The following is a 72,089-nucleotide window of genomic DNA, read 5'->3' as shown; positions in this document are numbered from 1 at the left end:
GCGTTTGTGTGTGATATAAAAATTAAGACTTTGCAATAGTTCAAATAGAGAAAAATATAGGAAAATTATTTCATCACAGTGGTAAAAGAACATACCAGATTCCACGGAGTGTGTGCCAAGGCTGCCAGCATCTTCTTCCTGTTTTAACCAGGTGTCAGTAAGACAACATCATCCACTGATGTAAGTTAAGGGTGTTGATTTGAATTTCATTAGCCTTATCATTTTTACTATTTAATTTATACATTTTTTTGCTAAGTTCAAATGTATTTTTTTCAAATGTATTTTTTGATAATACAAAATAGTAATCCTTGAAAATCAGAATATGTAACAGAAAAGAGCACAGTAACAAGTATTAAACATCTGTATAAAATAACTGTTGCAGTTTGACAAAAATGCACGTTTAGAACAAGCAGTTATTTAAAATAATACATAAAAACAGAAAAAAACACTATGCAAATCTGTAGAACCAATGTTATGTCACCACCAGAAGAGCACCAAGCAAAACACCACTGGAAAGACAACATACTTGAAAAGTCTATAAATAAAGTAAATGCTAATCTGGTTGAAAAATTGGTGTCTTTGGTAAAAATTCTATGAGGATGACATATCCCATCATGTTATTCATTTCACATTCCCTTTTGCTCAGTGTCCAGTGCAAGCACAGCTTGTGGTATAAACTATTGTTTTCGCATTCTAATAATTTCTCAGTAGATCATGTTCTTTTTCTGAGACACATAACTGACCACATACTGCGACCTAATGTGCAGCACCAACAAAAGCAGCTACAAAGTAGCCAATGTACATTAACAGGAAGATTTTTCTTAAGACAACTGTTGAGTCTGTTGATGCTGGCTTTAAATTCTTCAGGAGCTACTCTTCCAGTTAATGAAGAAAGCAATTCTGAGTCAAATGTGTTGCTCTGTCTGAATCTGAGACGAAGACAAAGAGAGTGATGTTCCACAGCCATTGATGAAAACTGGTGCTGAAGGATGAGGAATTACTTGTGGCAATGGTAGGAAAATTATGCCTCAGAAGAGAGTACATGAAGACATGGTAATTTAGTGAAATTAGAAAAGAATAATATTAGAAACAAAACATATGACTGCTTCATGAATTTGTGTGTCATCCTTGCACAGGGGCCATGCTAATCTCTGTATCGTTCCAATTTTAGTATCTGTGCTGCCGAAGCGAGCACTTTAATTTAGACATTTGTTTTAGTTTTATTGTTGTAGAAGTAAAGAGTGCAGATATTTAGTTTTGGGTGTGCCCAAATTTATATAATGTTAAAATAAAGCTAAAGTCACAAAGTAACCAAAAGCTGAAGCAACCCGTGTCCATCATAGGATGAATGATAAACAAAATGTGGTCTATGCACACAATGGAATATTATTCAGCCTTTAAAAGGAAATTCCGACACATGTGACGACATGGATGAAACTTTAAGACACGCTCAATGAAATAAGCAGGTCATAGTAAGACAAACACTGCATGATTCCACTTCCATGAGGTGCCAAGAATAGTCAAATTCCTAGAGACAGCAAACAGAATGGTGGTGTCCGGGGCTGGGGGCCGGGCCATGGGGAGTCAGAGTTTAATGGGCAAGGAAGTTCAGTTTTGCAAGATGAGAAAGACGGACGGTGGTGATGGCGGCACAACAACGTGCATGTATGCAATGCCACTGAACTGAACACCTAAAAATTGTCAAGATGGCAAATTCCATGTTATAAGTATTTCACCATGTCAAAATAAATAAATAAAATTAAGCTAAAGTCAACACTGGAAATGGGTGAGATTTTTTTTCATTAAAAGATGACCACACATGAGATTCTTTGGTTTATGTCAGGGTAAGATAGCCTGGGCCCTAGGGCTCATCGTTCTGGGTAGGATTTGTGGGACTAGAAATAGATTGCTCTCCCACCAGCATCATTATCTCAGCCAGACTGTGGACAAAAAGCAAGTCTCCATCACTAAGCCAGGAAAGCTGACGAGACAGTGAGGCATCTACGAGTGACTTACAAACCCGCCCGTGCGTGGCCATCACCTGCACAACTGTCAGATGAAGACTCCGGGTCCCTGCCCCATGCCCGCTGAATCAGGATCACCAAGGGTAAGGCCTGGAATCTGTGTTTTTTCACAAACTTCCCAAGTCCTTCTGAATGCACAACTTACTGAGGTATCAAAACTGGGTGGCTTAGAGACTTGGAAGGGCCCAGGTTTGCAATCACCAAGTCTGTGTGATTTCGAGCAGATCATCCAACATCTCTGGGTCTCAGTTTCCCATCTCTGACCCTGGCACAGAAATGCTTATGTTATGTAGGACTTATTCTAAAGACTAGCTATAACATACATCAGGTATCAGGCATGGGGCCTGTCACATAGATGTTCAAAATGTAGCTGTGCTTAGGATTCAAGAGCCGGGAGAGGCTGGCGCCATTGGCACTAGCAGAGAAGTGACAACTGAGACCAAGCCGAGCAGTGTGGCCTTTCCTCTGGAGCAGCTCCTGAGCTCTGTCCAAATGTACATGTTTCCTGAAGGGGGAGCACTTTAACCAAGGATGTGGACATCGCTTGTCATTTTAGCTCAGAAAAATAGGACAGAAGTTATCAAAGGGAAATCCCTTCTAACCAGGAATCAGAATGGTGCTGTGGGAAACTCCAGCCCTCTTTCCCCACACCATCCCCATCCTCATCCCCAGAACTGCAGCTTCTCCCAGAAAGAGAAACATGGCTCACCTGGGATTCAAATCCTGCTGTGTGTTTTGAGAAAACTGCTTACCCTCTCTGAGCCTGAGAGGGAGGAAGGTGACAACCATTCATTCATTCAGGAGATTTTTATTGAGCTTAAGCCCTCAAATGGGGCAGGTAGACCGCAGTGAACATGATAGATACAGCCCTCATCCTCACTGGCTAGCAATCCAGTGGGAGAATCAGGCTTTAGTCAAACCATCTGCAAATATCTAATTGCAAAAATAAAATATTTACCTTAGAAAGTTGTGGTCAGGAAGTGGTTCTTCCAATGACTTTTTAGCAGCAAAGGCTTCATTCAAGTAGTCTTACACAGAAAGTGGGCATGGAAAATAGCTTGAAAGGAAACTGCTCAGAGGTCTCCAGTAATATCTCCAGGACCCTTCAAGGGCTTCAAGGTGCCCAGCTGGAAACCAGTACTTGGAGGAAGAGGTGAGGAAATGTCCTCAAATGGGCAAGCAGAGTCCTGGCCCATTGTGAGCACTCAAGACACAGAAGTTCCATTCCCAATGTTGTTTCTCTCTCTCTCTCTCTCTCTGTCTCAGAGAAAGAGGTCCATTTTAAATAGTGGGCAGTAGGGACAAGGGTCACACTCAACCTGGACCTCTATGTCTCTCAACTGGCAGAGCTCCAGCTGCCCAGAGCCCCAGTTCATCCTGGCTGAGGGTGCCTCAGTGGTTGTAAATCTGGGGGTCACTGGGAGGTAGGGACACTTTGACTCTGGGCACACTCATTTTGGAAGCCAGCTCGCTGCAGCAGCCAATTATCTGATGGAACGCTTCCTTCATCAGTGCTAATATCCATGTAGCGAAACAATGAAAGGGTTTCCTATCAGTTCCAAATAGGACGTGAAAAACTCTCAGCGCTAAGAGTAGAGGATGCTGGAATAGGGCAATGGGAAACGCCTGAGTCACCAGAGGGCCTCTTTGATTCCAACGGCCCAATCGTTGAAAAGGAAAAAGAGAGAGAGAGAGAGAGAGAGAGAGAGAGAGAGAGAGAGAGAGAGAGAAGTAGTTCATTAATGTCAAAGGGAGGGGACAGGAAGGACTGGCCCTTCATGTGAAGCCTCCCCAGAGGACCGAGAGGGGGAGAAGCCTGGCTGTCAGGACAACACCTGGAGAAAGAAACAGAGCCCACTGCTTCATCCGACCCCACCTAGCTTTAGTACCTCCAAGAGCCACGCTCCATGGGCAGTCCTGGTTTCCACAAATAAAAGCTTCTTTTGAGGAAGAATTTTCAGAATTTGTCTCAGAGCACCTGTTCACCCAGGAGCTGGACAGGTACAGGGCTGACCCAGGACAAGGAAGCAGCTCACCAACCACTTTATCCTGGGGCTCCAGGCAGGTCCCTTGCCCTTACCAGCAGCTCAGATTTTCTGCAGGAAAAATGGGAGAGTCACACATACAGAGAGTTCCTCAGGCCTGATTCTTGCCCAAAGCCTTTCAGAATGCACCTCCCTAGCTGCCTTCTGATTGGACATGAGCCCTCTCTTATTTCCTTCTCTAAGAATGAACTAGTCCATCATTTCTAAAAAGACAAAATGTGAACACTCCCCAGGCAAGGCAGAACAGCTATTAACGCCATGGCCAATGCATGCACTCATGCCGATAATTGTCTGTTGTAGTCAAACCACATGGCCCTGGTTATCAGCCTCAGGAGTTAAAAAGGAGGCTCAGGTCCCTCCAGCCTGTGGGACTCTCACAGCCTTTGACTTCACTCAAGGAACCAGCCTCCACTGGAGTGCATTGGCCCAAGAAAACAATTCAAGCCAGCCTTACTTACATAATGGGTATCTTTGGGGTCAGAAATTATTTCAATTAATGACTTTCCTAATTGTCCTTACTTGCTCGTGATATCAGACGGTACCCATGTTTAAGCTCCCCCCGTAAGACTATTTTAACCTGTCTGCGTGCATATCACTTGGGTGCCTCACAGAATGCACACGTGGTGCTCTGTTCACTGTTAAACAATAGCTTTTAGGAAAAGCTTTTTGGTGATGTGCTGTGAAATGTAAAGGTCCTATACATAGTAGGGGCTTTATGAGTGTGCATCAAATGAAACTGAACCGAAGGAAGCTTATTCAATACATGTCATGTAGGGTCTGCTTCCCCAGGAAATGTGTGTCTCAGGGGAAGAGTAAAGGCTCCTTGGGCTCAACTCCAGAACAAGCTGGAGGCTTCTGAGAGAAAGGGGTCCAGCTCAGCTCCAAGCTTAGAACAATGCTAAGGGCTCAACACACCGCAGGTGTGTGTATGCTGGGAAATTCTTCCTGAAGTCTCTGAGGTCAGGGGTCGGGGCCCAGAGGGCTGGCTGCATTTATTGTCCATTGTCCTGAGCCAGGACAGGAAGCACTTTCTGTTCCCAATTGCTCAGTGGATTAATTTACAGGGGGCAGCTCAGAGTTGGTGCCCAGCACCTGTTTTCCCCTCTAAATAGCCAACTTCCGGGCACAGGGGGATTTAGGGAAGGTACCCCTCTTTCATAGACACAGCCTCCTACAGAGCCCTCTGGCTGCCCCTCTGCCATGTTCCCCTATGGGCTGCAACGAAGGCTCTGGGAATCCAAGGGCCTGCCTGACTCAGTGTTGTCCCGTCCTCTGAGCCACCCATGGGGGTTGGGAGAGCCCACTGGTCCCACACTGGTCCCATAACAAAGAATGACAACCAAACCTCAGTAATAGCATTTTCCTTTTCAATGAGGATCCACTCTGTGCCCAGTTCAGAGTTAGGGGATATACACACGCTCCTCTTGTTTTCATTTGAGTTCCATTTTACAAATGAAGAAACAGGTTCAGAGAGGCTACATAGGTCACAGATAGCAGTGGTGGGTCTGTTCTAGGTCCAGCGCTCCCTGCAATGACAGTGGTGGGGGCTGAGGAGAGATGGGGGCACCTGTGCCACCTCCAGGGGACAGGCGCCACTCAACTCCAGCCTGCTGTTACCTTGAAGTAAGGTGGGCCCTGTGTGGCCAGATTTCCACGTGGAATCTCCACATTTTTCCATGTTAGTAACTTTAACAATAAATTCCTAAACACTGGGTAGGTCAGAGAAAGCCTGTCTGCAGGCCCTGCTTTCCACTTCTGCTCTGTGCCACTGTCCAATAATAACAGTGAGCACTTCTGTATGCAGGTGCTGCTGCACTGTGTTCCCCTTTGGACAGACAAAGGAAACTGAGGAGAAAAAGCCACACTGGCTGGCCCAGTACCCAGCCAGGCCCAGTCAGCTCACTGCTTTCCTGCCTCCCTCCGTCATATTTTTATCACGGCCCATCCAGAAGGCAGGGGAAGAGTTGGGGAGCCGGGTGGAGGATGAAGCTACTGACCTTATCTCTAAAGGTCATTTTCTTTTCCTATGATGGCCTTGAGACCATAACCCAGATCCCACACACATACTAGTTAATACGACCAGGATTTCACTTGGTGTGTGGTGCCATCACATAACCCCAACATAAGCTTGGCTCCATGACTCTGGTGGCCCAAGATGGTGCCACATTCCCTTTTTCTGCCCAAGTCCCCTGCCCATCTGCCCCCTCTCCCAGCAGCCTGTCATTTAGAGGGCTGTAGCCACTCTACTAGCCCTTTTTCCTCCTATTCAAAGCAGGGTGCCTGCCATCCCCCTGAGTGACAGGGCTGCCCTTTGTGGAGGGGGAGATTAGAGGCAGAATGGGGGCGGCACAGACCTTCCCCGGATGACAGGGACATCAGCCCGCACACAGCACAGTCCAGAGCGAGGAAAACCTTGACAGTCCTGGAGGGGATCCAAGAGGGAGCAGAAGGAGGGGACACAATCTGCACATACAAAGGCCAGGCCTGTCTTCACACCTGCAGGATGAATGAGCAGGGGCTGAGGGAGAAGTGGGGGCTGGGGGGGCATGAATAATTCACTCTGAAAGAAACATGTCACCAAGGAGATAGCTCAGCCAGACACTTCAAATAAAGGCAAGCAGCCACATTGACAGGGGACATTCTTTGCCACCAATGTGCTGCTGGGACCTAAGTGCTGAGACGTCATTAAAGAAAGGCATCTTGAACCCTTCACAGTTATTTATTTATTTATTTTTTTAAAGTTGAGAGTGAGAGAGAAAGAAAAAAAAAATACCACCACAGAAGCAGGTATGCGTCTGTAAGCCCTGAGAAGGGCCAGATAATGAGTTCTGGCACCTCAATTTCACTTTTTTGGGGAGGCACAATGTTTCCTGGACACCCTGGGGAGTGCCTGGAGAACCAGGCCTGCTCATTCTCCCTGCCTCTGTACCTTTGGCCACCCACTACCCAGGTAGGCACCCTCTCTGCCACCGACCCAACCTTTCAGAATCAGCTCCAATGACTTCTCCTTGGTGTGAGGACCACAGCCAACCACCCCGTGTTCTCACTCCCTCCTCCCAAACTTCCTCATTTGGTACTCAAGTGTGACCTTATATTTTGACACATTGACCCAGCCAACCCCTCAGAACAAGGATCCTGTCTGGTTCTGTTCCATGTGCCCCACAGAACACAGTGTCCTGTACACAGTGGCCACCCACTAAATGTCAATCGATGAGAACAATCACAATTACTTCTTTTTTCTTGGGAAAATAAGGCAATGAGGCTAAAAATAATGTTAGTTTACCCCCTCAATGTCCATTCCTGGAGGAATAACTAAATAAATTATGATAGAGCCCACCATGGGACTACTCTGGAGCCACTTGAAAGGATGAAGCTAACCTATGTGTGTTCATGTGGATAGAGGTCATGGAATTCAACAGGAAAAGTTTCAGCGAGGTAAACAGAGCCCAGGACGATGCTGGGGGACTTCGCCCTCAAACTGTTAGCTGGGGCTACCTCTGGAAAGTCGGGATAGGAGCAAGACGGATCCCTGAAGGACTTTCATTTTTTATTATATATACTTGGGTATTATTTTAATTTTTACCTTGAGTATGTATTACTTTTATAATTTAAAAATATATTCTTAATCCCTGTGGTTTAAAGAGAGCTAAACCCTTTCCCAAACTGGTGCTCCAAAGCATGTCTTCGCTCAAGGAATAAAAAAGAAAGGTCAGAAGATGGCTGCCACAGCTCCAGGGCTCAAGTGAGGAAGGCAGGGGAAGAGTCAGCACTGGCCTTGGTGGCCATTGCGCTTTCCAAGGACGGTAAAAGCTTTGCCTGAAATCCTCCAAGCAGAGAGCTGCTTACGTCTCATTGGCCAGAGCAAGTCACACGGTCACCCTAGCCACAAGGGAGGCTGGGAAGATGAGCACAAGACCATGCAAGGCTTAGACCAAGAACACATTTCATTTCAGGGAAGCCCTCCTCTAGCCCAAATGGCCTCTGTCCACTTACTTTTCCTCTTGCCTCAACTCTACTGCAATTTTTCCTCTTCACTTGGAATAAAGGGTCTATTTCTAAAGGCAAAGCCTCACTCTAACCCCTGTCCTTGTTTATAGAAACTCTCTCCAGCTACACCCTGCCAACAGGTTTCTGTTGGCATTATTCAGCAATATTTATTTGTTTGTTTGTTTGTTTACTTATTTTAATTTCCCACAAACACTTCAAAATTCTACATTTCAGTCTTGCTGCCACCAGGGGGGCACCTGCCTGAGAATACAACCAACAGCGTAGAAACCAGAAGCCAAGAAGAGCTGGGGAAACTTGCAGTCCTGTTGTTACAGAATCACCTCCTAAAATTCAGGTCCATGTGCTGATGCACTAGTGAGACACTGATGCTTGGATAGAGAAATATTTTTTTGATTTGGCCAAAGTGAGAGGACATGAGAGCAAGATCTCTCAAATCTGTTTTTCCAAAAAGCAAAAGAAGGGAGTTCTAATATAGCTAGGGAGTAAGGGGCGGGGGTGGGGGTTAGTTTCAGGGAACCAAGGGGGAAGTCTGTGTGTCTTCAGTCACAGATAACATTTTGTACAACCAGACTTCTGGGCGGCAGCAGCTAGTTGCAACTTTCTTAAAGCCATTTATTTCTTCTGCAAAACAAACTTATGAATTCTCCTTGTGGCCCTGGAGTTATCTCCCACTGCCTGACAAAGAAACAGTACATCAGCAACACAAAATTATATTGTGAGAACAAGGGGTGCTGGGTTGAAGAACCTAGATTCTGCAAAATATCTCATAATTGTGCATCAGTGACATTATCTTTAAAGCAAAAAGCAGAAACCAGACATCTTGTGGCTAGGCATTATTTAAGGTATCATTGCTTTGTTCTTAACTAGCTATATTTTTCTATTATCTCAAGCAAAGTGTACTTTTAAACATTTCTCCTGGGACTTGCTTCAGAACATGACTAACATACTTTCTCTTTTTTTTTATTTTATTGGGGAAGGGGAATGAGACTTTATTGGGGAAAAGTGTGTACTTCCAGGACTTTTTTCCAAGTCAAGTTGTTGTCCTTTTAGTCTTAGTTGTGGAGGGCGCAGCTCAGCTCCAGGTCCAGTTGCCGTTGCTAGTTGCAGGGGGCGCAGCCCACCATCACTTGCGGGAGTCGAACCAGCAAACTTGTGGTTGAGAGGATGCGTTCCCAAGCAACTGAGCCATGTGGGAGCTCAGCAGCAGCTCAGCCCAAGGTGCCCTGTTCAATCTTAGTTGCAGCGGGCGCAGCCCACCATCCCTTGTGGGACTCGAGGAGTTGAACCAGCAACCTTGTGGTTGAGAACCCACTGGCCCATGTGGAAATTGAACTGGCAGCCTTCGGAGTTAGGAGCACGGAGCTCCAACCGCCTGAGCCATCGGGCCGGCCAGACTAACATACTTTCTTAATCATTGACTATAAGCTATGTGACAACCAAAGCAACTAAAATACTAAGTTAAAGTCCATACTTATATCTAGATTCAATGATCCACTACCTAAACACACTGTTAGCTGTCGGTTTCACTGTTGATCTGTGGGCCCCTATGTCAGCCATGACTGAAACTACTCCTGGCTTTTTAAATGAATGAACCAATGATTTACATTTTCCCCTTCTATATCAGTTTGGGTTGAGTTTCTGTCTTATAAAACCACTAAAAAGACCCTACTACTAAAGAAATGATCCGAGAACCCAGTTTAGTCATGTGCCCTAAAATGTGGTTACCTCACCCTGGTGGGTGTGTGGTTGTAGTGGGTCCTACATATGTCTCCATTGCCCCAGGAGCTCAGGAGAATTGTGTCATATCACCAATCCTTCATCCTGTGGCCTGTCCAAGATTTCTACAGTTTCCCCAGGGTTCCTATTCGCCTGACCATTTGTGACTCCAGGTTGACTCTGTTCTCACTCATCTCTCCATGTCCTGTGTCTTCCCTCGTCTCCGCACTTTTTTGGAGATGAAACTTTGCCCTTTCACTTAATCCACCCCCCTGTACACTCGAAACCACTCACATACAACACTGAAAACATGGATTTCCCCGAAGCTCTAGGGCAGTTTAAATGACAGTAATGTAAACCTTAATTGAATAGGAACACACCAATTGAGAGTAATTAATAAGCATAATTAAAAGAGTACTGCGACAACACCATCACCAAGAATTTCTTGCTGGCTTCCTTTTCCAATCTTCCCTCCTTCTGATCCCCTTTCTTTTCAGTTCTCCCAAATTTCAGCTCATTTCTTAGCACAACAGTGTAACTGTTTATTTTCCTGTCTCCTTCCAAATCACGACTCTTGTCCTCCCAGCACACTTCAGAAAGGTATTTTCCTGCATACAGAGGGTCCCTCCCTAAAAAGAACTCTGGCGCTGGCTGCCTCCTCACGCTTGTTTTCCTCATGTAAGCACATTCCACCCACACTCCCCACAGCATCCCATCTAGCCCCTGATCCAGGACATGTTCTTGTCATTTCTCAACAAGCCAGGAGCCTCCTAACTTGGTTTTCCTGACTCCAGCCTCTGACCTGCCCTCCCCTCTCCACATGGCTTGGTTTTTCTAAAGCACAAATCTGATCCTATTTAGAATTAACAAATGAGGCAAAGTCCCAAGACTCAAGTCCTTCTTGACCCACTCCTGCCAACTGTTCCAGTCTCTTCTGTCTCAAAATGCCTACCTTGAAGTTTGCAGTGGCCTCTGCATCCCTGCAGTTCTTGCCACCTGCTCAAGTCCTGGCACCAAAGTCACTGCAAAAGCAAAGCATTCTTCAAGAGGCTATTGTGGGGTCTTCATTCAAATTCTCCATCCTTGTTTCATCCTCCCCTGATCTTGGGCCCTTTTGTCCAACTCTAGCCCTATCATTTGACACAATCCAAAGGAAACCACTTGTGTCGTTTGTTCCACGATGTTTCCTCACGTCTCATGTCATGTTCTTTCAGACACCTTTCTGACTTCCGACCCTGACTACACATTGCAATCACCCGTGAGGCATTTAGTAATTCTGCTGAAGTCATTGAATTTGTCTGTGGACAGGTATTTCTAGAAACTCTCCAGGGTTATTCCAATGGGCAGACAGAGCAGAAGCCCGGGGGTGAACTCACAGTATCACTGCCTCATGGAGTCCTCTGGCTGCAGCGTGCCGTTAGCAGGAAGAGCTCACAGAATGAAGACCAGCCGGGACTGTTTGTATTTTATAGAAGACAAGACGGGTTTTTCAATAGGTCCTACGTAAATGTCCGTGGGTGTATTCAAGTCACTGGATCGGGTCAATGACAGCAATGTAACCTCAGTCGGATAGGAGCACACTAATAGAGAGCAACTAGTGAGAATAATTAAAAGAGTTGTCACGTGGGGTGGCATGCGGGGTCTCTAGTCCCGCTCCCCACATAAGAACGCAGGATATGGTGAGGCCAAAAAGGCACAACGGAGCCATAGATAGGGGAGTCATACCACTATATTCTCGCTGGCGGCTGGGTTGGAGACACAGGAAGCAGGAGCCACATGATCCGCAACCCGCCGTCCACTTGTCTCCGCCAACCAACCTCACTTGCTAGCTACAATCCGCCTCTCTGCAATCCACAGTCCACACTCCGCCACGCCACGCCACACCACGCCAGGACGTCACACCACCACGCCGCACCACTACACCACCTTGCTAGCTCAGCCGTGGCAGTTAGATCAGTGGCTAATGGCTAACCAGTAACAGCCAATGGCCAACTAGTCACAGCCGATGGCCATCTACTACCCGAGCCAGCACCTTTCTATGTGAGGCCGAGAGCCTGGAAACTGCTCTCTGGGGCGCTGTCCCCACAGAGTCCTGCGATAACACCATCACCAGGAATTTCTTGCTGGCCTCCTTTTCCATGGGCACTAGTCTTCCCCTCTTCCAATCCCCTCCCCTTTCTTCTCGCTGATTAAATGTGGTCCATGGACAAGCAGCTTCAGCACCACTGAAGAGCTTATCAGCGTAGGAAGACCTCAGGGACCACCCCAGATTGACTGAATCAGAACCTGCATTTTCACAAGATCCCCAGGTGACGAAACACATTAAAGTGTGTGCTGCCCTGCCCCAAAGTTGAAAACCCTGAAAGATGAGCATGTGTATACTTTTATCCCAGGTTGACATTCACAAGAACAGGCAGAAAGCATAAATGAGTGAGGTGACGGTGGGAGGGGTTAAGGAGTGCTAGGGACCGGCTACTAACGGGCACCACAATCGTGGCCATCGCCTGCTCTTGCCAGGCAGGACTCAAGCCCAGGGGCTGCCAGAGAACCCTATTCTTCAAGAGGATCCTGAACCTAGGGTTTTCTTTAGGTGACATCTGCATGTCGACCACAGCTACCCCTTTATTCTTCTCCTCTTCTTAATGTTTTCATGACACACACCCCTAACACTTACTGCAATTTACTTGAATCTATTGTTTCTTGTTAGGCCCCCTTCTAGAATGCAGGGACTTTTGTCTCCTGTGCTTGCTGTTATTTCCCGGGGACTTAGAACTGTCCCTGGCAGATAGTAGGTGCCAACAAACAAGTGTGGAAGGAATTTACCATGAGGGACAAGCCAGAGAACATCTGTGACTGGCCTACAGGTATAGGGAGGGGTCGAGGGTGGGGGGAGGCCTACCTGCGGCAAGTCCCGGGGTGAGCCTCTGAGGAGAGATTTGGTGGGAAACCAGCAGGACAGGGTCTGTGAGGTGTCCCAGAAGAAGTCGGGGGCTATATTATCTAAGCCTTGCTTTCACAAAAGACCTTGAGTTTACACTTTTTTATATTATCTCCAAATGAGGTTATACCTACAGAAATCTTTTTTCTTAAACGTGTTAAACTGTGCAATTTAAACACTTGTAAGATCCCATAATGCCTCACAACGCTATCTTGTCTTGTCTTCATTGTTTAATATTCTATAAAGCTGTCTCACTCCTAGAGGGAGGGGCCCTGGGACAGAGACCACAGGGTTCTTAGGAGACACTCTCTGCTTATAGGTTTCTTCTCCCTGATGAACAGAGAGTCCCTCTCAAGGGGACCACTGGACCTTAATTCCCTCCTGCTAGGCCTGGCCCAGAGCCCTTAGAGTTAGGATAGAAATGGCTGCAAGCAGAACCATGACAAATTTTGGGGGGTGATGGTGGGGGTGGGAAGCATGTCCACAAGCCACTGTCTCTTCAAAGACCACATGGCCTGCCCTTGGGTATAGAAGATGAGGTCCAGGGCAGTGCGCCCCTGCCTCACCTCCTCCCCTACCACAGCTCCCAGCCTGTTGCTGCACTGGGATTGGGGCATCTCTTCCCTTAGCAGTGGCTGCCCCCAAGAGGGCAAAGACTGCAGCAGGCAATTTCCTGTGCAGGGAAAGCTGGCTGAGGGAAGGGCACCACATGGGAAGGGAGTGAAGGAAGTTTGCACCGTGGCGGGGGGGTGCTGTGTGTGTGGCCCAACAGGATATATGGGCCCCAGAGGTTCCTGGGGAACTCATGAGGGAAGCCCCAGCCAAACTATCTATAGGAGGGGACTTCTGTATTGGGAGAAGGTGGGTTGGGGGCGTGGTATTATTTGGAGTAAGGGATAGGGCCCAGTCAGCTATGAGGAAAGTTTTTCATTTTTGTTGTTCATATTTTTTTGTTTGTTTTATCTTTATTGCCAGAAACTTTAAACTTTTATAACAGTTAACAGAATACTATAATGGTCTCTTGTATACACATCATCCAGGCTCAACAATTAAGTCAGGGCCAATGTTACTTCATCTATTATTACTGCCATATATTTACCCTATAATTGGTCCCATACTGTTGTGTAGCAAATCATATACATTATAACATTTCACTTGTAAATATTTTAATATGTTTCTCTGAAGGAAAAAGAAACTTTTTAAACATAGCCATATATCATTATAACACTTTAAAAAAAATTAACATTATTTCCTTAATATTATCAAATATTCAGTGCTGTGGTTTGAATTGTATCCCCCTCCCCCAAAAATATGTTGAAATCCTGACCCCCATACCTCATATTGGGAGCTTATTTGGCAATGGGGTCTTTATAGAGGTGATCAAGCTCAAAGGAGGTCACCAGGACGAGCCCTAATCCGATCCGACTGCTGTTCTTTTAAGAAGGAAACTTGGATGTCAAGACAGATGTGCACAGAGGAAATATTATGGGGAGAGATACGGGGAGAATGCCCTGTAAAAATTATGTTGTCATGAGCCAAGGAATGTCTGGGGCTACCAGAAACTGGAAGAGGCAAGTAAGAATCCTTCCCTGGTGCCTTCAAAGGGAGCAAACCCCTTGATTTTGGACTTCTAGCATCCAGAACTAAGAGACATTAAATTGCTATTATTCTAAGTCACCCAGCTTGTTAAGGCAGCCCTAAGGAATTAATCTTGTCAATGTTCAAATTTCCAATTATCTCACAAATGTCACTTTTTTGTTTTTCACATTTTGTTGAAATCAAAATCCAAACAAGGATCACCCACTGTAACTGGTTAATATGTCTCTTAAGACTCTTTTAATCTTTCTTTCTTGCAATTTACTTGTTGGAAAAAAAATCATGTTGTTTGTCCCCAAGAGTTTACCACTGTATGGATCTTGCTGTTCGCATCTCCATGGGGTCATCTAACCCTTACTGCTCAGCGTGAGTGTGTTCCAGGTGCAGCAGCAGCAGCACCCAGGACCTTGTTGGAAACGCAAAATATCTCAGGCTTGCCCCAGACCTGCTGAATCAGAACTTCATTTTCACAAGCTTCCTGGTAATTCATACACGTGCTGGAGCTTGAGAAGCACAGGAGTCACATATTCTTCTCTGCGTTTCCTAAAATTGGTAGTTGAAGCTAGAGCGTGATTTGATTCAGGTTTGATTTTTTTTTTTTTTTTTTTTTGGCAAGACTATGTCATAAGTGATGATTGTTCTTCCATCAGGAGGCAGGCCATGCCTGGTTGTCTCTCTGTTATAATGCCAGGAGAAATTGAATCATCAATGTCTACATTTATTAGAGTTGCAAAATGGGTGGTATTCTATTTCCATTATACCTCTTCATTCAGTAGTAGGAATATGTCTGTAAAGAAAAAGTTCCTCTTATCTACTATTTGATTACCCAGTGGTACAGCTGATATAGGAAGAAAAGGATAAATGATCAATTCTTTCCCTCTTATATCCCACTTTTCAAAAAAAAAAATTGATATGCTCCCAATAGTGACAGTGAGTTTATTTTTTTTGTTTTTAGCACCATGTGAACTTATGGATTTAAGCAGACTTGATGTGTTTACAATCCATTATAGTTCTTATTCTTATTGGTGCTTAGGTGGTTGTCTGACCTTTGACCAGTGAGAATCATTCAAGTTGTCTACTGAGTCTTTTAGACATGACCCTGGTAGTCGAGGGCAGCTACCGTGCTGTCTCACGACCAGATGATCCAAACTTATCTTCTACATCTCCTGCCCAGACCTGGAATCAGCCATTTCTCCATGGTCCTCTGGTTTCATTCAGTGGAGAAGGGTGTTTAGAAACCACAATATGTCTGTAAGAGAGCACACTGCTATCTGCTGGACCTTGTTTTGGGGCCTTTCACTGAATAAAATACATTTAACATTTTAACATGAAATACATGAGTTCACACTTCCAATCAAATTCAATACCACGAGATTTTTAACTTAACCTTTTCAGTTTCACCTGCATAGCTCCTTTCTCCCAAGTGACAAATCCAAGCTTATGGTGACACCAGGAATGGCAGAATTAGAATACCCCCATATGCTCATTTGCCCCCAAGGCGTGATGAGACTTGAGTTTTATAGAAGTTCTAGCCATGGCGGCAGCTTGCATGAGTGAGGAGGAAGCCCTGCAGATTGTCTGGGGCTCTGAGGGAGGGAGGCCTACAGGTTGACAGAGCCAGCTGAGTTGCGGTGAAATGACATGAGGCATTGAAGGTCACAAAGGGGAATGATAGGAGGGGAGGCCCATCTCAAGACTGCTCATGGAATGAGAGGCGTGGCTAGGAGACTATAGGAGGGAGAATAATAGCCTGAGAGGCAAGACATTGCCAGCCTATGAAAGGGACTGAGGGTGGGCCCTCCACACTCAAGAGGGGCCCTGACTACTTCCATTTGTGGGGGGCCACTAGTACACAAACAATGAAGTAACACCAAAACATGGTTACATAAATTACAAGATATTTTAAGTGTTTCCATTTAACAAATTAAAGTTGTCATAAGAAAAGAAAACATGCTACAATGTAATTATGCTTACATAAAATAATTAGGAGATTTATAAAAATATGTATATATTAATCTGGAGTCATTATAAGGAGTGAGTCCAATTGTAGAACATACATTTAAAGCTGCATGGAAGGAGAACTGACTCTGGGTGGTGAACACATAACATGATATATAGATGATGTATTACAGAATTGTACACCTGAAATCTATGTAACTTTATTAACAATTGTCACCCCAACAAATTTTTTAATTAAAAAAAAAATTTTAAGCTGAATGGGAAACACTGTCTTCTTTCAACCCTGTCAGTGGATTTCTGCAATTATATGTTCAAACTTTTTTTTAATATACTTTATTTTTTTAGAGATGTTTTAGGCCCACAGTAATGGAAAGTACAGAGAATTCCCATACATTTCCTGCCCCCACACATACACAGGCTCCCCCATTATCAACATTCTATACCACAGTGATACATTTGTTATAATCAATGAATCTATAGTGATACCTCATAATCACCTAAAGTCCATAGTTTGCATTAGGGGTTACTCTTGATGTTGTACAGTCTATGGGTTTTGACAAACATACAGCAGGTCTTCTAATAACATAGTTTCATTCAACATTGTTTACTTATAATGTTGATGAGATGCTGTAGGAACTTAACTCTTGTTTATATCAATTAGCCTATGGTAAAATTGGTTTCATACATGTCTTTTTGCTTAAAGTCGCAGAACTTTTTTTTTGGAGGGGAGGGCGGGATACAGTGTGGTTTTCCAGAACCCATCAGCTCCATGTCAAGTCATTATTTTCAACCTAGTTGTGGGGGGCACAGCTCAGCTCCAAGCTTAAGCCATTGTTTCTCACTGGCCCATGTGGGAATCGAACCAGTGACCTTGGTGTTATGAGCACCGTGCTCTAACCACCGAGCAAACCAGCCACCCACAGAAGGCTCAGCTCCAAGGTCAAGCCGTTGTTTCAATCTGGTTGTGGAGGGCACAGTTCAACTGGCCCATGTGGGAATTGAACGGGCAACCTTGTTGTTAAGAGCTTGCGCTCTAACCAACTGAGCCATCCGGGCACCCCACAGAACTTATCAATGACTTTAAGTGAGGACTTAATGTATAATGACATGTATCCACCATTACAGTATCACACAGAATAATTTATTGCCCTAAAAATCCTCTGTGCTCTACTCATTCATCCTTTCCTTCCCTGAACCCCTGGCAACCACTGATCGTTTTATTATCTCCATACTTTTAGCTTTTCTAAATGTCATATAATTATAATCATACAGTATGGAGTCTTTTCAGATTGGCTTATTTGACTTAGTAATATGAATTTAAGTCTCCTCTATATCTTTTCATGGCTTGTTAGCTGATTTTTTTTTAGCTCTGAATAATATTTCATTGGCTGGATATATCACCATTTATGTACACATTTACCTACTGAAGGACATCTTGGTTGCTTCCAAGTTTTGGAAATTATGAATAAAACTGCTATAAATATCTATGTGCAGGTTTTTGTGGGCATAGTTTTCAACTCCTTTCGGTAAATACCAAGGAGCATGATTGCTGGATTGCATGGTAAGGGTTGTTTAGTTCTATAAAAGCTACCAAACTGTCTTCCAATGTAGCCATACCATTTTGCATTCCCACCATCAATGAATGAGAGTTCCTGTTACTCCACATCCTCATTAGCACTTGGTGTTGTCAACATTCTGGATTTTGGCCATTCTAGTAGATATGTAGTGGTATCTCATTTTAATTTGCATTTCCCTGATGACAAGTGATGTGGAGCATCCTTCTTTTTTCCCCCCTTTCTTTCTGCCTCTCCCCCACCCCACTTGAAACCCAACGGTTTCAAGACGTTGTTTCTCAGTCTAGTTGTGTAGGACATAGCTCCCTGGCTGATGGTGGTATTATGAGCCTTGCGCTCCCCCCAGTTGCGGCAGTCGGTCGCCAGTCGTTGGTTGGCCACTCACAGCAGCTCACGGCAGCTCACGCTGGCTGCCGGCCACTCATGCTGGCCACCACCCACTCATGGCAGCACATGGTAGCCTACGCAGCACACAGTAGCCCACGGCAGCTCATGCGAACCTCCAGCTGCTCACGGCAGCCCAGCTCCAGGGAGAGCCGTTGTTCACAATCTTAACTGTAGAGGGTGCAGCTCACTGGCCCATGTAGGAATCAAACCAGCGACCTTGGCGTTAGGAGCACTGTGCTCCAACCACCTGAGCCCACATCTTTCCATATGCATATTTGCCATCTGTACATCTTCACTGGTGAGGTGCCTGTTCAGGTCTTTGGCCCATTTTTTAATTAGGTTGCTTGTTTTCTTATTGTTGAGTTCTAAGAGTTCTTTGTATATTTTAGATAATAGTTCTTGTCAGATAAGTCTTTTGCAAAGATTTTCTCAATCTGTGGCTTGTCTTTTCATTCTCTAGGTATTCGACCTCTTTTAGAAGAATACTGAATGTCTGAGTTTGAGACCCACCCATGTGCAATATCAGTGGAACCCCCCACTTCCCTGTGCCCCATAGTTTCTGAGGGGAGAGGAAGGGCCTATGAAAGAAAGAACTAGACCTCACAGGGAGGAATGGAAGAGAGGGCCTGCAGGAGCTTCCTCCCTCAGGGGTAGATGTGGACATGCTCGAAGTACGGAGGGGAGAGTCGGGGCCCCTGAGGAAATAATGGGGGGAAAGCTAAGTGAGAGGAAGGGGAGGTTTAGAGGGTGGGGAAGTTGAGGAAACACTTGGAGGCAGCCTGGGCAGGGGCAGGAGGCCTGTTGAGAATTAGAGTGAGGACTTTGTCTCTGAGGCTGGGGTGACACTGATGGGATCCCCGGTAAGAGGATCCATGCAGACTTTCCTTTGTCAGGATGGGCGAACCCTGGAGCCAGTGGACCCAGGTGTGAAGGTGGCTCAGTCCCAATGCTGTCACTAGGGGTCCTTTGTGAGCTACTCTGAAAGCTTGTCATGATTCCCTCACACTAAGTCTGAGTGGACATGTCATACCTGGCATTTTTAACGGTTGGATCCGCAAAGGGTAGTAACCAAATGCAAATATCAGGTTTTGCTATGTTCACCTATGCCTTGTATCCAGGAAAATCGATATATTTAAAACCCACACTCCAACTTCAAACCATTCCTAAGGACCCACATTTGAGAGTCACATTGCAGGGAAAACTTTCAGTGAAATATTCCATGACTTGACAAAATAGGCTGCTTTAAGTGTATATCTGTGAAATTGTTGGTGTTTGATTTCCCTTTTCAAAATCCACATCACCAAAAATAATCAAAAAGGTAAATACTTTGGAGACAAAGAGGAAAAACTGAGGGTTGCTAGATGGGCGGGGAGGGGGGTGGGGGTAAGGGGGAAGGTGAGGGGATTAGAAAACAATCAGTAACCACAGGATGGCCACGGGGTTTGAAAATTAATCTGGGGAGCGTAATTTAGTGGTTACCAGAGGGTAAGGGGGGTGGGGAGTGGGAGATGAGGGTAAGGGGGATCAAATATATGGTGATGGAAGGAGAACTGACTCTGGATGGTGAACACATAATGTAATTTATAGATGATGTGATACAGAATTGCACACCTGAAATCTATGTAATTTTACTAACAATTGTCACCCCAATAAATTTAATAAATAAATAAATAAATAAATAGGTAAACACAATGGAGCCCAGCTGGTCTCTGCGGGCCAGAGTTGTTGCCAAGTTCACACAGCTGTCAAAGCAGAACTGCAGCTGTCTCTCCACCATCTCAGGAAGAACAGAAAATTTCTCACCATGTCCCTGATCATAAGATCTCATATTGGAAGTCTTAACCAATTTTTCTCAGCTCCCATCTATCTAAAAAGAAACCTAAATTCTAACAGTCCTGGTTCGGGACAACCTTTTCAACTCATTAACAACTGGAGGTTCTCACAGCATCCTAGATTTGGTTCTGGTCATCAGGTGGGAGGATGGAAGGAGGAGAAGCTGTAAAAAGTAAAGGGCAGAAAGGAAGTAAGATAAATATTGAACAGCATTATGAGTCACCAACCTGTAAATATCATGGGTAGGAAACTTTCTGACACACATGTCTCTGTGACAACTGGGCAGAGAGACTCTCTGTGCCTTCAGGATACCTGACCTCAGGTAGTCGTGTATGCTCCCAAGAGTATCTGGAAACCTCTGCCCCCAAATGTTTTTTCTGTGCCTGTCACTGTGCCTGGAATTCTACCATTAAAGATTCTGATCTCCGGTCGTAACACATAGAAAAACTGGAAATCAGCCTAAATGGATATAAATAATTCTGCTTAAATAAATTATGGTACATACAAGTTCTGACAATTAAGTTCATGAACTCATCCTAGAAAAAGTGCTACATACCTCATTGCTGAATATCACTATAGTCACCTCAAAGTACTGCCCTTGGGAAGCTATGCACTGACACCAGCACCGAGTCCACCCTTCAAAGCAATTTTGGAACTCTTTTTCTGGAATGGTCGTCGGAGCTGTTGTTGTATTACTTACCCTTGATGTCCTGAATGTCATCAAAATGTCTTCCTTTCAATATTGCCTTTATCTTCAGGTAAAGAAAGAAGTCATTGGAGGCCAGGTCAGGTGAGTAGGGAGGGTGTTCCAATACAGTTATTTGTTCACTGGCTAAAAACTCCCTCATAGACAGTGCCGTGTGAGCTGGTGCATTGTCGTGATGCAAGAGCCATGAATTGTTGGAGAGAAGTTCAGGTCGTATACATTTTTCACGCAGCCTTTTCAGCACTTCCAAATAGTAAACTTGGTTAACTGTTTGTGCAGTTGGTACAAATTCATAATGAATAATCCCTCTGATAGCAAAAGAGGTTAGCAACATCTTTGCAAAAAGTTTGCGAACTTAATTGTCAGACCTTATATATTACAATGGAATACTGTACAGCTATAAAAGAAAAAAAAGAAACAATTTATCAGTGGGTCTCCAAAAGGCATTGTTCAGGGAGAAAACTCAAGGTGTAGAACTCTGGTATAAGAAAGAGGAGAAGAGGAATATTACTGAGCCATTATAAAAAGGAAACTCTGTCATTTGCAACAATATGGATGGACCTTGAGGCTAAGTGAAATAATGAAACAGAAAAAGACAATACCGCATGCTCTCACTTTTATATGGAATCTAAAACAAACAAACCAAGCGCATAGATTAAAGAGCAGATTGGTGGTTGCCAGAAGCGGGGGCTGAGAGATGGGGGAAATGGGTGAAAGTGGTCAAAATGAATCAACTTCCAGTTATGTAACATATAATTCATGGGCATGTAATATACAGCATGGTGACTATGGAAAACAATACTAATTGCATACTTAAAAGTTGCTGAGAGTAGATCTTAAAAGTTCTCATCACAAGAAATTTTATAACTACGTGTGGTGAGAGATGTTAACTGGACTTACTGTGGTGATCATTTCACAATATATACAAGTATCATATCATTATGTTGTACACCTGACGCTAACATAATGTTATATGTTGATTATATCTCAGTGAAAAAAAAGGAGGGGAGAATTTATATACATATAAGTTTGAATTTGGGAAAGCTGTCTGTAGGAGAACTCCCAGGAACCGATAATGCTGGCTGTCTTTACGGAGCATAACTGAACAGGTAATGGAAGGAGGGGGCTCTCACTGTGTGTTCTTTTGGATCTTAAATGACACGAATGTATTATCTTTTAAAATACATTTAGATTTTAAAAGGAAGGAAATGAATAAAGATCTATGTGTACAGGCATGGAGAAATATACAAGATTCTTTATTAAATGAAAATGAATTGCTAACACGGTGTCTAGTGTGAGTCAATCTGTGTTATTTTTTTAAAGAATATTCACATATAGTCTTGGAAATACATAGAAAATGATGTGAGGGATATATCAGAAAACACATGTTCCCTTTGGGGAGTCTGGAAAAAGGAGAGGTCTTGTAGTTTTCATTGTAATCCCCTTCTGTCCTGTTTTGATTTTTAAAAACAAACATGTATTACTATTTTAATAATAATGATAACGGGATGGTTAAGGCAAAAGGAAAACTCTGTGGATGTTACGTGTCCTGAGCCGGCCTGGCTCCAGTGCCCGCTGAGCCACAGTGAGCAAAATGACTCCACAACACCATGCCTGTGCCAATCTCCAGAGCTACTGCAAAGCTCCAATCTGAAGGCCAGGTTGGGCAACTCCAGCACAGAGCACAGCACCGAGGAGGTGACCATCTTCAAAAGCCCCTCATTGAAATCCATGTAAAAAGGGCAGGGAGCCGGTGGTGTGGGAACTATTCACAAATACGTGAACCTACACAGGTGATAAAATTGCATAGAACTAAACACAGCATGTGTGCACACACACACACATACACACACACACACACACACAAACACACACATATAATATGGGTGCAGATAAAACAAGGGTCATTAGAACAAGACTGGTAAACAACATCAATGTCAATATCCTGGTTGTGATGTCATACTATAGTCACCATTCAAAACGTCACCATTCGGGAAATTGGGTCAAGGGTTCACAGGCTCTGTGTTCTTTCTTACAATGACAAGTGGATCCACAATCACCTCAATAAGGACTCCCATTCTTTAAAGTGCATGTGCTTCTTGCAGCCTCATGAGCTTAACTTTGATTAGAAGAGTCATCACGAGCATCGCAGATGCAGCAGAGATTGGATAAAGGAGACAAGCCCCTGGAAGAGGAGAAGGAAGGCTTCATGGACCCTGCGATGTGTCCAGTGCCCTCTGGGGGAACCACACAGGAACCATCACAGTGCCTTCCTTGTAGCCACCCAGGGAGCTGGACTAAGAAGGAGGAGGACTCAGTCCTGGAAGGATGGGTCCTGGAGAACAGAGGGCAGAAGGAAACAACGGCTGCCGAGTTCTTTCTCTGCCCTCTTGGAGTGCGGTGGAAATTTTGGGTCTCCCATCTGGGAGTGCCTCTGGGCAAGTGGCTCCTTGCTCTCTGAATCTCAGCCTCCTCATCTGTCAAAAGGGTTCTGTATTTGCACCTGGCAATTTGCTGGGGGTTAAAAACACACAGGCCTGAGAATTCCAACAGTGTGGGTGCTCAGGAAATGCTGTTTCCTTCCCCTCAGAGAACCAAATTCATGGAGCAGAGTTCTGTAGTTTTCTGAGGGGTGTTCCTCCCACCTTTGCCTGTAGCCCCTTCCCTTTAGGGAGGAAACCCACCGAGAAAGGCAAAACCTAAAACATGACCAGCACATCCCCTCACAAGAGGTACTCTGCTGTAGCAGCAACTCTTCCGCTCCTAAAGAACACTTTTCCAGCCCACTCAGTGCAGGTCCTGAGCACTGGGCTGGGAACACCATGCCTCTGGCCTCAGCCACCTCCAGGCTGTGTGACACTGAGCAAGGCATTTAAACCCTCTGTGCCTCAGTTTCTTCATCTGTAACGTAGGGCCAAGAACCCCAGGATGATTGTGAGGATTGCATTAAATGAGATAATATAGATGAAAGGGCCTTGCAAACTGCAGCTATTATGTGCTGTTGTTTTGTTATCGATCCATTAGATTAGAGATCATCTCTCCCTTCCACTGTAGCCTGTGGACATGGACCAACACCCAGTGGGTGGAGATTAAGTCATCACAGGAACACGTGCAGCCAGTATGGCTTTAAATGCTGGACTTATATAAGTCCATCCTCACAATGATCATTTGCAGAAAGTTCTATCCGCCTTGTCAGATGAGGAAAATGAGACACACAGAGATTAAGCTACTGAAATGGCTAAACTTCTTTCCCACATAGCCCCAGTTCTCTGGAGCTAAGTAGCAGCCACCCCTTTACAGTGTGTGGACTCACCATTTCACCACAGTCCCCACCACTCCTTATTGCCACCTGACACTGAAGCCAAGACACTGTTTTCATTTTGAAAGGCCCTTATACTGTTGCTCTTCTTATGGTATCAACATGGTTTTTGGTACCATGTTTCTATCAAAAATTGAAAAACGGAAAGTAAATCAAGGGGCCATGAGTTTTACTTTGTAGGACGTGAAGAATATTTATATGGAGTTAATCTGCAGACATCTGTCCTATTCACTCATGTGCGTTACCAGCTTGGCCAGAGCTGCCTTATAAGGTTGTCAGTGCTGCACACTGCTCATCTCTCGGGCCCCTGTGTAGTCACACTCTGAGTGAATGGCACCTCCCATAGTTCACAGCCTGTATTGCCTAGCATAGCAGTGTTCCCAGGAGGCTTGGCATTACAATCTCAGGTCTCAGGGTCCTCAGCCCCTTTCCCTGAGTTGCGCATTCAACGTGGTCCTTCGGTTTGTTCCACACTCGCCTGCCCTATGTGGTGTGCCTCTGTGTCTCATGAGAAAGCCCCAAGGCAAGACTGAGTCTGGGGCTGTGTCACTTTACCAAGCCCTCACACTTCCTGAAAGTGCTTTAGATAAAGAAATGAAGATGACCATTAGTGATAATGATGCCTAGCTGTCAGCACTTCCCATAAACCTCTGAAAAGGGATCTAAGATACATCTTCTGATCTGTGAAACCCCCATATTCAGCCTCCACAAATGGGAATTCCCTTGTTTAAGATTGGGCCTCACATAATAGCTGCCAAGAACCATTTAAAAAAAAAAAAAAAACTTATCCCCCTTACCCTGTTCATCTATTTCTGGAAATCTAGCCTGAGAGGGGGGAGAGGAGGGAGAGAGGGGGAGAAGGAGGGAGGGAGGAAGGAATAAAGAAAAAAGGGAGGGAGCAAAGGATAAAGGGAGGGAGGGAAAGAAGAAGGTAGGGAGGGAAGAAAAAGTTATATTCATAAAAACATCCACTGGCAAAAACATATTCAAATGACCATGGTAGGTATGTCGTTTTGTGGTGAAAGATTATTCATTTCAGTTTTATCATTTTGAAAAATTTCTGCAATGTTATGCTAGTTTGATAATTCTAGCTAAATCAATGCAACCTTAAAACATGACATGTCTTAAAGACTCCAGGCTACCTGACGCCCCCTTAACTTTGCAGCTGGTCGTCAAGAGCAAGACTCTGGAACTAGACCTCCTGGGTGTCTAGTGTTGCTCTTCTTCTCCCCTGAGTGTCTCTGGCAAGCTCCTCGATCTGTCTTTGGCTCAGTTTTCTTATTTTTAAAATGGGCACAATAATAGCACCTAGTTCTTAATAAGTCCTTCTGAGTTGCTATCACTAGTGTAACAGTGGGTTGTGCCATCATTTCTGACTCACCAGCTCACCCCACACCCCCATCACTCTCCAGTATCACTGTGTTCATCTTCCAATGCCAAATGAATTCCCAAACTCAACACTTCTATGAAATGCCTTCAGCTCCAGGGGAGGAGCAGAGGAAGAACAACTGGGTGCCGAAGGGCCAGCCACCCTGCACCACCTGCTGCCTCCCACCGGACCCTTTGGCCCCCTCCCTGCTCCCGAAGCCCCCTCCTCAGTGTCCCCATGGCCTGCCTTTAATGAGCCCTCTCTCCTCAGAGCCACTTCTTCCTCACCCTGTCCCCAATTTTATGACTATCATCCCTCAAGGGCTGACATGAAACTCTAACCCAAAGTAAAATAACAGAAGAAAGCTTTAATTCTTTTTATTTTTTTTATGCTGACATATTTCAAAGTAAATCACAGACCATGTCACCCCACTCTGCATCCTCCAATACACATCTTGAAGAAATACGAATCTTTTTCTGCAGTCAAAATACATTGTAATCGCCAGCAACATATTTTATTAATGCCATTTAATGGTTGATTCATAGGCAAATTCAGAAGCAACATTTTAAAATTTGTAATGTTTTTATCCATCTTTCTTTTTGAACTTTATTATACATAACGATGGGGACTGGCAGAGGTACAAAAATGCACAAAGACTGTGTGGGAGAGGCTGTAGGGCAGCGGCATGTCCCACCTTGCTGAAGGGTAAATCCGAGGGCAATGTGGCAAAGGCCAACAGATTTCACAGACAAGTGTCTTGATCCAGCAAACCCATACCTAGGAATTTACTGTACAGGTGTCCATCCTACCCACCAGAGGTACACATATGAGGGCGTTCACCACAGTGCTACTGGGGGAGCCCAAAACGGAACATCGGAGATGTCCATCACCGGGACGGCTCATTCAATCATCTTGGTGACACGCTCTGGAACCTTTCACAAGTCCCAGGAAAACTAAATGCAGTACCTAAGCTTTGATGGGGTCTGTGTCTGAAGGGACATTATTGGGTCAAGGGACAGAATAGGATTACAGATTAAAGAAAAGTACTGTGCTGAGACTAAAACTGTGTTGTGTGTATGTAAAAAAAAAAAGAATCTTCATTCTTAGGAAATGCATACTAAGGTCTTTAAAGAGCCATGATGCGTGCAACTTATTCTCAAATGGTTCAAAAAATTACATTATATTGCATCATGTACATAATACTGTGTGCTTACACGTACTTACAGACACACATATAGAGAGAGAGAGAGACAGAGAAGGGAGAGGGGAGGAGAAAATGATAAAGTAAAATGTAAACAATGGATGAATTGGGGTAAATGGTATACAGGTGATTTTTATACTATTCTTAACTTTTTTGCAAGTTTAAATTTATTCCTATATAAAAAGTTTAAAAATAAAAAAATGAGGCAAATGAATATAATCAATATTCACAATCTCCAAAATAAAGGGAAGAAGCCAGGTGCTGCAGGCAGTATGGTAGTACTCTGTTGTTGTTCACAGAAGAGTACAGCAGCGCTGGATCTGATCCCACAGATGCACAGACCACCTAGTGAAACACTCAGAAGGGCAGCAGTGAAGGGGGGGGGGCAGTTGTTTTCATTAAAAGGACAAGAAAAAAGAAATGGGTGTGGGGACTAATTTAGTTAGCCCGTGGGACTTGCCATAAGGACAGGAGTCCTGGGTTTGCTGGGACCATTCTGATTTCAAATGCTCCCTCCATCTCCCTTATTAGTGTCCTCAGACATGGCCAGCTGGGAGTCCAAGGTGGGGTTTGCAAACTCTGTTGCCATAATTTGGGCATGTGGCCATACAACCCCTGCTAGCCCTGTCCTCCTTTCAGCCCTGCACAGGAGGGACAGGGCTGGTCTCCCAGGCTCAGAACCTGTGACCTGCTTCTTCATGGGCAGGGCTGGCACTGGGCTTGGCGTGGGGCCTCTGCAGCAACCCCCGAGGTGCTCCGGCCCAGTCTGGCCAATGCTGCCTGAAAGCACCTTGCTGAGCAGATGGCCCAGAATCCCAGACCCTTTTAAGAAGCAAATCCTGTGGCAGCCAAGCCCAGGCCTCTCTATCATGTCCCCCATTTTCCCTCCTCCTCCTTCCAAGGCCAAGGCCACTTCACTCATAGTCTGGCAGAAACCTACAGAGGAGGAGATGAGATTAGTCCCCCAATCCCTGCCCTGCTCAGGTCCTCTGAGAAGGCAACTCCCTGGAGGAAGGGTAAAGACCTTTCAGAGGATTTTTTAGGAAACAGGAAACAGAGTCAGGACCCCTTGCCCTGGCAATTTGCACCACTCCCATCAGTAGGGGCCAGAATAACAAAGAAGCTTCCTTTCACGTGCCTTCTCTGGTCGGTTGGTAGTGCTGCCTGGGCATTGTGGTGACAAGGATTCTGAGGCTCTGTCCCAGCTTGAAGGAGAAGATGCAGGTGATCTATTGACCATGTCTGCATGTGTGGGACGCGACTGTCAGTATACAGACTATGTATTTGCCATCCCTGAGGTAAGGTCTTTCCTTTCCTCAACTTGTAAGCATGAGTTCAAGTAGAGATGAGGAGAGGCTATTAGCAGAATTACTACTATTACTGCTATTACTTCTGTTGCTGCTACTACTCCTCTTATCGTAGCTACCAGGTACTGAGCACCTATTACTAGCCAGGCATTTATAAAGGCATCCCCATAACAGTTCTAAAAGTGTTAGGAGGATTAGCACCGGCTGAGTCTTACCGACCTCTGAATGTTTGCTGAACTCAGGGATGGGCATCAGAACCCCATTTTGTAGCTGAGGCAACTGAGGCTTATAAACGCTTACCAAGGTCCACTGCTACTAGGTGGTGCAGCCAAGCGTGAAACCCAAACCTGGACACTCTCCACCCCCTACTCTGTCTCTCCCCCGTCCACCCTTCCCATCCCAGGGCCTGGCCCCTGGGTGCCTCTCCTGAAACTCCCCACCCTGAGCCCCTGCAGACATGGGGGTCATCTGCCTACAAAGCCGTGGGTGCTGCTGGGAGGGGCGACAAGGTGGGCAGGGACTCACCACCCCCACAGGCAGTGGACAGGGGCCTCCTTGCATCCGTTACTTGCCTCCAGCCCAGGTTCTTCCCACCACACAGCAGTGATAGATAGTTTGTGAAACACCCAGAGCTTGCGGTTGACCAGAATTCTGAAATAATTCCATTGAGACCGGAATTCATGCAATGTTCTGTATCCTGATGTGGTAAAGAAGGCAGCCCGCGGTGTTGAGGTGGGGGGCGGGGGGGCAGGGGAGAGAGGAGAGGCCCAAAGATGATGAGGCAGCCTCCAGCCCCTGCAGCAGGGGCTCCTGCAGTCCCCCTCACCCATGGGCTCCGGAAGGCTCATCTGACAGGAGCGGAACCCTGATAAGCACCACCTGACCAGGAGGCCCCAGGCAGAGAGATTAATGCACAAATTGTCAACAACCTCCCCACTGGGGGAACAAGGGCATATGGGGGCACAGTGGGAAAGGAAAGACAGAGAGGCCTCAACCAGAGATACGCAAGAAGATGGACGGCCTGCCCCAGCCTCTCAGTCTCAGCCTCAGCCTCACCCCCCGACCTGCAGGGCCCAGGCCTGGGCACCCTGAGTGGGAAGAGGCTAAGGTGTGAGGCTGAGTAAGCATCATGGTAGCCGGGCTTATTGCTCAGCTGGTCCCTAACCTGAGCAGGCCCTTGCTATGCAGGGGGATGGATAGGAACCTGTGGAGGCCCCCTCAGCCTGGGTTGACTCCTGAGTCTCCCTGTCCAGGACTGGGGCTGCAGGCCAACCAGCGCTCCAGGAGGCCCAGTCAGCGTCCTCGGCCAATGAGCTGGAAGGGGATTGGGCTTCTCCTTGGCTGGGGCCCCCTCCCAGCACTGCGGGGCATCCCTCCACTGCAGCTGGGCAGGAACTCCAGGCCCAGACGTGGCCAGAGGAAGGCAGGCCCAGGGTGGCTCTGGAGTCACCATATTCAGGACCTCCCCTCACACCAGTCTCCTCACCAGGAAACCAGAAATTCGAGGGCAACACAGCGGTTTTTCTATAGAGCAAAATGCATTCACTGAAAGGGGTGCCCTATACTCTGAGATTATGAGCTTCACACTTTTTAGGGAAAAATAGAAAATAAAACCTTTTCTCTGAAGAAATGATGGTACAGCCAATTAGACACAGTGCACTGAAGACCCACTGGTATATTTAGTTTGCTACATGGATTTACATCTTTAAATCCATTCTTTCAAGTTGTATTTCCAGCTTTGTTTGGGAATCTCTGAGCTATAGGACTCTGTGTGCCCCAGGCCCCACCTCTTCCACTTGCTCCCCTCCCCTGCTCTTCACTCCAATGAACCTGAGTTATGTTTATTAGCTGTCCTCATTTAGGGAGTCGGCCATGTCCCACAAGTGTCCCACACCCTGTTGACCTGTCCCTGGCCCATGCGTTCCAAGCCAGGGGACCTCAGTCTAAGTCCCATCCCTCACCCTGGAACAGCTCCCCCGTGGGTCTGCACCCACAGGCAAGGTGTACTGGGGCCCACTGTCCTGGACCACTGGCATCCGTGGGTAGGCAGCCTGCAGATACTGACCCAAGTTGTACCCTCTGTGTGCAGAGGAGGTTTCTGTACACAGAAAAGCAAGGATCCAGAGCATAAACCCAGTGTTATCCAGGGTGACACAGCCCCAGAGGACTGGGCTTGGGGGCTTCAGACGTACACCTGGTTCCTTCTCAATCATTCCTCTACTTCCACTGGCACTTAGCTGTTGTAATCACCTGTCACTGATGATTGCCCTACAATCCTGTCTTCTTCAGTCAGTTGTCAGGTACAGGAAACACACACACACATGCACAAACACGCACACACACGCACGAAGGGTCCCTGGTCCTGGTAAGGGGCATACTCGAGCACGAGGACTGGAGTGGCAGTGGGAGCACGGGAGGCTGTTCAGAATAGGCAGAGAAGGTGGTGGCTTCTTCCAGCCCCGGCACGCCAGGCCCCACATATCCCGATCATCTGAATTTTTTCAAGACATGTAGAAAATTCGAAATTTTAGGAAATCTCTGACTTTTAAATGTTGAACATAATTTCAACTTTTCACAATGATAATAACATTTTGCAAGAAAAGAAAATACATCTGCCAGACAGCTGGTACAACCTGCAATCAGCAGCCAGATGACTCACCAGGCCAGTCAGGATTGTGAGGGCGCAAAACCAGCCAGACCTTTTCTGAGTGTCTTTTCTGGGCCCAGCTAAGGCTGGCACGGGGCACCCACCTAAGTCAGACCCAGACCCAGGAAGCTAGGCTTGAAGGAGTACACAGAGACAGATCATTAAAGCATAGTGAAACAGTGTAAGCACTCTTGTACAGGCATGGAGAATTTCCTGGGGATTCACAAGACATTGCTAACCAAGTTTTTCTCTGGGAGGGAGGTTGGCAGCTGGGGGCTGGTAGAAACGGGGAGGAGGCTTCTACGCTTCTCTTTGTACCCTTCTGAGCTGCTTGAATGTTTATCATGAGCTTGTATTACTTTTAGTTTTTAAAACACAGGATATGAGTGTAAACCAATGTAGTGACACTGTTATGACATTGGAACTTGAATGCACAAAAAACCCAGCAAAGCAGTAATTGTCTCCATCTAGGAGAGAGGAAGAGAGCAGCAGTAAGCCTTCCCAGGGGTGATGCTGGGGGCTGGGTTTTAGAGAATAAATAGGAGATTTTCCAGGCAGAGAAAAAGAGAAGTTTCCTTGCAAACCAAGGAAATTGGTGGCTGTCGGGGTTTTTGGGGAAGGTTTCATGAAGTTTATAAAGTGACATACTTCAACTGGACCTTGAAGGAGAGATTTGAATGGGAGAGAGGTTAAAGTGGTGGGCACAGCACAAGCATAGACATGGAGAGAAATGAGCCTGGCACATGTCAAGGACAATGGAATCTAGCTGGGATTCCAGGAAGGCCATCTTCTGGTGCCACAGGGCAGTTCCAGAGCAGAGTCTGCAGTCTGAGAATGTCCGCAGTCCCCACAGAACCTGGCCCAGAGCTATCTTTCAGAGGTCCAGGAGTCCCTCAGTCCATCTCTGCAGGACAAATGACCACCTCAGGCACCCTGCAGGTTCTCAGCAATGTGGCATGACTCACCTCCCAATTGGGAGCCGGTCAATCACTACTAGGTTCCAATACCACTGGGACCTTTACCCACCTCAGTGGGACCTTTAGCTATCTTTCCCTAAGCTCCAGTTTCCTTAGTAGGAACTTCCACCTGCAGGGCAATTGGAAGGAACCAATGGTATGAGGATGTCAAGTTATATCATAGGGCCTGGCTTGGAACAGGAGCTCCATAATAATTGCTGACATTTATCTGGTACCCACTTTTCTAAGAGCTCTGCCACCACCAATTTGTTTGGTTTTCACAAGAGCCCTCTGCGGTTGTTCCAGTGATAATCTTATGTAACAGATGAGGAAACTGAGTCAGTCAGGGATACATACAGCCAATGAGTGTAGGTGCGGGAATCTGGAGCCCCAGCAGGCTGGCTCCAGCATCCAGGCACCCCACATGAAGGGTCACCCACCACACCCTTCATGCAGGCACCCCACTTCTTCACCCTTTCAAAGTAGAACTTGGCAGCCTCAACAGAGCTTCTACATGCCAGAGCACTGGCCACCAACTAGCAAAACTGACCCACACCCAACAAGAAATGCCCAGCCTCTGTGCTTTGGGCGCCACCTGGCCAACCCAGGGGGAGAGGAGTGGATTTCCTGGGTGGGGGCGCCCTCTGGTGGTGATGATGGGCTCAGAGTCCCTGCTGGCCTCAGAAGGTCTTGGAAAAAGGTAGCAAGCTAGGTGTGGTGGACCCAACTTTTACCTGAACCTCACTCACCATTCAGGGGCCAGAGGCCAGATGCCCCACTTTGTGAAGGAAAAACCAAGGCCCCAAAAATGGAGCAAAAACTTTGTCCAAGGCCACAGCACACATCCATGGAAGAACTGGAAGAAGCAGCCAAACTTGACGCCCAGTGGCTGGCCTGTGGGATGAAGGGGCACATCAGCACTTATTGAGTGCCTGCTGTGTGCTTTACATGCATGACCCCTATTAAAAGTATTTTTTCATGGCACTCGTTAGAGACAGTAAGAAAGACTTTATTCAAGCAGCACTACTACAATGGGGTCTTATAGTAGGGGAGAGGGACGGAGCTCAACCCTGAATACAAGGAAGAGGGGATTTATAGCCACAGAGCAGGGTGGGGTCAGTGGGTAAAAAACGACTAACAGGAAACATCAGGGGTAAGGGCAGCTTCTGGCTAAATCAACCTAATAGGATTCTTGCTGAAAGGGGACCACGTGATCAGACATCACCTGGGAGATGGTGGTGATGAGGAACCCGAACAGGTATCACGAGTAGATGGAGGATTCTGGTTAAACTTTGTGGGAGTCTTGCTGAAATTGGACAATGTAGAGATGAACACGGAAGCCCAAAAGTCAGGGCCTTATTGAGAAGAGAGTTTAGAGGAGCTGACTAGAGTTTGGTCAAGTTGAGAGTCTAGTCTTTGTACCCCACTCTGGGATTATCCCAGTCTATGGATGAGACGCAGGGGCTCAGACGCTGTTGATTCCAAAGCCACCCCGAAGGCCGGCCTCCCAGAAAGCTACCTCTTAACTGCCCCTGTGTTCCACTGGGTCCAGTGGAGTGTGGCATAAAAGGGACTCAGTTTCTCCTCTGAAATGGGAGCTGAATTAGATAGGTGTTTTTTCAGCATTCAAGATCAACCTTCACATCCTGTGCCACCTGCTCCCATCCCCCCAGTCTAAATGTTTTTATAACAACAACAGACTCCTACCTGGTGTGTGCCATGCGCCAGTGCCTGGCCCCTGTCAACTCACTTGAGCCTCCCACTAACAACGACTCTCTTCCGTTAGAAATTAATATTACCCCATTTTATGGATGGGGATATTGAGGCACAAGGCAATTGAGTACCTTGTCCATGGTCACACAGGAAAAGGCAAAGCTACGCATCCAACACAAGAAGCTGCCCAGAGCCAGAGAGGCTGAGTTCTCTGCTATACCACCTTCTAATCAGGTCAGTCTCATAGTCTAATTTAGTTTTTTTGTTTTATTTCAGGTGTACAAAGCAACATAATAGACATTTAAACCCCTCATAAAGTGATAACCCACCCCCCCAAGCTACTACCCCACTGACATCTTATATAGCTGTTACAATACCATTGACTATCTTCCCTATGTTGTACTCCACATTCTGTGACTATATATACCTATATATTTAGTCATAGTTGACATTCTATATTATTCTACTTCAGCTTTTCAGATATATATATATATATATATATATATATATATATATATATATATATATATATATATATATATCACATTGGTCAGGCATCTACAGTCTATGACATAATCCCCAGTAAGTCCCGTGCCCATCTGGCACCTTACAAGATCTTTACAACACTGTTGATCATATTCCCCATACTGTTCTTAACTATCAATTTATGTTTCTTAACACCTTCCCCTTTTTCACCCTGCCCCCAACCCCATTTCCATGTATCACCCTGATAGACCTAGTACCTATCTGGCACCATACCTAGTTATTACAATGTTGTTGACTATATTCCTTATGCTGTAACGTACATCCCCGTAACTACTGTATAACACCCAATTTGTTCTTCTTCATCCCTTCCCCTTCTTAAATGAAACTTTGTATCACTACCATAAGTAGAAAACCAGTTGCACTTGCCTAAATAAAAGGTAACTGAAAAGAACAAAGAGAATGTAAATCAAGTAAAGGGATTGCATTCTGCCAGATAGTCAAGTGATCAGGACAAGCTCTGTCTTTGTGAAGAGATTGTTACAGGGGTGTTAGACCCGAGCTGCCCCACCCTGGACTTTCTCTTGAGACCCACCCTCTGAGTCAAGAGTCTTTCTCACCTTGACCAGGCACTGCACCTCCCTTCTCTCCTTTCCAACAAGGGCAAGGCTGCTCTCTGGGGCCCCCAAAACTTCAGAGCAGACTGGAGCTTTGGTAGATAACTCCTGCCTTGGACCAGGCTGGGTGCTACTCCCGGTGCTTTGAGGGCTACGCCACGTAACTGTTGTTTTGCAAGTCCCCCCCACCAGGCCTTGCCCAGACTTACCCAATTGTTGTGTGGTCCCAGAAAGAGTCACTTCTCCTCTCTAGCTTCCAGTCCTCACTGTAAGTGGAGATGAATTACACCTCCTTCTGCAGTAGGGACTAAACAAATATCACAAAGTACGCAAAACAGGGTGGGCACTGTGAGGGGACACATTGGTGGCCATCCTGACAGAGCCGGTGGCCTGTGAGTCCTCGCACTCCAGCTCCTTTGCCCAGTCATCCCTGCAGCCTCCTTTGGGACAGAGGAAAGATGGAGCCTGTGGACATCCATCACAGGAGGGTGAGGTACGGGAGGTGAAGGGAGATGGGCCATGAGGGTGTCCGTCACTGGGGACTGGGTGGTTGAGAGTCAGCGGACATGGTGAGATATTATGAGGTAGGAGGGCACCTGGATGTACTCACAGAAACATGGATGGACCCCAAAATGTTGAGCCAAGTGAGACCAACATGAAGCAGACTATGTTGTGAGAAAAGTGGACACTCACCTTCCTGGAGCTGCCTCTTTCTCTCCCATGCTCCAAGTGTACAAAGATACCCCAGCCCAAATCACCCCTCTCTAGTCCTGTCAAATTCAAAGGGGTCTCCCCCTCAGAGCTCAGTCTTCATCTCTGTCAATTCCCCACCCTACTTCTGTGCTCCTGGAGTCCTTCACCTGAGTCCAGTCACCAGAGCCCACGTGGCACCTGGTCTACTCCCCGGTCCCCGCCTGGCCTCGAGCAGCACGCCATCCCAATGATCTGGCCTCACAGAGCAGAAACATCTGAGCTCTCCTGAAAAGCTCAGGTGCCAGGGGGTGAGAACCTGTGCCTTTGTCTAGCTTTCATCCAATACTCCTTACTACATGCACAGACTCATGTTCCCCACTCCGGGCCTTGGGCTGGGCACAAAACCCAGGCCCTGCCCTGTGTTCCCAGTCTGGTGGAGGGAAGCACCAGGCCCTAAAGGGAAAGCGTCAGAGCAACAGGAGCTGGGGCTGACAGAAGAGACTTTGTGAGCCAGGACACAAGAGCAGGAGGTGGGAGAGCTGTGTGAGGAGATGGTGTGTGTGCGAGCATCATGCAGAGGGCCTGAGGGTGCACAGAAGAGTTTCTGCAGTGAAGCAGCCTGCATGCCTTGTGAGTGCACGAGGGACAGACTGTGGGCAAGGAAAGGTGCTTCAGATGCCAGGCCTACCTGCTGTGCAAGCTCCCTAGTCTAGAAAGCAGGATAATAGTATCGACCAACAGTGTGGCTCTGACGGTTAACAGTGTCAGATGCCTAAGATGGCCAGAGCATTGGCTGTTATTATGACAGTGTATCTGTGGGCTTTCAAGGTCCCTGAGGGTGGGGACTCTGCCTACTCCCCTCTTTGTCCCCAGGGCCAAGGGCAGAACCCAGCACATGGTGGGCACTCAGTGAACATCTGGCATATGTGAGTCAGCCCAGCAGTGGGTGTGCACGTACATCAGTGTCAATCCATGTGTGCGTGTCGGTGAGCCTTGGTGTGAACCAGGGTGTGGGAGGGAAGGCATGCCCAAACATTGGAATTGCTGCCCGCTTGTGGCTACGTGCCTTCGCCGTCCCCCATGAGGTATACATGAAACAGAGACAGAGAGACCATTGCCCACTGCTAGTGCAGGTCATGCAGGATCAGGCTCGTGCCCCCAGCACTGACAGAGTAACAAGAAACCTGGATGGGTGCTGTCTCACAGTGTCCAGGCTCAGTTCTCCTCTTGAGAGCCCAGCCCTACACTGGGGAGTAGTTAGAACTTGGCAAAACAAACAGAAAAAAGCCCTGTGCCTCCCCCCTCCTCAACTGAGGCTACTCCTGGGGCTCTCCTCATATGACCGGCCCCAGCATCCCAGTGTCAATATTAGAAGGTCCCTCAGACATGTCATTGTGCAGAAAGACTTCAGGTCTGGAGAGGGAAGGGACCAAGATCACCCCCAGGCTAGCTGCAGAGCTGGGACTTCAACCTAGTGTGCTCTGAGACCCCGTCTGATGCGTGAACCATGAGTAATGGACACTTATAAATGCACTTCGTAAACAGCCACACTCTTCCAACAAAAGGGTTATGCTGATCATTCTAGTATCTGTTGAGGGAAGAGACTCCATTTCTTGAGCCAGCACTGTGGGAGCACTTTATTTACATCCCATCACTGAGTCCTTCCAGGCCTCATATTATATGGTCCCCAATCCCAGGTGAGCAATGTGAGGCTCAGAGTAGAGAAATAAAGCCTGAGTCTCGAGTGGGTCACATACCTGTAAGAAGCCTTAATGCAAAGTCATGGGGGGAGGGGCAGGGACTGGGGAAGACAGTGCCAGGGCCACGAGAGCGCCAGGACAGCCAATACTCTGCCATGCTGCCTTTCCCACCTCCCAGGGATGATAAACAGACTAAATCTATTTATCATAACACCCTATTTAATTTCCTTCATAGCATTTATCATTACGTGCAATGATTTATTTTCTCGGTTCTTGTCTTGTTAAGTTACACAAGACTTTGTCCCACTTAGTGTATGTATGTATCCCTGGTACCTTAAGACACAGTGCCTGACATAGTGAAGATATTTGTTAAATGAAACATAGGCAAGGATGTGCTGCCTCTTTAGCTTTGCTAAGAGTGAGCTCAGGAAGGCTAGCAGTTGCCTCTGCACTTCAGAGAGCAGTGCCAAACCGTGTAAGGTAGAGGCCTTCCAGAGGAATGGGGAAGGCTGCCCAGGAGGCAAAAAGCTTGTACAGTTTTCTGCCGGTTTCCTCGCCAGTACTGGTGGAAGGCACGGCCAACTGCTCAAAGATATCCCTTGACATCTCTTCCTTCAGCCCACAATCACATCCTGGGACTCCTGCTCAAGCTGCCTCTTCTCTCCTAGATCTGCAACCTTCCCTCCCTATGATCACCTTCTTTCTCACCAGCATTTAAATGGGGTCCTGTCTTTCTCATCTTAAAATGAATCTTTCTGGACGGAAGAAAAAAAAGGGGGCTGGAACCTGGGTTCCTCCCTCCCCATCATCAGCACCCACATGCAAATCCTGCAGACCCTGTGATTACTCCTAACCATGTCCCGTATTCTGTCTGCTTTTCCCAATGCTCAATACTATTTTGTTCTCTTCTGTGTTCCCTGCATTTAGTTCTGGGCCTGTCATGGTAAATATGGAACCGAGCATCGGATGGAAGCTGAGAATTTAAATGGCTGGGTTGGGGACACCATGGGGGGCTTGGCCATGGTAGGGCTCGAGGGGCAGCACTCCGCTCTGGTTCCAGTCTAGCCCAGTTCCGTCTTCCTTCCCTGTCATTTCCCAAGCCTGTGCAGGCAGGTGATGAACTAGTTCACAGATCCCTGGCCAGACAGAGTCCGAGTCCAGCCCAGCTTCAAAATGGCGCCGGGCCTGGTCCGAGGCAGCAGACCTATGCCGAGGCCATGGGCCCTGGGGTACGTCCGGGGGCATTTCCTGTCTGGGCCTGCAGCCCCCAACCGCTGGCAGCATGGTTTCCGGCAGAGCTGCGGCCGGGCCCTGCACTATCAGATCGGCACCAGATGCCCGGTCAGGATACTTGTGGTGAAACTGTGAGGGCTCACTCGGTCCTTTGGGGTTTTCTCCCGTGTCAGCCTCCAAGACAAATGGAGGAGGGAAAGTAACACCCAGCCTTCCTTCTTTAGCCATCCATGTTTTCCCCCTTTGAGTAGGGGCCAGGCTGGGGGCCTGCCACACAACCACCTCTGGCTGTAGGGGCAGCTGAAAGCTGCAGCCATGATGGATGCCAGGGCCAGTCCAGTGGCGGGCTGGCCGGGGGTCTGAGCAACATCCAGGAAGCCCCAGGGAGTGCTCTTCTCTACCGACCCACCATGAGGAACACAGAGGAACATAGCAGAGGGTAGGCTGGGTCTGAGATCAAATGAGAGGTGTCAGGTGTGTGGGGCACCTCACCTTGCCAAGGGGGAGCCAGGCCTGGGCCAAGGCTTTACACAAAGGGTCCCATGTCACCCTTCACCTCAGGATTTACAAGGGACAAACAGAGGCCCTGTTTGCCACAGGGGAAATCAAAGACCAGGCAGGTGCTGTGCTGCCCATGGCCTAAAACTACGCCCAAAGCAAAGGATGAGAGGGCTGGGGGGAAGCCAGGCGCGGGATGCCTCACCCATGGCCCCCAGCCCAGGACACTGGGTGAGCCATGGGCTCTTGCCAGCCCACCTGGCTCCACAGTCCGCAGCGTATCTGGGAGCTCAAGTCCCCGTTGCCTGCAGCAAGCACCACAGCCCAGCTCCGTTCTTGACCCCAGACCCAGTTCTAGCCCAGGCTACTAGATAGAGCGCTGTGGATTCCCCGACCTAAATCTCTCACCTCCATCCATGTTGGTACATCATCGCCCTGTCCAAGCCATCATCTTTTGCCTGGATTATCGCAAGAGGCTCTCAGGTTTTCTTCCACACCCACTAAACAGTTCATTCTCAGCCAAAATACAAATCTAAATATGTCTCTCATACTGGTCGGTCTTCCCTTCATCTTAGAAAAAAGCCAAAAGCCTTTGCAGTCCTATCTTGTTCTGAACAGGCCTTTGCAGCCCTATCTTGTTCTGAACTTTTCCTCTGCTGCCCTGTGTCACACACTTTCCACCTTACTCTCTGGATCCCCTTCAGGTCAAGCCCTGGCCTGTCTCAGGGCCTTTGCACATGCTGTGCTCTCTGTCTGAACACTCTCTGCCCCACCACACCCTGCCATCTATGTAACTCCTACAGAGCTCAACTCAAAAGTCACTTCCTTCATTGAAACTCTCCCCAGTTCCCGTACAGATTAAGTCCAGTACTGTCTAGTATATAGATCAGAGGACTCCCTGTCCCTTTTCCTCACAAGGTTTTGTCAGTTTATGATTATGAATTTGTGTTTGATCATCTGACTATCCTCTTATGGAACCATCTCTGCTTTGCTCATCACCGTTACTTTAGTGCCTAGTAGAGAGTGTGAGGCAGAACAGGTAATCAAAAAATATAACAGAGCCCTCACTCCACCACTCTTTTCTGCAACCTTACTTTGCCTTTGTGGCCTCAGTGCTCTAATATGTAAGATGTAACCAATACTTGTTATGCACACTTGCTCTGTGGAGCAAGTCCAATTTTTAATGGATAAAGAACACTTGATAGAAATACCATCCCCAAAGCTAAGAAATAAGTTATGAGAGATTTTCAACAGAACAAATGTTCACAGTCCCTGCTTTATTTTCATTTGGTCACAAACACTTTAAAAACATGCACACTTGCAATATCCAAACATCAGTAACTAGAAGGGCATAAAACAAAGGGCTTACAGGCTTAAAAGAGTGTCCTAGGCTTCAGAACAAAACCAATCAAATATTAAAAATTTAGTTGTTCAAAACACAAAGATATTTTATTTTTAATGGAAGTTTTTGGTGTTTTTTTGTTTGTTTGTTTAAAGGAACACTTTAGGGACAAAAACTAAGCTTTTTGAGGTGTCCGAGGCAGGGCCTGGTTTCTCTTCCTTGAAGGCCTTTTGCAAAATACAGATGCCAGCATTCACTGGCCTCGCTGTTCAGCCCCCCACCCCCCACACCTGCCATCCGTAAGTGAAGCACTCTGGGCCCACCCTGAGAACAAAGACCGGGGCTACAGAGCATCCAGGATGTGATCAATCTTGGTGACCAGCTCCTGACGCTTGCCTGAGATGAGCTTCTCATTCTCGATGTACGTGTCTTTCTTGAGTTTGCCAGCCACCAGCCGCTCAGCTTCCACCGCCGACTTTAGCACCAGCTCCTTGACCTGTGCATCCAGTTTCTGCATTTCGCTCACCTGGCCAAGGCAAGAGCAGGGCAGGGCTTGAGAGTGGTCCTCTCACCCTCAATCAGCAGAGTTCACTGCCTCCCAAGTCTACAGATCCCCGAACTCCTAGGGCAGAGGGGCTGGCTGTGGAGGGAGACAGGCTTAGCTTCAAATAGTATCCAGCTTCATCCCCCCTAAAAACCCTATTCCTTCAAGCTCTGAACCTTGTGAGCAAGTCCTTTCACCATCACTGGGCCTTACAGAAGAGGATTGTTGAGGACTGAGTGTGAAAATATGTGAAATCACCTAGCATAGTTCCAGGCACACAGCAGGTACTTGAGGAACGTTCATTCTCTTCCCTTCAGCTTGCCAAATTAGGTACAGGAATTCAGTCAGGCAAAAGATCAATGGCAGGGGTGTGGCAGCCGGACTGAATGACTCCCATTTTATCATCGACTCAGTGTCAGGCTGAGGGCTTTTATACACGTTCACTCAACATTCAACAAATATTTAGTGAGCCATAATGCTACGCATGATTCTAGGTTCTGGAAAACAGCAGTCAAGACAGACAAGGCATCTTCCCCTCACAAAGCTGACAGATTATAAATACTTAAGTACATGGAGAAATACTTAAGTACATAAAGAAAACAGCACACGGTAAGGAGAGGGAATGCTGGGGAGCAGCACATGGAGAGGGTCGTCAGGAACTCTGAGGGTTACCTCCACAGGGAGGGGAGGTCCTCACACTCATTTACAGGTCACAAGAATTCACTTACACAGCATGTCCCAGGCAGGATTCTCAGCACTTTACACGTACTAACTCACTTCAACCACTATGAGGCCAATACTAATAGTATCCCGAATTTACAGGTGAGGAAACTGAGGCACGGAAGTGAGGTACCTTGCCTAGGTTTACAAAGTTTGTATCAGAGGCTGATTCAAACCCATTATTCTAAGGCTACAGTCTTCTTACCACAGCATGAGCAGCCTGAAGCCTTGTCCAGTATGGCCTCCGGGAGATGAAGCAGTGGCTTTCAATACTGGCCATGTGGACAGACAATGCTGTAGCAGCTAGCAGAGCTTTCTCCAAACCCAGCTCACATCTGAGACACCAAAACTTCTTGTCGAACCACCATGCCACAAGTCTACGACTGGGGACATTATCACTCCACAAGCCAGGAGTGAGCAAGAGCTGCCTAGTGTGTGATCCAGGTACAACAGCCATATGGTGCTCTAAACTGTTGGGTATAATCCCTGAAAGTGGAGTATGGTAGGCAACAAGCCAAATGACTCAGTGATAGCAGACACTTACTTTGTCGCACAGGTCAGAGCCCTCTGTCTTTAGCCTGGACTGCAGCAGTGCAATTTCACTGGTCAAGGCCTTATGTTCCGTCTCTAAGCTCTTCTTGCCGCTATTGAGGGTGGACACATCCCGGGACTGCTTGTACCTATTGACAGTCTCGTCAAAGAGACGGTAGAGACCTATTCTCTTATTGACCAGGGTCAAGACCTGCTCTGTGATGCAGGCCACCTTCATCTTGGCTTCTGCGGCTGGATCCTGGAGGAGAGACACCGTATGTGATGAAACCAGGCAGGAGCCCACTCCGACTTTCACTTCCCAAACAGCATCCGCCACCAGCTGTGCAAACAAGAAAAGCCACCTCCTTGGAAAGTCAGAGAATCAAACCCTTACTAACACTGCATCTGGACCAGTTCAGCAGGGAAGACTGAGAACATGAAGATGAAGCAGATGTTCACTTCGAAGTTGGGCAGGGCAGACAGACGGATGTGAAAAGGGTACTAAGGCCAGAATGCACCATGAAAGGGATAAAGTACTGAGCAGAGAGAAATCTCAACTCAAGTCAGGAAAGGCTCCCAGTATGTTCATTGTATCTCTCTCCTTAAAAACTTCAAAGGTTTCCCAGGGCCTAAGGGGAAAAGTCCCAACTCCTTATGCTACCATTCACGGCCCTTTAGATGAGGCCCTACAGACTTTCCAGAATCACCTTTCACTAGGTGTCTGCTACAAAAATCCTAACTTGGCAGCTCATATAAAAGCAGGGGGTGGGGGGGGGGAGAGTCTCATTATTTTTGCAAAATAAATCAGAAAGGATATCCCAGGACTGATGAAATTATTTAACTGCAAGGCAGGTGGGCAAGGATGAAGGAAACTACCATTTTCAATTTCTGAATTTAGAACCTTTCCATTGTTTTACAAATTCATATATTTTCAATCTAAAAACAAAAATAACTACAAACAAATCTTGGTTTCTACTTGATAGGTTTGGTGTTTGTAGTGATATAAGTATATCAATTCTGAAACTATTTTGTGTTTATATAATTCAGCAAATGAACACATTGATATTGTAGGGATCTAGGAAAGAGGAAAAATGGCAAGAGGGAAGATAAGCAAGAACCCTCTGGTGTTAAGACTGGAATGAAAGCTCTGTCTGCTGAAAAGGCTTAGAAGCAGTGATAGTCCAAAAGCAATGATCTAGCTCACAGATCATGGTCTCTAGGTACCACCCTGTACTAAAAGGAACCAGAGCTCCTTGGAGAAAGGAAGATATGTCTGAAATGTATTGTTGTGCCAACAATGAAAGTGCTTAAAAAAAGGATGGAGACGTTAAAAATAGTCAAAACTGGGACAATTTGAGCATCAAAACCAATAGCACGAGTAGACAGTAATCCGTGGAACAAAGTGAGAATCCATGAATCCAAACAATCAACCAATCAGTAAAAAAACTTTTCCTTACAGTAGAATGCAAACTAATAATGTAATCAGTTTCAATCACCATACTAAAAAACATATTCAGGCAAGAATCAATGATAAATGCTATAACTAATGGATGAATGCATATATTTATAACTTCAAACAGATTATTTATTAATTAAAAAGAGAAAAATAATAACTTGATCAACCAAGGAAAGTTAATGTCACCAACACTGGGACTGAATAGCATAGTATACTTCCTGATGTGATGCACTGCAGACACAGCATCACTTTAGTGTTCTTGCCAAAAATGCATAACCTGAATTTAATCAGGGAGAAATATAAGATAAACGTAAACTAAGGGACAGTCTACAAAACTGGTCTCTAAACTTCAAATATATCAAGGTCATGAAAGACAAAGAAAGGCTAAGAGAACTACTCCAGATTAAAGGAGACTAAGGAAATATGACAACTAAATGCACTGCGTGATCCTCAGGTGGATTCTGGAGTATGAAAAATAATTACTACAAAAGTTATCATTTGGACAATCGGCAACATTTGAACATGAACTGCATATTGGTGAGTTGTATTATAGCAACATTACACTTCCTGAATTTGATAGTTATATTGTGGTTATGTAAGAGAATACCCTTATTCTCAGGCTGCACACACACACTTGCTTAAGTATTCAAGGGTAAAGGAGCATAAATGTGTGCAAACTTCTCAAACAGTTCAAGAAAAATGATGATACATACAGAGAGAGGCCAAATGTTAACTGCTATGTCTAGGTGATGAGCATACAAGAGTTATTTTTAGTATTCTTACAAAGTTTCCATAAATGTGGAATTAAAAAAAAAAAATCAATAAAACAAAAACAATTTTTATAGCTTAAAAAATGGTGCTATTTCATAATAAAAACTAAACTCAGCCTCTTCTGCATGACAAGGTTTGCTAGCAGCTGTCCCAGCTGTTCCACCTGACCCTTGGGTAACTTTGTTGGTCTATGGAACCACCTAGATCAATGTCTTTGCTCACATGTATACTACTGCTACCCACAGGACCCCCTGAAGCCTTTTCTGCTGTCCCACAAACTGTTCCCTCCGGCTGAGTGCTCTCCCCCACCTTTTCTGCCTGTCACCTCTCCTCAGGATAGCCTTTTCAGCCCCCATGCCCCACCACCAAAAATACACACTGCTTGCGGCCCTGCTCCCACAGTGCTCATCCACCAGCAGCAACCTGCCTCACTTAACATCAAGTCTCCATGATCACAGCAACAAAGACCAGGTATCTTTACAGAAAGGATTAGCAGAGGCCACAGTCAGGAGGGTATCTTCTGGGCAACAGGGTTCTGCCTTGGGCTTGTTGCAAAAACCAATGCTTAGCAAAGCTAGTGAAACTTTACTGAGGGTGCAAAAATGACTAAATGACAAGAGAAAGAAAAAAGCCAAGAGGGTACCTTTGTGATGGAAAAATCCAGCCTGACATAGATGATGACCGTGAAGAACAAGATGTAGAAAGCAGCCACCACCAGCAGGGGCTCTTGCAGCATGAGCACTTTGTTGAACGTGTAGTGCACCTGGGGGGAGAACCAGGAAGATGGGCTTTGACAGGTCTGCATGGATTCAGAAACCTAGAGGCCAAAAGGGCTTCAGCAGGCCAAGAATCATCTGGGCTGCCCCACCTCACCCCCAGAGGATGCTGTGTTCAAACCATTCCAACCCAAGGAGGAAAAGATGGGCAAGTCCTGGCCCCCAGCACCCATTCTCTGGGTAGGCAGGCATAGGAGGCAGAGCAAAGGACTGGAGTCACATACCACAATGTCCTGAATGTGCTGTTCTACCAGATTTTTCTTATAGGCAACAATCACAGGGCGGCCAAATGTGTCCAGGTAGGTGTAGTGTAGTTCATCTGGGGCACGGCTGATTTCATAGGGACTGTCAACTTGGATGTTCCTGGAGGCAGATGGGAATGAAATATAGCCTCAGACAAACTGAGGCCAACTAGGTTTATTAGGGTTGGAGAATTCCAAGGCTCAAGGGGCCGTCAGGGTCACTAAATTCACACTCCACTCCGCTCCCCTTCTAGCACCAGGGAACACCTGGCGTCCTGGGACAGCTGACCCGGTGCGAGCGCGCTGGTATGAGACCATTCTTCTGCTGAGTTAACGACTATCTCCCTGCATCCTGCACTCACAAGGGTTCACTAGTACTGGCCTAACCCCTTGAAGTCACACAGCTCACAGAGCACTCCTGTGTGACTTGAAGAGACCCAAGAAGTTATTCCAAATGTTCTGCCTTTTCACATGACTGAAAACTTTTTATAGACTGCAGTGGACAAGTTCTGTGTTTGTCTGCCCAGACCCACTCTCCCTTCTCCTGGTCAATGGCACACTCTAGTTTTGCTTGGAGGAACTACCCATTCCCCCATGGAATGTCCTCCACAGGAATTATGATCAAGTTGCCTCTCTTTCTGGTGATCAGAGTGAGTAACCCAAGAAAGGCCAAGCGACGCTTCCCTTTAAAGTGAATCAAGAGCAAACTGACACGAGACTACAAATAGGTGTCTGTCACTCACACCAACGGCAGGTGTCTCTGTGAGTGTCCATCAGTTTCGGCCAACCGGACTCCTGGAGATGATCTGGTTCTATCCTTTTCGAAGCCTGGTTCCCCAGCCTATGCTGTCATTTTAAAAGATCCTTAACTCCTCCAGGTTCATACCTTTCTGCTTAAATCGGCCAAAGACATCTCAACTGCTTATAACCACAGAACCCTAATGTACTATTTGAAAATGACCCCCCACCCCCTTTCTGAACCTGGTCTAAGGAATGCAGACTGCTCCATTATTGTTCCTCTTTCTATTAACACAGAACAAGGGCTATCTGACTGTCCTGACTTTGCATTCCAGTTGCAGCTCTTCCCATCAGATTCAGGCCATCACTCTGGCCTGCTAAGGTGACTTTGGATACTACTCCTGTCACACAAAGGCATTGTGTTTTGAGGAATATTTCATAAATAAATCTTGTTCCCTCATCTAACTTTTCTGTTTAAACTCCAGTCAGAAGGTCCTTATAAACTTCACAGTCAAAGCTATACTGAGCATTTATTCTGTGGCCCTAGAACACAGATTCCTCTTGAGTACCAAGGGCACGCTCCCCATTTGTTTGGTGAGAAGAACAGTCACACTCACTTGGCCCCTTCGGGCAAGATGATCTTCACAGTCAGAGAATCTATCACTTGCTCATCAAACACGTGGTCCACAAACCTCATCTTCAGTGCATACTGATCACCTGCAGGGTATGAAACATGCAGTTTTTCAAACACATGCAGTGATGTGAAAAACAGAGAATGGGACAGGAACTAGAGGGAAGTACAGGGTATTAACACTCCTATCTTACACAGAAGAGTAGAGATGCTACCTAAAGTTAACAGACTAGGTAGGGCTGGCCAGGTGGCTCAGGTGGTTGGAGCGCGAGCTCCATGTTCCGAACGCCAAGGTCGCGGGTTTGAGTCCCACATGGGCCAGTGAGCTGCATCCTCTACAGCTAAGATTGTGAACAACAGCTCTCCCTGGAACTGGGCTGCCACGAGCAGCCGGAGGTTGGCGTGAGCTGCTGAGTGCTGCCATGAGCGGCTGGTGGGCATCGTGAGTGGCCAGCAGCCGACATGAGCTGCTGTGAGCGGCTGACCGATGACTGGAGACCGACTGCCTCATCCGGGGGAGCACAAGGCTCATAATACCAGCATGGGCCAGGGAGCTGTGTCCTACACAACTAGACTGAGAAACGACGACTTGAATTGGGGGTGAGACGGGAAGGCGGAAGAAGGGGAGAAAAGAAAAAGTTAGCAGACTGGAAGACAGAGGTGGTGGCGGTAGCAGTTTTTGTATCTTCCCTATTTCCATATAATGACAGAGCAACTAGATAACAAAATCAAAAGCCCATGGACCATACTCACAACAAAACTAGGTAACAAGGCATCTCCACAAACCCCAAAATATAAGGGAGTGTGGTCCACAAAACACCAATAGGCACAAGACCTACATTCTGTGAATGAGAAAGCAGAGGGAGGCAACAGGGCAACTGACAGACTTTAGAACAGAAGAGCTCCTGACAGACAATAGTGTTCACTTGGGAGCATGGCAGGCTAACTGGAGAAGAGCAGCTAAAATTCAGAAAAGTCCTACCCTGTCCCTGCACAGTGGGTGAGCATAATGGGCCCACAGACGATCTGTAAGTCTAGAGTAGTCTACTCCTTCAGAACTCTGAAAAGCCCATCAGAGCTCCCATTCTAGGACAGTATCCTACAGTGACGAAAAACTGCTACAGTAGAATCAAAAGTGAGCATACCAGAGATAACATGGATATAAGGCAACAGAGCTAGAATCATCAACAAGACAAATAGTAACAAGTGTTGGAGAGGCTATGAGAAAAAGGAACCCTCATCCACTGTTGGTGGGAATGCAGACTGGTGCAGCCGCTATGGAAGGCAGTGTGGAGGTTCCTCAAAAAATTACAAATAGAATTACCATATGACCCAGCAATCCCTCTCCTGGGTATTTACCCAAAATATCTGAAAACATTTATACATAAAGACACATGTGCTCCAATGTTCACTGCAGCTTTGTTTATAGTGGCCAAGACATGGAAGCAACCAAAATGTCCTTTGATAGATGAATGATAAAGAAGTTGTGATATATACACACAATGGAATACTATTCGGCGGTAAGAATAGATGATACAGGAACATTTGTGACAACAGGGATGGATCTTGAGTATAATGCTAAGCGAAATAAGTCAGACAGAAAAAGCAGAGAACCATATGATTTCACTGATATGTGGTATATAAACCAAAAACAACAAAAGAACAAGACAAACAAATGAGAAACAAAAACTCATAGACACAGACAATAGTTTAGTGGTTATCAGAGGGTAAGGGGGTGGGGGGTGGGAGATGAGGGTAAGGGGGATCAAATATATGGTGATAGAAGGAGAACTGACTCTGGGTGGTGAACACACAATGGGATTTATAGATAATGTAATACAGAATTGTACACCTGAAATCCATGTAATTTTACTAACAATTTACCCCAATAAATTAAAAAAAAAAAAGAAAGAAAACAGAGCTAGAAAAAGCTCACAAAGCAAGCCACCATATTTTTTAATACTACACTAAAACAAGACAATTGGGCAGTTACCATACCTCCTCCTGAAAGTTCACATTAAAAATGAGCAACAGAAAAGTACAAGACACTCTCTCACTTTCAGAATAAGTTATATTAAAAACATTTACTGGGGTGGCCGGTTAGCTCAGTTGGTTAGCAGTGCTGATAACACCAAGGTTGCCGGTTTGATCTGCACATGGGCCACTGTGAGCTGCACCCTCCTTAAATAAATAAATAACAACAAACCAAAAACATTTACTATTGCAACTATAATTAAAAATAATTTTTTAAAGTTACAAAAAAGGAGGATATTCCTAGAGAAAAATGAAAGTATGCCAGAAGACATGCCCATAAAAACCAACCAGAACTGTTCCTACTATTGGAAAACAAGCAAAAGATACTATGAAAATGACACAAGTTATAAAAAAAACAATATAAATCAAAATTATAGAAATTCAGAAAAGTGACAGAACTCAGGAAAAATTTAGAAATAATGGAGAAAATTGTTTTAAAAATGAAGCCTAAGCTAGAAACAATGTGAGTGAATAAATAATGACTTATGATAAAAAGAAGAAAAGTTTTAAATGAAGAAAAGGTTCAAGAAAAAGTGCCAAATACTAAAGACAGGCAAAGATTCAACATGGAAATAATATGAGTCCCCACTGGAGGAAACGTTCAAAAAGGTCTGAAACTAAGTTGAAAGAGGATAATGCATACCCAAGAATAGAAATCACTGCCAAGACATGGTCTAGTAAAAGTGTTAGACTTTAAAGAAAGAATTCCTGAAGATGGCAGATTAGGGAGAGAAAAAAAAGAACTCTTTAGCATCTAGATAAAGAGCAAGTGACTTATAAGGGGAAAACAAGTTATCATCAGATTTTGACAGGTACACTTTATGGCAAAAACATAAAAAATAAAAAAAGTAGTAATATATTTAAGACATTCAAGACACGTAAGACAAGGATTTTAAGCAAAAGTGACTTAGAAGCACAGAAGGCACAACCTAGTCTCAAAACATGTAAGAACTCATCCCAAGCCCTTCCTAGAGCATCTACTAGAGAATGAGTTTCAGATCATCAAAAAGACTAGAGATATCAATCAACAGACAGACTGAAGGTGATTATTAAATACACAGTTACCTGCAGAACTAAGACTAAGAAAGTATACTATGTAATGGCTATTTTTTCTTATAACATACATATAGCATACTAAAAAAAATGGAGTAGAATGGAGAAAGGAATTATGCAAAAAAAAAAAATGAACTCTTTTCAGTAATCATATTAGAAGTGGTAATATGACCATTTTTATTGAGACTGTTATGTATCAGGTATGGGATAAGACAAATGACTGATTATGGACTATTCTAATTCTGTTTTCCTGTGTCCTTGAGAACCAGGATTCTCAACATGGAATTAGACACAGATAAAATATAAAAGCAAAATCTCTATAGGTCATACTTACTATAAGTAACTGCATGAATTCATAAATTTTTAACACACAGAGGTAATACACACTTCTAGCTCTGTTAACTAAAAAGGCCTAGAAATTGACCCACCTAAGAGCAATAAGCATTCCCAGTTCTCTCAGATTGTGGTCTTCAAACACCTTTTTCCAAAAGAAACTAGTGGATCGGAGAGAAATGGCTGATTCCAGGTCTGGGACAGAAAATATACAAGTTTGAACCAGGAATGTCTTTTCATAAGACAGCAAGGAAGCTAACAGACTAGTAGCATCATGTGGTGATGGTTCAGGAACTTAACCTGAAGAGGTGCCCAGTGGCTAAAGATGGGAGAATCTGAGCACCAATGAGGATAATCACTGCAAAGGAATAAAACCCATAAAATGTTTAGAACTGTAAGTACATAATGATTCTTTTAAAAAACCTAATTAGTCATCTAGTAAATAAAAGAAAGCATTTATTCTGCCTATCCTATGTGAATTGCAATACTGGGAAACTTAAGAATAGATAAGGAGAAGTGTCTCCTTATAAATTCCACTTAATAAATGGAAAACAAATGCTAGAATTAGATCAGCAATTTGCAGTCCCCAGTAAAGTACTAGAACCTAGGCACTGAGCAGCACAAAACGAGACACCACACACTACTTAACTGCACGCCTTTTAATGAAACAACACATCATCACCTGAGTCTTGCTAAAGGGATCAAACCTGAGTCTGATCAAACCTCCAGGGATAGCTGTCAATTTGAAAGCAATATGGAAGACAGGAATATGCCGAATTGCACTGAGTAAGCAGTCACCAAAACCCAGACTGCAGGTTACACTACAAGTGGGCTCAAGTTCTTCAACAGATAGATTATAAGGAAAACAGACAGAGGAGGAAACTATGGATTAATAGACTGATAAGACAAACCAAATTTTTTGAAAAAGGCAAAACTATTTAGAGTATCTAGAGGTATACCGTTGGGTGATAAAACTATGAAGAAATTCAAAGTGTTTACTAAAAACCAAGATGGTGATGACTATTGTAGAGGAATAAAGAGGTACATGGAGGATCTTTTGAATGGCTAGCAAAGTTCAATTTCTTGACCTGCGTAGTGGTAACCAGGTGTTCCTCTTACAGTAATTTACTGAGCTATGTATGTTTGTTTTGTGTGGTTTTCTATATTCTGTTTTGTATTTAAAAAGGAAGACTTGAAGAAAATGTAACAGAGGCGGCCGGATGGCTCAGTTGGTTAGAGCGTGAGCTCTTAACAGGGCTGCCAGTTGATTCCCACATAGGCCAGTGAGCTGAGCCCTCCACAACTAGATTGAAGACAATAAGCTGCAGCTGAGCTGCTGGAGGGACGGCCGGATGGCTCAGCTGGTTAGAGCGCAAGCTCTCACCAAGGCTACCGGTTCGATTCCCGCATGGGATGGTGGGCTGCGCCCTCTGCAACTAAAGATTGAAAATGGTGACTGGACTTGGAGCTGAGCTGCGCCCTCCACAACTAGATTGGAGGACAACGACTTGGAGCTGATGGGCCCTGGAGAAACACACTGTTCCCCAATATTCCCCAATAAACTTAAAAAACAATAAAAACCACAGGAAATTAAAGGAAAAAAGGATCTCTCCCTTTTCTACTTGCTTACTATTAAAACTGACCCAAATTATAGAGGTACTCATAGCTTGGGAGATTGTAGCCAACGATGTAATGGGTCTTCCACCCTCCAAAAAGTGGGAAGCGAGGTCGGATTTCCATCTCTACGGAGTCATCCAAAATAAGAAGGTGGCTGGTGGACACATTGCCAATCTCATCCCGGTAATAAACATCCTGGGCAGCAGCAGGGAGGATGGTCTGCAAGCAAGTGGACATACTTTCTTCAGAAAAAAGTGATCTTAAATACAGAAAAGACACTGCACCAAAATCTTCATTATACTATGTACTACTCAATTAAAATAGTCCTCAAACTGCAAACAACCTAAAAAAAGTCTAACTTTCCCCCAAGACTTCAAAATGTCCAGATGTTGAATCTACTTTTCAATCAAGGTTGGCAAGTAGCCAAATTTTTCTACATGGTCAATAGTAAAGAAAATTATAAATACCTTTGCAAATACTAAAGACAGAACAAAGATAAAAACAATCTGCAACTTATTTTACGGAAAGGGAAACCAAACATGGAAGAAATTACACCAAATTACTAGACAGTAGGCAGGGTTATAGAAGGAGTTTCTCTACTTAATATTCTTTAGGTATTTTCCAAATCTGTAAGCATATTTTGATAATTGGGGAGGAAATGTAATACCTTGTTCACAGTGAGCCCTTCTGTAACACGTAAGTACATAAAAATGTTACTAAGATTTCATTTATAAGACAAAAAATATAAAACTGTATATGAAATACATATGATCAAACATTTTTTAAAAACAGTATAAAATTATAAATATGACAGCAATAATACCGTTTCCCGGAAAATAAGACCTAGCCGGACCATCAACTCTAATGCGTCTTTTGGAGCAAAAATTAATATAAGATCTGGTCTTATATTAATTTTGCTCCAAAAGACGCATTAGAGATGATGGTCCGGCTAGGTCTTATTTTTGGGGAAACACGGTAGTGTCTGAGGGGTGGTATTATGTTTTCCCTTTTTCTACTACTCAAATTTTCTTTAAAAAACAGGCCTAGTTATACAAATGAGGGCATTTTTTTTTTTTTTAAGATTCTGTTGTAGCACTGTTGGTCAACTATTTGAACATTAATCTTATACAACTATCCACAGTTACCTACTTTCAAAAAGCAAAAGGGCAGATACGATAATGTCAGTTTCTCCCAACATCCAAGTTGAACAAGCCATACCTTAAAAGAACGGATAGAAGAAATACCACTATCTGGCTGTCTCTGGTAATCATAGCGTGAAAAAGGACCCTTAAGCACGGCCCCTGTGTGCTTCAAGTCCACATTTTCTTCCACAGCAATATTACCCCAATGAGAGACCTCGATGACTCGGGTCATGCTGGTGATAGTCAGGAAAGGGCTGTTGTTCTCATAATGAACTTTAAAGGTATCCTGCAGAAGAACGAAACAAGTAGTTAAAAGTTTAAATCAAACTGATTGGAGACAATCCATACACCAGCAACAGGATAGTTCAGTTATGATGTATCAAATGTATGACACTTACTTACTTTATTTATTTTTAATGTCTGATCTTGTTACTCTTAGAAAAGCTCATTTTTGACTGGACTGACTTAGAGGTAGAAGTCTCAGAGACGACAGCCTGAGTCTCTAAGCAATCTGTTCCTGGCATTTTTCTTTGGCCTCCTTCATTGTCTTGGCCAAAAGTTTAGTATATTCTGGAGCCTCTTATTTTTCTTAGTATACTATTTCTTCAGAGCAATATACCAACGTTTATGTTGCAGGACGCATGGAGTAACAAGAAGCTGAATCTTGGGTGCTTTGGTCCTAAGTTTCTTACCTTCTTTGTTTAGGGTCTTTCTCACAACATATAGGCGGACATCATCTTCTTTAGAGATACTGAAAAATTTGAGGATTCTGCTAGCTCTTTGGGCCCCAGGTGACGAGCCACCGTAAAATCAGTGAGACCGGGAATATCTTTCTCCCTCTTTTTCACAATGACCAAGTTGACAACACTCAGATGGGCATCCACAATGCAACCCTGAACAGATTTGCACTTTCTTTGCTCTATAAAAGGAACTGCCCCTTACTCAGGAGCAGGCAGACACGGCCATGGGTCAAGACATCCTGCTTCATGGGGAAACCTTGTTTATCATTCCCACCACTGATTCAAACCACATAACCCTTCTATTCTTCACCCAGAGCATCAGCAGCAACTTCTGTGGTCATACACTTCTCATAAAATGTATGAAGTTTGCATTCGTCATCCACTTCAATGAGTTTCTGGCAACCCATAGCTGGGAAAGAAACGTTCAGCTTCATCCTGAAGCTGCTGACTGCCTCTGAGGCGCCATGAAAAAGAGCTGCCACATTTTAAAATGATACTAAGACTTTTTAATGTTATATTAAAATATTCATATTAGAAAAATAGGATATATAAAATGGTTTTAGGTTCCAACATAAATATCATTTGTTTTAAAAACAAAACCGTCTACATTCCACTTATTACCTTATAGCAACTATGTGAGGAAAAAAAATATGAAATGCAATACATGAGAATCTCACAACAGATAGGAAGCAGAGAAATTATACTTTCTCTGCATAATTTTTTCAATTTTTCAATTACAGTAAACATTCAATTATTATATTAGTTTCAGAGATACAGCATAGTGATTCAACATTAATACCTGTAACTTGTGAAGTCATTCCCCGGTAACTCTAGTACCCACCTGAAACCATACGTAGTTATTACTATATTATTGACTATATTCCCTACAATGAATTTTACATCCCCGTGACTATTTTGTAACTGTCCATTTGTACCTCTTAATCCCTTCACCTTCTTTACCCACCCCCCAATCCTCCCACCCATCCAGTAAATATCAGTTTCTTCTCTGTACCTATGATTGTTTTCTTTGCACATTTATTCTGTTCTTTAGATTCCACATGTGAGATTATATGGTATTTGTCTTTCTCAATCTGACTTATTTCACTGAGCATAATAATACCCTTTAGGTCCATCAATGTTGTTGCAGATGGTTAAGATTTCATTCTTTTTTATGGCTGAGCAATACTACATTGTAGAAATGTACCAGTTTCTTTATCCAATCATCTACTAATGGGCATTTCGGTGGTTTTCGTATCTTGGTTATTGTGAATAGCACTGCAGTAAACATAGGGGCGCATATGTTTTTTCGAATTAGTGTTTTGGATTTCTTTGGATAAATACCCAGGAGTGGAATAGCTGGATCATACGGTAGTCCTATTTTTAATTTCTTGAGGAACCTCCATACTGTTTTGCATAGTGGCTGCACCAATTTGTAATCCCACCAATAGCGCACAGGCGTTTCCTTTTCTCCACATCTTCACCAGCACTTATTATTCATTTATTGATAGCCATTCTGACAGGAGTGAGGTGGTATCTCACTGTGGTTTTTATTTGCATTTATCTGATGATTAGTGACATCGAGCATCTTTTCATATGTCTACTGGCCATCTGTATGTCCTTATGGAGAAATGTCTATTCAGGTCCTCTGCCCATTTTTAATTGGATTATTTTTCGGTGTTCAGTTGTGTGATTTTTTTATTTTAAAAATAAATTTTGGGGGGTCGGCCCAGTGGCTCAGGCGGTTAGAGCCCCATGCTCCTAACTCCGAAGGCTGCCGGTTTGATTCCCACATGGGCCAGTGGGCTCTCAACCACAAGGTTGCCAGTTCAATTCCTCGAGTCCCGCAAGGGATGGTGGGCTCCGCCCCCTGCAACTAAGATTGAACACATTAATCTTATGAAATGCAATACATGAGAGCTGAGCTGCCTCCCGGATGACTCAGCTGGTTGGAGCGCATCCTCTCAACCACAAGGTTGCTGGTTCGACTCCCGCAAGGGATGGTGGGCTGGGCCCCCTGCAACTAGCAACAGCAACTGGACCTGGAGCTAAGCTGCGTCCTCCACAACTACGACTGAAAGGACAACAACTTGACTTGGAAAAAAGTCCTGGAAGTACGCACTGTTCCCCAATAAAGTCCTGTTCCCCTTTCCCAATAAAATCTTTAAAAAAATAAAATAAAATAAAAATAAATAAAATTTGGGTATTAACCCCTTATCAGATATATCATTGGCAAATAATTTCTCCCATTCAGTAGGATGTCTTTTTGTTTTGTTGATGCTTTCCTTTGCTATACAAAAACTTTTAGTTTGATGTAGTCCCATTTGTTTATTTCTTTCGTTGCTCTTGCCCGAGGAGATATATCAGCAAAAATATTACTAAGAGTAATGTCTATGAGTTTACTTCCTAAATTTCTTGTAGGAGTTTTATGGTTTCTGGTCTTACATTTAAGTCTTTAATCCATTTTGAGTTTATTCTTGTATATGGCATAAGAAGGTGGTTCAGTTTTAATTTTTTGCATGTATCTATCCAATTTCCCCAGCATCATTTATTGAGTTGACTGTCTTTATGCCAATGTAAATTCTTGCTTCCTTTGTCATCGATTAAACGACCATATAGGCATGGATTTATTTTTGGGCTCTCTATTCTGTCCCACTGATCTACGTGTCTGCTTTTATGCCAACATCATGCTGTTTTGATTACTACAGTCTTGTAGTATAATTCAGTATCAGGTAGCATGATACCTCCCACTTTGCTCTTACTCATACTTCTCCGGATTGCCATGGCTATTTGGGGTCTTTTATGGTTCCATATAAATTTTAGGATTATTTGTTCCAGTTCTGTTAAAAATGTCACTGGTATTTTGATAGGGATTGTGCTGATTCTATTTATATTTCCAGGTATAAAACAAGTAAGTCATAGGGATGTCATGTACAGCATGCGGAATACAGTCAATAATATTGTGATAGCATAGTATGGTGTGAGATGGTTGCTGGATTTATCATGGTGATTACTTCTCTAGGTATATAAACGTTGAATAACTATGGTGTACCCCTGAAGTTAATATGATATTGTATGTTAGCTATATTTTTAATAAAAATCTTTTTAAAAAATCCATCTGGTCTAGTGTGTCATTTAGAGCTGCTGTTTCTGTGTTGATTTTCTGTCTGTAAGCTCTGTCCATTGATGTCAATGGTGTGTTATAGTCCCCTACCATGATTATTAAGTGTTGATTGCTCCCTTTATGTCACGCAATACTTGCTTTATACTATATTAAAAAGCTCCAGTGACATATAGAGAGGAACCAAATTGTCTGGCTTAGGGAAAGGACTGGAGGGACAGCTCTGGCCAGGACAGAAATGCTGACAGGCACCCTGGTTCCTTTGTTCAACTCTCCCTTCACCCAGCCTGCAGGTGCAGATAGGCACCAAATCTGAGTGGCCAGCAAACTCACCCCACCCTGGTGATTCCCTGAGGACCTGCCCCACACAACTTGCTCACAGGGCGGAACCTCTTTCAGCAGCTGTTACTCACAAGCGGCCAGCTTTGGCTTGCTCTGTGGACTTCCCTAAAATCTCTGAATAGATTTTCTGAAGTAAGTTTTCAAATCAAAGTATATGAACATTTTAAAATCTTTTACTGTGTATTGCCAAATCTTTTTAAAAAAGATTTAGCCAATTGGTTAATGTTACCACCAATATGAAACTGCCAGTGTCCTTATACCCTTGCCAGTATTGGTATTAAATGCTATCAGATATTATGAAGATGAACCTTAAAAAAAATCTAGCCATAGAGTGAATGAATAAAATAGAGCTGTAAGAATTAACAAAATATACCTTATTATGTCCTTTTCATGAACTTTTTGGGAAGAAGGTTGTTTTTCTGGTTTTTTTCTCCTTTTAGATTCTATTTCAGTAGGGTTCTAGGTGTGTATTCATAAAAGGGCACTTGAATTACTTAATGACCACAAAAATTTATTAATACTTACCTTAGTGGTAAAATTGGCAAAGAAGTGGTGGAATTGTCAAAGTGCCCTCTGAAGTTTTGTGGGCCTTACTATGTAGAAATACAGAGCCAGAACTTCTGCACAGTTGAAGACCTAGTATTTGCCACTTAGATTTATGACCTTGAACACGTCAGTGAAAACTGCTAGGCGTCAGGTTTTTTATTTGTAAAATGGGGATAAGTAGTACTTTATTGTGTTGGGTTGAGAATTAAATGAGATAATGTGCTTATTTAGAGCTCACAAAAGAGTGTCTGACACATACATACATGTTAGCTCCATAGATATTAGCTTAAAAGTCTCTCTTCTGTGAATTTTTGCAGATAAGTTTTCTCCAGGTTAGAAAAATCCAGTAATGCTATGTATCACCCTCAATTATGAGTTTGTTTGCTAGCACAATGGTTAGAGATTGTGTCTGTTAGATTTTTTTTATTAGCTGTTTTATATATATATGTATATATATATATACACACACACACACACACACACACACACACACACACACGTATATATATTTCCTGGTCCGTTTTTATTTATTTACAATTTAAGATTTTATTTATTTTTATTTTTTTTGGTGAGATTTTATTTATTTTTAAACTAAAAATTATTTTTAAAACAATTTTTAAAAAGTCATTGTAGAAATTTGGAAAATAATAACTGCAAGGAGAGAATTGACTGGGACTTCAGGTCAAAATGATGGAGTAGGTAAATGCTATGTTCACCTCCTTCTATAATCACATCAAGGAAAGATCCACAACCCCCAAACAAATAGTGGCTGGCCTTGGTGTGCCCTGTATCTCTTGCCTAGCAGCCCCCAGCCTGGCACTAGTGGCAGCCGGCCTGAGTATGCTTGCAGCATAGCCTCTCCACCAAGTCCAGCACAGGCAGCTACCAACTGCACATCACTTTGTAGCTCCTACCAGGTGGCCAGGTCAGGCACAGGCAGTGGCTGACCTGGGCCTGCATCAGAGCCCCTCCCAAAAGGCCACAGAACCAACACACCTAGTAGCCAGCTTCAATCCACACCAGGCACAATTTTGACTGTGTAATATTCATTTCTTTATATTCAAAAAATTAAATCAATAAAAAAATTCTTTAAAGTAACCCAAAATGAACAGCCCTAACAATACGTTAAACTGACAGTTGAGAGCAGGAAAACAGAGGAACAATTATTCCAAGTGACATTAGAACAAATTAATTCGACTATACATCCTTAATAGCATATGTTCTGGACACAAATAGATGCAAAGAAATCATAAATATCTTAAATATCTATATTTTTTAGAGATGACAGGGTGAAATGACATGATTTCTAAGATTTGCTTTAAATTATTATAGCAAAATATACAGAAAAAAGGGATAGCTGAAGCAAGTGTGCTAGTATCTTGATAACCACTGAATCTAAGTGATGGGTGTATAGGAGTCTGTTATCCAATTCTCTCTACTTTTGCATACATTTGAAATTTTTCATAACAAAATTCTTTTTAAGCCTTAATTGCTCCCTCTACCTTTAAGGGCCAACCCCCAGGCTCAGCAAAGCAGCCAGCTTTACTATCCATAGCAGCTACCCCACCCACACTAGACAGCACACCACACGTTTTCCCATCCCTGGGCCTTTGGCCCTCTTATTGCCCATGCCCAGAATGCTTTGTTTTCTTCTCTCCCAACTGCCCAAATGCTATCTCCTTTAAAAAGCCTTCCTAAACTTCCAGCCTCTATCGGTACTCCCAAAATGAGAAAGATGACCCCATGGAATCATTCCACAGCAGGTTAAAAAACCGAGCAATGATCTTGGATTTCCACACACTCCACACCACCCAAGCCTACCAACTAGCTGTCATTCTAGAAGACATTCTCTGAAGTAGAAAGGGATGGGTTTACCTGACTATAGGCAGGGATGTCTCTGAAAGGTCCATAATCCAGGAGGTCCTCAGACCGCGTGGGGTTCCCCAACTTGGTGTAGCTCTCCACATTTCGAGAGGCAAGCTTCACACGCATCATTTGTGTCTTTGTCGGATAGGGAGAGTAGAAATAGTGGTTGCCCTCAAACACCACAAATTGTTTCTCTGATTGGGTGATTTGGGTTGGATATGGCTGAAGCACATGAGTATAGACTGTTTCCACAATGACTGAAATCTTGGTCCCAGGATCAAGAGCAACTGGGAGCTTCACTATGAAGAATTTCCCACTGCAGGAAAAACAAGGCAAGAGAATTAAGACATAAAGGAAATTAAAAACAGAGCCAGCAACTCAGTCACAGCAAAATTTTTTACCCAAGATAAAAGCAGTTAAAAGAGATCACCTTTAACCTATTAATTTAAGCCCTTTAAGACAAATATTTGGATGTTCATCTCAAGGTTGTTTATAATAGTAAAAGAGGATAAAACAACCTAAATGTCCAACAACAGGATAATAGCAGAGAGCCACACAATGGATTATTGACAGCCACTAAAAAAGATGCTTGGATCTACATATATATTAAACATTTCCATGTACAATGTAAGTAATATATCAGTTTACAAATGACACAGTATGATTCCATTTAAAAATATGTATACATACAAATGTATGTGTAAAAAATATTTCAATGAACGTGCCACTCAATGTTTAATAGTAAGTGTCTGAGGGTAAGCTTCCTTTTGTTGTGTTTTTCTGATTTGTTTTATAATGAACTTGTTATCACTCTCATAACCAGAAAGAAATAAAGCTACTAGCATTTTAAAGAAAAAGAGATGGCCTGGAAACTACTAAACTTCAGAGTATTAACTAAGAAATGAACCTGAGTTTCTACACCAGGAGACCAATTCTTTACAGACCCCGAAACCGTTAAGTGGAAAACTGAAAGCACTTTAACATGCTTCCATGGTATTTAGAGTTCTTAAATGTCTTCATCAGTCACACCATTATACTTCATAACACTATCCTGAAATACCTACTCAAAATCTAAGCCCTATACCTTCTCCAGAAACAGTCTTAACAAATTCTTGCCTTTAAGTTCCAAATCTGCTTCTCATCCCATTCTGTCCTGAGCGCTACACTCAAATTTTCACAAGTTCACAACTCTATTGACCACCCCCACAGGCAATTCAACATATCCAATATCATTCATGATATCCATTTCCTATCTCTATTAATACTGCTACAGTCTGACCACTCTAAACTAGAAATCTCAGGCATTTTCTGATGCCTCACACTATCCTGTCCCCAATATCAGGTTTATCCTGTCTTAGAATGTCTCTCAAATCTATCCCTTCCTGGCTTTCCATTGCCTCCTCAATTCAAACCATTATCTTTTGCCTAGATTATTGCATCTCTTCCAATTAATCTCCTAATCTCTATTTCCCTCCAGCCCATCAACACAATTTGTCGGTGTCACTCCCACCTTAATTTTCATGTTAAATAACTGAATCTTGTTTTGATGACTCAGAAACACTTCAGAACCATTCAGTGTTCCAGGGTCGTCATTATGAACATCAATTCTTATTGAAATGCAGAAGCACTAGCTAATGAAGGTTTCTGATTGATAAAAGGCTGTACAGACAACAGAGAGCTGAATATACTGGTGTCTAAGAAGCAGACAGCTTTCTATAGCTCTTTTACTGGACCTAACCTAATCGAAGAACATTTTGCAAAGGACTTGGTTTCGTCAGGTAAACTAAAACAATTATTCATTTACAGAAACAGATTTACTGAGATGAATACCCAGCGCATGTCAGTTTCTGTGGCAGGACCGAGGAATAAAGACAAGTCTGTGTAATGTGTGCACTCATAAGTAGGAAAAAAAAAAACCACAGTATGTTGTTAAAATAATGTTTTTAAAAGTTCTGAACTGACTACAGGGTAAAGTCTACACCCCTAAGAATGGTATACAAAGCAATCCTTAAACTGACCTCAGCCCTCCTTACACCACCTCCACCTTCCTCTAAACTCAAGCCCCTCCGAAGGCCCAATTAACTGAACACTCCATGAAATGTCAAACCCCTCTATCTTTACAGATGTTTCTGCCAGGACTGCTCCTTCTCACTGGTTAGTCCTCTTAGTGATTAAGTCAAAATTTACTGAGCACTTATTATGTACCAGGTTCTGTTTTAAGTATATTTTATGAATTAATTTAGTGAAAGTGAGTCTTAACTATGATCCTAAGAGATAGACATCACCTAGCAGAGAAGGAAACTGAGGAGCCGTTTCCCAGGGACACATAGCCAGTAAGTAGTAACAGAGACAGGATTCGAACCCAGGCAGTAAGGCTATATAAGACCACACTCATAACAACTATGCCATCCTGGCTCTCCAAGAGATGTGCTGCAGTCCGTGCGCCAAAGCCAGTAAACATAGATAGGGTCCCCAAATAGCCAGAGAGGTGTCTCTGAAATACTTACAAGAAAAAAGGGTCTTAATAACAACGTATTTAAGGCTAACTCAGATCTGGCATCCTCAGGGCTGGTGAGATACCCATTTCATGCATTCTGAGGTTACAACAGAAAAATCAAGGTAATCACCATGCATTATAATTTGGCACCTCAGATAATGAAATTAAAGCAACTCAAGAGGATTAAGTGCAACAAAAGACAACTATGAAGACCATACAGAATACAGGAAACGTTACGTGAGGAAAAAAAGATTAAAAAGTAGGATCACACGGTAATTGAACCTATGTAAAAATATATCTGCAAGTGGACATAGTCCAGAACAAAAACATGTAAGTTGTCATGTTAGGGTTATGGGACAGTGACTTGTTTAATGTTACTATTAAGCTTTATATAGATGAATAAATTTAAGTATGATCCCATTTATACCCATATGTAAAATCATGTCTATACAGACATACACATAAATAAAATACAGTTATTGTTAGATCAGCTTCTCATTACTTTTAAAAAATTCAAAATGAATGAGAAAAAAGTTTTTAAAATTCTGGCAAGCAGGGAGACCCAATTTAACATTTTCCGAATCACATATGGACTGCTAGTTGTAAGGCACAATGATTTGCTGCTCAAGAACCAATTTTTTAATTTCTTCCTACGATAAACTATAGCATAAACTGAAGCGAGGTTTTTTAACCTTAGCACTACTGACATTTTGGGGTGGATAGTTCTTTGTTAGAAGGGGGTACCTGTCCTGGGCATTGTAGGATGTTTACTTCAGTAAGAATCACTGAGCTAAAACATCTTTTCTTCCCACATCATTCATTCAACAAATATTTCAGTGCCTAACACATATCATGCAAAATATTGATAATTGAAGCTGGGTGATGGGATATATAGGTGTTCTTTATTTAATTCGTTCTGCCTTTTATGTGTATTTGAAAAATATCCTTAATAAAGTGTATCAATATAAATAATAAGTGCCAGGTCCCAGATTGTGCTGAGGTTAAAGCAGAGAACAAGGCAAATCCAACCCAGGCCTTCACAGAGTTCAGTCTACTTCCTGCAAAGAAGCTTCACTTTTCATGCCCTGAAGTCTTAAAAGATGAGATATGGAGGTGGGGATGGGGAAGGATATCTGCCCCTTGAAAAACAGGATAGTAGTCAGCCATTGATGGGAGGATATCTGCTGAGGCAAACAGCTTGGAGTTTTCATTGGTTCCCCATCTATTGGTTGGCAATCCCTAGTCCCCACATAGATTCGAGAGACCAGGTATGGAAAGTAACTACTTTCTTGTTGTAAAACAAACTGCCACCGGGGAATCCAATTTCAGCATTAATTATCAGAAAAGACATCATAAATGGGTCTAGAATATATTACATACTGTTGCTTGCTACCATTCACTATATTGAAACAGCCTCTAATATACCAGGCACTTCCTAAGAAACTCTCCTACCTTATGATCCAATCCTAACAGGATATAACAAGAGGCAGATACAGATATTCCAACTGTTCGTTAGCTTACCTTTTACCCTTAATCTTGGTTTCTTGTACTTCCAGATTGTTCTCTTCCTCATCTTCTCCCTTCACCTATAAAAGGGCAAAGAAGGTTATTCTTTTTTTGTTTTTGGCCTTTAAACTTTGAGTCAACAATTAACCAACGGCTTCTAAAATATTCAAACTACAAGAACTTTTTAAAGATTGAATTCTGGTTTCAGTAACAATTTTATTTTCATTTGAAACACGAGAACATTGTCAAGGACTTACTTTTGCATTGAATAAGTTATATAAGGTCTATAAATACAAAACGTTTTCCTGAATGATCAAATACACATACACATAAAAATTACACCTCCAAATACACTTTACACTTCCAAATATAAAGTCCTCAAAGGCTTCTTTCTGGACGTTTTCTTCTTCATTTACACCCATATACACAGAAAATAAATACTGTTATTTATTGTTGTAGAAGTCTCATGCATGACCAAAATTGTTTTTATTTGCACAAAAGAAATTAACAGTGGCGAAAGTCCATGGGGCGAATAAGCCAATGGCCACCGTTTGACACACTCCCTGTTCTTATCCTTCCCTGTAGCAGGATGTGTAACCAAAAAAAGGATGTTAACTCCAACAGGCTGCAGGGTCTGAAAAACAATAGGCACCTCAAATCATGAGACTATAGAACTATAAGGAGAAAACTTACACATACCGCCTATCTCTTTGCCAACCCAACCTCCACCAAAAGAAAAACAAAATTAAGCCTACCTTTTAGCACTGAAGCACTAATTGCCAACAGGGTATATACAAAGCTATAATGAGGAAGCTATTTTTAGTATTTCAAAAAGCCTACAAGTCATCATACAATTATCCTCAATAAAGTTGTGCAGGCTAATAAAAATAACTAGTTTCATTACTTTGACTAGAATCTTATCACAATGGGGACGTTCTAGTACACTAGTGTGTATCACTCTTAAGAAATGTTATTTTTTTAAGAAAAGATTAGAGACACAAAATATTTCAAATATAGTATATCCATAAAAGAGAAAAAATAAGATGGGTCCTTGATAGTAAGATGAGGAACCAGTGGCTCCTCGTCAATAATCACCATGGTCCCTTCTACCAGTTCCTAGAATTCTGTATGTAGGGTTGAAGGTAATCCACTGAATTTTTTTTTTTTTTGCGAATGAGAACTAAGCAGAGGCTGTTGAATTTGGCTTTAAAAGCTCTCCAGGCATCTCTGAACTGTTTCAGTTGGGGTTGGACTTCAAATTCAGAAGCTTGCAAACAGTCTGCAACCAAAATACCAGAATAGATCCCTTTTTTCCCCAACAGTATCTCTATGAAAAAATTTCTAACAACTTCACCAAAGCCTCCAAATCAATTGTTGGGAAATACACAACTTCTGTGTTAAGTGTATTATGCAGTTATGTTTCCCATTGGGATAGGGATATAAAGGAGCACATGTAACCATTGATGTGGTCTTTTCTGTTGGACAAAATTAACAAATAATTTTGAGTGTATCAGGTGATGAGAATACAGGTATTATACCCCAACACAATGCTATCTCATAGCCACCTAGGCCATAAAAGGCGATGTGAGACAGTAAAGATCACACAATTTGAAACAAACTTAACCTAAGCCCTAACTCACTTACCACTCTAAATCTCACATGGGGGGGTTAAACAAAAAACCTCGCCTCCCAGACTACAGACTCCTCACCTGCAGTAAAATCTAAACCTCAAGGGTTGCTGTAAGGGTTAAGTGAGAATGTACTTAAAATACTTACCACAACAGTGACACAAAATAGATTCTCAATAAGGAATCAGTACAGTAACCCAGCTTATAAGCATTCTCCAGCATGATGGCAAAATTAGTTACTTCTGCTGGAGTCTTATTATACTGTGACAACCTCATTAAATCAGGACTAGCTTAGAATGGGATTTAACATTCAAAACATACAAATGCCGCAGCACAAATTTAAATGAAGTTCTACTCCATCTGTCCACAAACCTTTGAGTAGAACTGAGCATTTCATCATGGACAAGATATGATTGGGAATAGGAGTCATTTCAGAAGTATAATCCCTATAAACTCAGCTTTATAGCTCCAGATTCAGTCAGAAAGTAAGGTGTGCTTAGAAGAAATATGACACTGTAATGACTATTCACCTCTTAACAAATAATTGGGTGATCACTTAATGGATGTTTAATGAAAATAGTAACAAAAAGTAAAGTTCTGTATTTGTATAATCTTTCTATTCCCAAAGCCAACATTTTCTTTTCTTTCGTTGAGTCTTCACTGAAATACCTGGAAGTACACAAGCAAACTTAAGAAATGAAGTGTAAGAATGAAAACCGACAAAAGGAAGGAAATGAAATGGACTTTACCTTTCCGTACAGTTTAAAGGGGCTTATATTACTTGTATGATTTTTAAAACTAAGGATAAAATTTTCAAAAGCATTCATTAGCAACCTTAAGTGGTATATTAACAACGGTTACAAATGATTACAAATTAAACACAGAGCCTATCACATTTCTGATTGTATTGGATATCTAGAAAGAAGCACCTACAAAAGGCCAGATACTGAATTAGAGAAATTAAATTCATTACTACTCATTTATTCTTCCTCCAGTCTAAGATTTAAAGGAAGACCCGCGCAATCAGGCGCCGGCGAGCCGCCCGTTGCCCTAGAGACGGGGTCCTTTCTCCTCGGGTGCCGCCATCTTCAGTCGTGAAAACTGAAGGGAAGGTTTTGTACACATGGTCCGCATACTAGGCCCTTCACTAAGGCTATTCGTTTTACTGGGGCAAGTAGTTTCGCTCCCCGCAACGTCACCAGCGCAAGGCCACACTAGCGGCCCTGGACGTGCTCGCTCGACAGAGAGGTGCGGACCGCGCCAGACCAGGCTTATGCTGACGTGTCCAGGGCGGAGGAGCTGCCGCCCCGACGCCTGGGCTCACAGTACAGGAGCACGGAGCGGCGGAGGCCCCCGAACTCACCTGCACGCCGAGGTACGCCAGCCGGGCCTCGAGCTCCGGCTCCAAGGCCAGAAGGAAGGAGGAGGCGCGGGAAGTGGAGCCGCCACCCGGATGCGCCAGGACCACCTCAGCCGTCACCTTGGCGAGGTGGCTGCTCAGATCCACCGTGCGTTTCACGTCCTCGTTAACCAGTGGTGGTGCCTCGGGGGAGGCGCTGCTCGGCGCCGGGGCCCAGACCCAGAACAGCAGGAGGAGAAGCAAGCGAATGGCCGGGACCTCCATGACCAGGACTGAGGGGAGATGCAGGCCGCGCGAAGCGCCGCCGCCCCGCCTCCGCCCACCGCGCAGTCGTTCATTGGGCCCAGGCTGGCGCCACAAGATGGCGGCACCCGGGGCGAAGGACCCCGTTTCCAGGGCAACGGGCGGCTCGCCGGCGCCTGATTGCGTGGGTCTTCCTTTATCTAGTTTCTACAGGAACTGGCCACTGCCATCTGCTCTCTCCTAGCTTTCTTCTTTGCAATAACACTGGTCTTTCTACTCCGTGAGAGACAGTAAAATTTAGCTCAAATGGAGAAAGTAAAAGCCTAAGAAAAAGTTTAAGCAGAAACAGGATATCTGCAGTCTCAAAGTAATTTCCCCTAAAATATTTAGTAATTACAAAGGGGAAAATAGTAAATTTACATTGGAGAATCCTGGCAGGCACTACCTTAACCAAGTGATAATGGTTAACATCGCCATTATAAGACACCTATACCGAAGGTGACCTTCACTTCTGTAGTACTGTCACAGAATTGCTGAAAATGCATAAATTCAATGCAACCATCAGAAACATCAGGCAAACCAAAAGCACCTTCACTTTATCCCAGTGAGGCCCATTTCACACTTCAGTCATAAAGATCTATAAACATAATAAATTTGAGTTTTAAGCCACTAAGTTTGTGGTAATTTGAAAGTAATAAGAAAGTAATACAAAAGGTAAGCGTTTTTGAGGGCAAGGAGGTTGTCTGGATTGTTCATTCCATGAGCCCAGCGTGTAGTACGTCGGTGGTCAATACACACTGAATGAATAAATGAGCTTTTCATTACAAACATTATTACCCCATTTTATAGATGAGTAAACTCATGTATCCAAGCCAGTAAACGTCAGGTTGTTTAGAAACCTAGACTGACTCCAAAATGTAGCTCTTTCCACTACCCCAGGCTAATGAATAAAATCCAAGGTTTTCACAAATTGAAAGATCCTAATCTAATCCTTATTTCCCAAATACAACATACAGGTCTAGAGAGCGTAACTTACCCAAAGTCACACAGTTAGTTAAGAGCAGAACTGGGACTAGAAACCTGATATCCTGACTCCCCAACAACAATGCCAGAATGGAAAATGTTAAATCCTTTAACATAGTCATTTTAAAAAATACAGTACGGGGAAGTTCTTTGGCAGCAGTCGGTTGCAAATCTAGGGACATGCACCAGGTCCCAAATGAATGAAAAAACTTATTTTTCCACCAAATGACAATTACATAGCAAAGCTATCCCTGAGTTATCCTGGAGTTTCAGACTTTCAGTTTCCCCTGGATAACTTCTGCGTTGTTCACGGTGTCCTGGTGTCTGTCTGTCTGTCTCTCTGTCTCTTTCTCCACACCTCCCTTTCTCCCTTCCCATTTCTCCTCCCCTCATTGTTTACTCCAGGGAAAACCATGTCATGATCAGCCCTGAGAAGAGGAATTGATGCCTCCTGCCAACAACAACTTAAGTGAGTTTGGGACAGATCCTCTAGCCCCAGTCCAGTCTTCAGAGACTGTAGCCTGAGCTGACAGCTCACTCTGTGGCTATTGGCAGGTGTCAGAGAGACAGGAGCCTGAGTGTCTTTTGTAATGTAATCTCAGAAATGACATACCATCAATTCTGCCATATTCTATTAGTGACAGCCAAACCCAGTACAAGGCAGAAGAGGATTCTGCAAGGCTGCGAGTACCACCAGGAGACTGTGATTTTTGGGGACCATTTTGGAGACTAGCAACCACAAAGGATACACAGCGGCAAGTCAGTCTCTATTTTCTGTTCTCCAGCCACCTAGTTATACTCCTAGGAGGCAGTTATATTCTGCTACCCGTTTCTTCTGTCTCCTTGCAAAGAGAGTCAAGGATGCACAAACTGCATCTGTCCCTAAGAAGTGTTAATGATGAGTAAATGGTATATTATTTTTTATTTTAGAAACTACTGCCAAAGAATTCTCTAAACATTGAAGCTATTTACATTATTTTCATGAATTCATTCACCCCCTCACCCCCCCAAAGCACCATTTATTGAGCTTTGGGTTACATCACAGGCCACTCCTACCCATCTGAAAGACAAGCAGGAAAATATCTATTTTTAGCAGAGAATGTGGTTTGGTGAGAAAGAATGAGAGAAAAGATGTCTGGTAGACAATGAGCAGTTTGTGCCACAGCACTCCACAATTATTTTAAGGAATTTTCATTAGTTCCATTTGGGGAAACAGTCAAAGTGCTCCAAACACCACTGGCAGAAGAGGGGTAATGAGGCCCAATCTAGGCCACACACCCATAAACTTGAATCTTTTTTTTTTTTTTGTAAGTACTAATATATTTATTATGGCATAAAGTAGTATTTTATACATTAACTCAATTTTATAATAAAAACATTTTATGTACAATTGTAAAGAAACCACTGCACAAATAACTCCAATGTAAAATCGTGTTGTATTTCAAGTTTGTTGACTTGATACATAAGTTGGAAAATATTTTCTCAGTAGAAAATAGTAAAAATGGTAACATTTCCCAGGCTAGCCCAACTAGCCCACTTAGAAAAAGCAATAGCTGAATTATACATTTATAAATATAGTCTGAATTCTGGGATCCAGGAGAAACTTTAACTTCACCTATTAAAACAACCGGTTTCCTTAAAATTAAGTTGCATAAAGTGAAACATCCAACAATCTTCCCCTTTACCCTTGATGTATGCCTGATTATTCTTTAGGCTAATCCATATCAAGGTTTTACCTGTTCCTTCCTAAACAACAGGTACCATGTCCTTTTAATCTGCTTGGTAAAGTACTCATTCCTATCCAAACTGTGAAATGTTTTGGTTATTAAAGTATGCTCAGTATTTGAGCAAAACTAGAATCTAATATGTTGTAATACACAAGGCACAGGAGTTGTCTATCATCCAACAACTTCCCCTAAATCCCTGTGGCTTGATGGGAAGCCATGAGGAGTAGGAGGAAAAGCATTACAATTGACAAGTAGATCAAGGAATAAAGGCAAGAGGATTTCTGAGAACAGAGACACAAACTTCCAATCAGGATTCTGATAGAACAGAAGTCCAAACAAAAAAAGAACATTGCCTCAAGAATCAAGAGTTCTGATCCCCTAACACTGCCAGGTGATCAAGAAAGGCAGCTACATATAGACTCAACTGAGACACATCAGGGCCTAGAAAGACTTGTTATTCAAAATAATTAAATGGAAACAACACAGGCCATCTAGTTTAATTTCTCCATCATGGCGTATTCCCTGAGATTTCCAACACAGAATTTCTAGGAATTAAGGTGAGAAGACAATGCCCCTCTTAGGCTCCTGCACCATGTAGAAAGTTTCCCAGAGAATATTTGAGTACTCAGAGTTATCTGGCCAGGGGCTATACTAAGTTCTTCAGTTTCCTCAAAGCAACAACTTAAAATAACCATAGTTTGTCTTAAACAAAAAAAGGCTGTAAGCAGCTAAAACCTTTCAGTGGAGTAGCAGTCTAATAATGAAAATAGATGACTTTATTGTAATCTACAGGAAGTAGGCCTTTGAGAAACTAAATTGGATCATTCTACCTAATAACCCCCGTTTGCCCATTAGAAATTAACCTCCAGAAACACTGACTCATTAAGTTTCCACTATTAAAAGAATACTGTATCATGTATCTTCACTTGTTCTCTTTGCTCTCAGCAGACATCAGTTTCTTCCTCACATGTAAAAAATATTTTCAGTGAGTTTTTTTTAACTCGGCAATGAAAAAATCTCTGCCCCTGGACTCCCTCCATTAATTCCTTTTTGGTAAATAACTTTAATCTTCCAAGAGTAAGTAGAGTACATCTTCAAGCCCCATTTATCCAGCCTCCTTCCTTATGAATTAAGTTATGGGGCCATCTTACACATTTTGGAATTCCTTAAAGACAGTTGCTTTCTATTACAATAGTTCGTTATATAGATATAGATATAAAAAAATCTGTGAAGAATTCACTGATTTTATCGTCACTTAAACTCAGTAGCAGAACTGGACAAAGTTTTCATCATTGAGACATAAACTTGAATCTTTAAAACAGAAACTACACCTGAAAATTGCTGTACTAGTTCATCTCTACTGGAGGTCCTAAAGAGTTGGCCTGGATCCTTCTTTAGATCTCAACTTATTAATGTCTGCTCCTCCATTGACTCTGTAAGCTACCCCATAACCTTCCAGTACATTCCTTCTTTCTTTCCCTATTAAGTTAGCCAGAACAAATTTCTGACAGATTGGAGGATGGAGGGAAGATGGACTTGTTGGGAAGGAAATCACAATATTGTGCCAGGAACAAATTAGCAGCTGTTCAGACTGACAGTTCCAGTATCACAGGAGGGAGATTGTCCCAGTGGGTGCCAGAATGGATACATAATAGCAAGTACCAAGTGCTCCCTGACTTGGAACTAAGCAATGCCCTCCATCCCACTCCCAGGACTTAGGGCAACCTGGGAAAAGAAGAGAAAAAACCAAATTGACCAAGATTAACTTTGTATCACCTGAGGAAAAGGGAACTGAAAACAGAAATAAAGATATGTTATACAAGTAAATATACAGAGGGTGCCAGAAAAATGTATACACTTTTTAAGAAAGGAAAATAACTGTATTAAAACCATAACACTTAATATATACCAATAACAAGTCATGTTTGACTTCTGCAATTACAAGAGGTACTCAAAGTAGTCACCATCAGCATTATTTTAATACAGTGTTTTCCTTTCTTAAAATGTGTATACTGTTTTTTGGCACCCTTTGTATTTATACCTCTTGCATACCTGTATTTGTGGCCTGTATGTCAAGAAATTGTGATGTTTTGCCCATACGATTCCTTTTAATTAAAAGCCCCAAACCTATTTACTGTTCCCTCTGCTTATTTCTGGTCAGTACATTTAAAATCATCTGAGAACAATTCATGAATCTTACACACACACAGACAATTAACCCCCCTTACCTCTGTGTCCCCTTGTAGGTTGTCTGTGCATCTGCCTTTCTTTATAGGAAAGGGGAACACCAAGGTTCAGTTCATCCTCCATGATGACTCCCAGAGTACGTGGAATGTCACAGATGCTCAGTAAAATGGTGCAGAAAAGTGTTTCTACTCAGTTAAGTAAATTTGAGAAATACCACTCTGCACATTAGCAGATCAGTGAAACCTCCGTATTATTCTCCTATTTTGGAAAGACAGAACTGACCAGACACAGGAAACAAAGTCAAATACTGAGCCCATCAATTACCCATAGAAGAATGTTCAGAACAATTCTTTTCTTTGGACCCCAAATCCCTATTCTATATATTACTCAAAGCTCCTTTGGTGGCAAACGATAGAAGAAACCCAGCTCAAACCAGGAATGGTAGTATGCAGTATAAACTACTATTACAAAATCTCCAAACAACAATGGATTCAACAAGAAGAACGTTTATTTCTCATGTAAAAAATCGTAAGGAACCCAGGAAACTACATTTTTTTCAATGATTACTCTCTCATCCTTAACACATGGCTTCCATCTCACGATCCAAGATGGCTGGTCCTGCTTCCTCCATAAAGTCTACAATCCAGCTAATGGCAATAAAGGAGGGGAAGAGGAGGGCATGTTCCTTTTCTGTGCTACAGAAGTCTGAAAACTACAGCCTGTAGGCCAACTACCTCCTTCTGTAAATAAAGTCTTATTGGTATACAGTCACATCCACTCACCTCGTATGGTTTATGATCGCTTTCGCACTACAAAAACAGAGTTGTATAGTTGGAACAGAGACCATGTGGCTG

General features: G+C 43.7%; 1 protein-coding gene, 2 non-coding genes and 1 pseudogene across 4 annotated transcripts; all 4 read right to left on the bottom strand.

Annotated features, from left to right (window-relative positions):
- Positions 1-1,091: 1,091 nt before the first annotated feature.
- Positions 1,092-1,195, bottom strand: LOC117012003 (U6 spliceosomal RNA). The gene has a single exon (XR_004421085.1). It is a non-coding gene; the product is annotated as a U6 spliceosomal RNA (small nuclear RNA).
- A 38,571-nt stretch (positions 1,196-39,766) lies between these two features.
- Positions 39,767-66,406, bottom strand: RPN1 (ribophorin I). Of its 2 annotated transcripts, none has more exons than XM_033087453.1 (10): positions 66,059-66,406; positions 63,083-63,147; positions 59,074-59,380; positions 52,529-52,738; positions 51,337-51,529; positions 46,260-46,359; positions 44,887-45,025; positions 44,530-44,649; positions 41,673-41,999; positions 39,767-40,390 (listed from the first exon to the last, which is right to left on the bottom strand). In XM_033087453.1, the coding sequence occupies exons 1-10, from the start codon at positions 66,317-66,319 to the stop codon at positions 40,208-40,210; spliced, it is 1,905 nt and encodes a 634-aa protein (XP_032943344.1). In that variant the 5' UTR covers positions 66,320-66,406; the 3' UTR covers positions 39,767-40,207. The 2 variants fall into 2 exon arrangements, with proteins under 2 accessions (XP_032943344.1, XP_032943345.1); XM_033087454.1 differs by having other exon boundaries at positions 39,781-40,390; positions 41,673-41,918; positions 66,059-66,321.
- On the bottom strand, positions 52,898-53,626 carry LOC117011771 (40S ribosomal protein S6-like; annotated as a pseudogene).
- Positions 66,407-70,283: 3,877 nt separating the features above from the next.
- LOC117012024 (small nucleolar RNA SNORD38) lies at positions 70,284-70,346 on the bottom strand. Its single transcript, XR_004421101.1, has one exon. It is a non-coding gene; the product is annotated as a small nucleolar RNA SNORD38 (small nucleolar RNA).
- Between the last annotated feature and the right edge of the window lie 1,743 nt (positions 70,347-72,089).

Source organism: Rhinolophus ferrumequinum, chromosome 19, assembly GCF_004115265.2.
Source record: "Rhinolophus ferrumequinum isolate MPI-CBG mRhiFer1 chromosome 19, mRhiFer1_v1.p, whole genome shotgun sequence".
Lineage (NCBI taxonomy): Eukaryota > Metazoa > Chordata > Mammalia > Chiroptera > Rhinolophidae > Rhinolophus > Rhinolophus ferrumequinum.
The sequence above is the reverse complement of the archived record's forward strand: the minus strand, read 5'-3'. Positions and strand labels throughout refer to the sequence as shown.

Bases quoted from the DNA above. Each gene is read 5' to 3' on its own strand.
- RPN1 (XM_033087453.1), bottom strand. From the start codon at position 66,319: ATGGAGGTCCCGGCCATTCGCTTGCTTCTCCTCCTGCTGTTCTGGGTC. The intron at 44,650-44,886 runs GTATGTGACTCC...TTCTCCCCCCAG, and splicing joins AGCACATTCAGGACATTGTG to GTGCACTACACGTTCAACAA. The intron at 42,000-44,529 runs GTACCCTCTTGG...TTGTTTGCACAG, and splicing joins TGGATTTTTCCATCACAAAG to CTGGTGGCGGATGCTGTTTG.